This window comes from Schistocerca nitens, chromosome 8 (assembly GCF_023898315.1).
Source record: "Schistocerca nitens isolate TAMUIC-IGC-003100 chromosome 8, iqSchNite1.1, whole genome shotgun sequence".
NCBI classification, from domain to species: Eukaryota; Metazoa; Arthropoda; class Insecta; order Orthoptera; family Acrididae; genus Schistocerca; species Schistocerca nitens.
Genome location: NC_064621.1, coordinates 576,119,771 through 576,191,859, shown reverse-complemented (window position 1 = coordinate 576,191,859; position 72,089 = coordinate 576,119,771). Strand labels below are relative to the sequence as shown.

At 43.4% G+C, this 72,089-nt stretch overlaps 1 protein-coding gene across 1 annotated transcript; it reads left to right on the top strand.

The window, feature by feature from the left end:
• Positions 1–28,538: 28,538 nt before the first annotated feature.
• Positions 28,539–55,022, top strand: LOC126198788 (uncharacterized). The gene is made up of 6 exons (XM_049935357.1): positions 28,539–28,587; positions 34,127–34,240; positions 36,693–36,829; positions 44,826–44,890; positions 49,682–49,765; positions 54,848–55,022. The coding sequence occupies exons 2-6, from the start codon at positions 34,127–34,129 to the stop codon at positions 54,970–54,972; spliced, it is 525 nt and encodes a 174-aa protein (XP_049791314.1). The 5' UTR covers positions 28,539–28,587; the 3' UTR covers positions 54,973–55,022.
• Positions 55,023–72,089: the final 17,067 nt, after the last annotated feature.

Here is a 72,089-nt window from a genome sequence, read left to right as displayed (position 1 = left end):
ACTGGTTTGATGCAGCTCTCCGTGCTACTCTATCCTGTGCAAGCTTCTTCATCTCCCAGTACCTACTGCAGCCTACATCCTTCTGAATCTGCTTAGTGTATTCATCTCTTGGTCTGCTTCTAAGGAATTTACCCTCCACGCTGCCCCCAGTACTAAATTGGTGATCCCTTGATGCCTCAGAACATGTCCTACCAACCGATCCCTTATTCTAGTCAAGTTGTGCCACAAACTCCTCTTCTCCCCAATTCTATTCAACACCTCCTCATTAGTTATGTGATCTACCCATCTAATCTTCAGCATTCTTCTGTAGCACCACATTTCGAAAGCTTCTATTCTCTTCTTGTCCAAACTATTTATCGTCCATGTTTCACTTCCATACATGGCTACACTCCACACAAATACTTTCAGAAACGACTTACTGACACTTAAATCAATACTCGATGTTAACACATTTCTCTTCTTCAGAAACGCTTTCCTTGCCATTGCCAGTCTACATTTTATATCCTCTTTACTTCGACCATCATCAGTTATTTTGCTCCCCAAATAGCAAACCTCCGTTACTATTTTAAGTGTCTCACTTCCTAATGTAATTTCCTCAGCATCACCCGACTTAATTCGACTAACTAAATATCTATTAATTAAAATTACGAAGAACTTAAAATTGGAAGGAACACATAGAAAATGTTGTGGGGAAGACAAACCAAAGACTGCTTTCTATTGGCAGAAAGAAAATGTAACAGATATACTAAGGAGACTGCCTACACTACGCTTGTCCGTCCTCTTTTAGAATACTGCTGCGCGGTGTGGGATCCTTACCAGATAGGATTGATGGAGTATATCGAAAAAGTTCAAAGAAGGTCAGCACGTTTTGTACTATCGCGTAATATGGGAGAGAGTGTCACTGAAATGATACAGGATTTGGGTTGGACATCATTAAAACACACCAACTTTCTCCTCCGAATGAGAATATGTTTTGTTGACACCGACCTACATAGGGAGGAACAATCACCATAATAAAAAAAACGGAAATCAGAGCTCGTAGGGAAATATATAGGTGTTCGTTCTTTCCGTGCACTGTACGAGATTGGAATACCAAAGAATTGTGAAGGTGTTTCGATGAACCCTCTGCCATGCACTTAAATGTGGTTTGCAAGTATCCATGAATATGTTGATGAGATGATGAGAACAACACGAACACCCAGTCCCCGTTCGGAGAAAATCTCCGACCCCACCGGGAATCGAACTCAACACTCCGGGACCCAGAGGCAGCAACGCTACTAGCCAGACATAGGTTCTCTAAATATCAACGGAATATATGTTCCTCAACATTGTGACGTACAAACATTGTCTGCCACCTCTAGCACTGTTAAGCCAAGTTCACTACAACAGCACAGCAGGGATACTCGCCACACACATATACACACAATCGTAAACATAGGCGCGCGCTTGCACGCACCCACAGATCACTGCTCCAACCCATAAACACCGTCTCTTCATAATCCTTGCACAGGCGCTTACAAACCTATCTTCTCACCACCCGCCCAACCTCAAGGCGCCCCCTCCTCCTTAAGTTGTATTGGAAGGAGGCCGTTAAACAGATGCATCTGATACCCCGTCACCATTCTATTCACTGCCTCTCAAATTAAACTCACTGATATACAACACTAACGCACTTCTGCGTGGCTCGGTCATGGATCAGGAAACTGGTAGGACAACTGAAGCTCGCGGTCTCACACAGCCCTATAAACCGTGGTAGCACTGTAGAGGTTCAGTCTAACAGGACGCGTCCCCGAATAGTAGCTCACAGCGGGTTACCATTCCTATTAGCTACAATTGCTTATAGTGAAATTTAGAAAAGATTGTGTCCGTTCCCACAATGGCACAACGCTGTGTTAGTCTCGCATTGAGCAGTGATCATTAAGTTTTCCTCATCAGTATGTTTTTGTAGCTAATGCCCGGCCGTTGTGGCCAAGCGGTTCTAGACGCATCATTCCGGAACCGCGGTGCTGCTACGGTCGCAGGTTCGAATCCTGCTTCGGGCATGGATGTGTGTGATGTCCTTAGGTTAGTTAGGTTTAAGTAGTTCTAAGTCTAGGGGACTGATGACTTCAGATGTTAAATCCCATAGTGCTCAGAGCCATTTGAACCATTTTTTTAGCTAATGAACAATGAACTCGAAGATATTCACGAGGGCCATGCGCAGATCAAGAATACAATCATTCCCGAGGGCCATATATATTGAATGAAACGTAGCAAACAGACTGAACATCGCAGTAACAACATATTTAGCGGTCTTCAAACGTTTCGCTTCTTTCTTGAGTGCTTCAGTATCCCACTTTTATACACATTCGTTCATTTTATTACCGAAATGTTACCGGACAGAAGCTCTTCTTAATAGCTAATACGTTTTATTTTCTCATAATAGTAAATGGTCGTCACCCAGATAAGGAGTATCGGAATATCGGAATCGGCAGTGCAGTCACTGATGCAGGACAGCCGAACAAAGGGGCGAGGAAGGTAACTGTGAAGAAACAATGAGTAACAGAAGACATACTTAGACTGATTGGCGAAAGCAGGTAGTACAAAAAACTTCAAGGAGTGACAGGAATATACCTCGTAGAAATATAAGTGCCTTTAGAATAAAATAAATAGGATGTTCGGGAAGCGAAAACGAAATGGCATCAGGAAAGATGTTAAGAAGGTGAAAAAGAAGATATCGCTGTGAGTACTGATTCAACCTATAGGAAAGGTAGAGAAAATTTAAGTGAAATTGGAAACAAGAGTGGTACATTATGAGCGTATGAGAATTCTCTCTGTTAAGCCAGAGGAGACAACAAATAATTGGAAAGAGTACAATGAAGGCCTTTATGAAGTGGAGGACTTATCTGACAATGCCAAAAAACAAGAAATTGGAGTCGACATGAAAGACATATAGGAGCTAGTAGTTGAGTCAAAATTTAGGCAAGCGTTGGAAGACTTAAGATCAAAGAAGGCGAAAGAGGTAGATAATATTGGTTCGACGTTTCTAATATCATTGAGAACGTGGCAACCAAACTACTGTTCATGTTTGTGTGCAAATTCTATGAGACTGACGTCATACCATTCTACTTTCAGAAAGATAGGAAGGACACATAAGTGCAAGGACTATCGGATAATCAGATTAACAGCTCATATATCCAAGCTGCTGACAAGAATACCATGCAGAAAGTCTATTAGCTTACGATCGGTTTAGCGTCACGTAAGTGTTGAGTCACCAGTAAGGCAGTAGTCGTTCCGCTTGATAATGGAAAAATGACTGAATAGCGATCTAGACACGCTCCTGGGAAAGTCGACGTAGGAAACGCGTTCGACAATGTAGATGATGCAAGATGTTCCACATTCTGAGGAAAATAGGAATTTGCTGCAGTTAAGGATAATTTATATATAATAGATAAGAGAATGAAGGGGGAACAATAAAACTGGAAGACCATGAACGAAGTGCTCTGATTAAAATGGTTGTACGTCAACGTGCAGTCTTTCACTCCAACTGTTCAATCTACACTTCCAAGCAGCAGTGATGGAAATAAGAAGTTCAGGAGTGGGACTTAAGTCCAATGTAAAAGAATAATAATGATAAAACTCGCTGTAGACATTACTATCCTCAGTGAAAATGAAGAAGAACTATTGGACACGTTTAATGGAATGGTTTAATAATTACAGAAAATGGATGTAGAATAAACTGGGAGAAGACAAATGTAACGAGAAATTTCAGTAATGAGAATAGTGAGAAACGTAACGTCAGATCTGGTAATGACAATGTTGACTAAGTTAACGAAATGTGTTACCTTGGAAAGAGAGCAACCCACGACGAACGAGACGAGATGGACGTAAAAATCAGACTAGCACAGGGAATTTCAAGTCAAGAGAAATCTTGTTAACAAGGGAACTGAATTTCCTGAATGTGGCAGTGATCATTGTATTTTACGAATACAAAAATATAGATCGGTTATTAAAATTGATTTATTTTATTCGACATTTCGGCTACAGTATCGTCACATATGAAGAACTTTACAAATTCTGTGTCAGCATTAAACCTGTGCCTTATCTATTACCACTTCCATGGTACTTGGTGGAACTACAAAGCGTAAAAATTGTAGAAAAAGAATGAGACTGGAATCCACTGGTATCGTATTCTCTCCTCAATATATTTTTTTTTTATTGAAGGCGTAGTTCTATCTCTTCTTCTTTGGCGTACATGTCGATTATTTATAAAATTGATCGTAATATTTAGTTTACATTTTTATAAATCCAATTCCTGCCAGGAGAAACAGTACATACTCCAAACTGTCATGTTACCGTTCGCATTACAAACCTCTTTAATCTAAAATGGTGACCGGTAAGCCTCAAAGGTTTCAATGCAAATTTCGCGTGAAGGTACCGATTACTTGAATGATCACCAAGAACATATTTGAAGTCAAGCTATCAAACGAACTATTTCAATCACTGTTCAGAACTCACTACGTCAAGGAAAGTAAATGTTTTCAGCGATATAACACTTCTCAAATGTAATTCAGGAACGTATCACGAATCGGAATCTCGTTTACTATATGTTCCGTGGTGCGTCAATTTTCAAAATAGTCCGTTACTAACTTCAAATTTTCAGTAGTCATCACCAGATTAAAGTAGAAGTTCTCTCCTTACAATACAGAATCAGTCGAAGCCTTTAAAACTGTCTTGCAAGAAGTACAACTTCAGTATGGTTCAGCAGTAGACGTAGTTGACAAACATTTAATTAACTTCAGTTTCCTTAAAAACGTTGATAACATAAGAGGGGCGTTCTGTTTATGATGGGGGTTTCTGTTTGAAAAGTGCGGAATTTGTCGTGAGACATCGTGGAATATAAAATATGGCGTTTCAGTCTTCGATCGCTATTCTTTATTTTCAGTTACCGGTTTCGGGCTAGCTGCCCATCTTCAGATCTGTTAGACAATGTTAAAAATGTAATTAATAAGAGGGATACAGTTAGTGATAAAAATATCTTAGTTTACAAAAAGAAATTTCGGAACGTATTAAATGCCAACATACCATATGTTGTAGTTACAGAGTAACTTGTCCGTACAGAACACAAAGTTCACTGTCATAAGTAAAGTAATTTCAAGCTGTTAAAACATTATATCGCAATATTTAAGAGTAACCTGATTGGTAACAGTAAAAAGTGCCCTATACCTATAACAATTGTGCATCTGTTATTTCGCCGTATATATTAATGGCGAATATTCTTTTTAATAAAACAATTTTTAAGGTAATAACATATGAATAATCTTTTTGAGTGGACCATGAAACGAAAAAAATTTTACATTAATTTAAAATTTCTTTATAGAGAAAAGTAAAATATAATTAAAATGTAGATATTCTTCCGAAAATGTGCGTTTGCTCTTCTTTGTTTTTGATTGGTGGTGGAGTGGATTTCCCTACGTCAGAACGTATACAACGCCACGCCGAGTTGTCTTGCGCCGCGCCCAATTCACCTCGCCGCCAGTACGCTGAGGGCCGCTCCGCTGTAGCTGTCTCTCACTGGGGCGTGCTGTTGCATTCAAGAGTAAGCCTAAAACAGGTCTTTAAAAATCTCATAATAATTCCTGAGCATAAAATCACTTTGCTCATTAAGTAGTCGGCCTGGGGTTTTTCTTTGATGTGCGTATATTTCAATCTCTTCGAGCACGTTGAGATAGAGACTTTTTGGAGCTTTATGTAGCACCTCCATTTGTTCATTTATATTACTCACTTCATGTCTACTCTCTTTTACATGTGTTCCAAATGCTGTTCGATTGCTATGACTGCAATGTTCCCTGTATCGAATTTCAAAATTCCGCCCTGTTTGTCCTATATAATAACTGTCACATTCAGCACATTTAATCTTATATACTCCGGAATTATTGTATTTCATTTGTTTCGCCGTTGCTGGTTTATGTCTTAATCTATGTGCCATTTGCCCTTCGTTCTGAAATGCCACTGCGATGTTTTTTGGAAAGCATTTAGCAATTCCTTCCGACACACGCCCTTTGTATGTCAGGGTGACAAACTTCTTCTTAACTTTAATTTTCCTAGAATCGCTACTGATGCCCGCGGATTTGTTTTTGATCTTGTTAAACATACGTGTAACATCTCTTATTAATTACATTTTAACATTGTCTAACAGATCTGAAGATGGGCAGCTAGCCCTAAACCGGTAATTGAAAATAAAGAATAGCGATCGAAGACTGAAACGCCATATTTTATTTAATGAACGATCGCGGAGTACCCAGTGAGACAACCATGTCTAGTTTTGATATCGTGGAATATTCCAGCTTCAGCCACCATAGTTTCATGAAGTTCCGATAGGTGGCGGCGCAGTAAGGAGCCCTTCTACATCTACATCTACATCTACATTCATACTCCGCAAGCCACCCAACGGTGTGTGGCGGAGGGCACCTTACGTGCCACTGTCATTACCTCCCTTTCCTGTTCCAGTCGCGTATGGTTCGCGGGAAGAACGACTGTCTGAAAGCCTCCGTGCGCGCTCTAATCTCTCTAATTTTACATTCGTGATCTCCTCGGGAGGTATAAGTAGGGGGAAGCAATATACTCGATACCTCATCCAGAAACGCACCCTCTCGAAACCTGGCGAGCAAGCTACACCGCGATGCAGAGCGCCTCTCTTGCAGAGTCTGCCACTTGAGTTTATTAAACATCTCCGTAACACTATCACGGTTACCAAATAACCCTGTGACGAAACGCGCCGCTCTTCTTTGGATCTTCTCTATCTCCTCCGTCAACCCGATCTGGTACGGATCCCACACTGATGAGCAATACTCAAGTATAGGTCGAACGAGTGTTTCGTAAGCCACCTCCTTTGTTGCTGGACTACATTTTCTAAGCACTCTCCCAATGAATCTCAACCTGGTACCCGCCTTACCAACAATTAATTTTATATGATCATTCCACTTCAAATCGTTCCGCACGCATACTGCCAGATATTTTACAGAAGTAACTGCTACCAGTGTTTGTTCCGCTATCATATAATCATACAATAAAGGATCCTTCTTTCTATGTATTCGCAATACATTACATTTGTCTATGTTAAGGGACAGTTGCCACTCCCTGCACCAAGTGCCTATCCGCTGCAGATCTTCCTGCATTTCTCTACAATTTTCTAATGCTGCAACTTCTCTGTATACTACAGCATCATCCGCGAAAAGCCGCATGGAACTTCCGACACTATCTACTAGGTCATTTATATATATTGTGAAAAGCAATGGTCCCATAACACTCCCCTGTGGCACGCCAGAGGTTACCTTAACGTCTGTAGACGTCTCTCCATTGATAACATGCTGTGTTCTGTTTGCTAAAAACTCTTCAATCCAGCCACACAGCTGGTCTGATATTCCGTAGGCTCTTTGTTTATCAGGCGACAGTGCGGAACTGTATCGAACGCCTTCCGGAAGTCAAGAGAAATAGCATCTATCTGGGAGCCTTTATTTAATATTTTCTGGGTCTCATGAACAAATAACGCGAGTTGGGTCTCACACGATCGCTGTTTCCGGAATCCATGTTGATTCCTACATAGTAGATTCTGGGTTTCCAAAAACGACATGATACTCGAGCAAAAAACATGTTCTAAAATTCTACAACAGATCGACGTCAGAGATATAGGTCTATAGTTTTGCGCATCTGCTTGACGACCCTTCTTGAAGACTGGGACTACCTGTGCTCTTTTCCAATGATTTGGAACCCTCCGTTCCTCTAGAGACTTGCGGTACACGGCTGTTAGAAGGGGGGCAAGTTCTTTCGCGTGACGTCTGTAACGGATGTGCGTTACAGACAGAGAGCTGTCATTGAGTTTCTTCTGACGGAAAATCAGAGCATCGCAGATGTTCATAGATGCTTGAGCAGTGTCTACGGAGACCTGGTAGCGAATAAAAGCACGGTGTGTCACTGGGCGAGGCACCATCGCAAACAGGTCGCCCGATCTCGCAGGTGGCGGCCGACCGCAAACAGATGTGACTCGTACACTGTGTTCGTCGCCACGAAAGTACAAACGGACTTCTCGTTCTTAATGACAGCGCAAGATCTCACACAAGTCAGCGTGCCCGAGAGGAGCTGCAAAACCGTCATTGCACAATTGTTCTTCATGCACTCTGCTGGCATGTCACCCACTCTCCTGCTTCGGTATGTTTCGGTCAATGAAGGATGCACTCCGCGGGAAGCAGTGCGTGGATGATGGCGATGTTAACTGAAGCAGCAAGACGTTGACTGCGACGTCGACCAGTCGAATGGTCCCATGCGGGCATGGGGGCCGTCACACGAAATGGAGATTCAGTTAAGAAATAGGATGTTACAGCCAAAAGACTGAGGAATAATGCGGTTTATTGGAACCCTGAATAAAACCAAACTACACTCCTGGAAATGGAAAAAAAAAACACATTGACACCGGTGTGTCAGACCCACCATACTTGCTCCGGACACTGCGAGAGGGCTGTACAAGCAATGATCACACGCACGGCACAGCGGACACACCAGGAACCGCGGTGTTGGCCGTCGAATGGCGCTAGCTGCGCAGCATTTGTGCACCGCCGCCGTCAGTGTCAGCCAGTTTGCCGTGGCATATGGCGCTCCATCGCAGTCTTTAACACTGGTAGCATGCCGCGACAGTGTGGACGTGAACCGTATGTGCAGTTGACGGACTTTGAGCGAGGGCGTATAGTGGGCATGCGGGAGGCCGGGTGGACGTACCGCCGAATTGCTCAACACGTGAGGCGTGAGGTCTCCACAGTACATCGATGTTGTCGCCAGTGGTCGGCGGAAGGTGCACGTGCCCGTCGACCTGGGACCGGACCGCAGCGACGCACGGATGCACGCCAAGACCGTAGGATCCTACGCAGTGCCGTAGGGGACCGCACCGCCACTTCCCAGCCAATTAGGGACACTGTTGTTCCTGGGGTATCGGCGAGGACCATTCGCAACCGTCTCCATGACGCTGGGCTACGGTCCCGCACACCGTTAGGCCGTCTTCCGCTCACGCCCCAACATTGTGCAGCCCGCCTCCAGTGGTGTCGCGACAGGCGTGAATAGAGGGACGAATGGAGACGTGTCGTCTTCGGCGATGAGAGTCGCTTCTGCCTTGGTGCCAATGATGGTCGTATGCGTGTTTGGCGCCGTGCAGGTGAGCGCCACAATCAGGACTGCATACGACCGAGGCACACAGGGCCAACACCCGGCATCATGGTGTGGGGAGCGATCTCCTACACTGGCCGTACACCACTGGTGATCGTCGAGGGGACACTGAATAGTGCACGGTACATTGAGCATGTTTGGGACTGGATGAAGCGTCGTCTCACGCGGTCTGCACGTCCAGCACGAACGCTGGTCCAACTGAGGCGCCAGGTGGAAATGGCATGGCAAGCCGTTCCACAGGACTACATCCAGCATCTCTACGATCGTCTCCATGGGAGAATAGCAGCCTGCATTGCTGCAAAAGGTGGATATACACTGCACTAGTGCCGACATTGTGCATGCTCTGTTGCCTGTGTCTATGTGCCTGTGGTTCTGTCAGTGTGATCAGTGATGTATCTGACCCCAGGAATGTGTCAATAAAGTTTCCCCTTCCTGGGACAACGAATTCACGGTGTTCTTATTTCAATTCCGAGGAGTGTATTTCAGAAGAAACGTGTTCCATTACCTAATGAATGCCCCTCGTTCAGTGATCACACAAACTCAAAGCCTTATGCAGAAATGATACATTTTCGTATACTCATTTCAAACATCAGTCACTAAGAATGTACAAAGCTGCTGTCAATGGTGACACGATATTCTCGCCGCCACCGATCGTCGGTCGCTTTTTGACTAGTGACCCGTTGGTGGAACATACGTGCGCGCGCGCGCACACACACACACACACACACACACACAGAGAGAGGGGGGGAGGGAGGGAGGTGGGGATGCTCAGCATTCAGGCGATTGCAGCAGCCCGCAGTAAATCATATTATATTCATCAAATTTACTTTCGAGAGACACGAAGCAATATCAGTTGATCATTCTGAAGACAGCTCTTCGCAGTTTTCGCTAAAGTAATGAAGGGAGTCGTATTTACTTTTCTTGCGCCTTTCGCAGGCTGGTGCTCAAACGCGGAGCAGCTGCGGCCTCCAACAGCTAATACTTGCGTTTATCTTTCTTGCACGTGCCTTAGCCAATTACAAGCAGTTGTATCCCCGTTGATATTATGACAGATTCTGTAAATCATTTTACGTCTTCAGTTCTTACGTCTACAAACTATGGAAAATAGTTAGTGCTTCTGTAGGTAATAGATTATAATTATACCTTTTAATGGAATAATACGAGAGGCTGCTGAAAAGAACTGCCTCCGAAATTTTTTTTTCTTGTCAGAAGTCCTAAAACATTTTCAAAGATAGAAACGTTATTAACATTCTACATTTTTATTGTTAACATTTGCATAGTGATTTCTAAACATAGCCACCCTAGGGGTGAACACATATCTCTCAACAAGAGAGCAGATCGTAGATTACGTGTGTAAATGTCTGAGTTTGTTGACGGAGTCACAACATTACTTCTGCTTTGACAGTTTCATTACTATCAAAGCGAGTCTTCAGTGATGGTCTTTACGTTTTGGAAACACATGAAAATTAGATGCGGACGAGTCGGGACTGTAAGGAGAACGATCGATGACAGTGAAGCCAAGGACTCGGATTGTTACAGATGTTACAGCACTCGTGTGCGTTCTGGCGTTCTTATGCTGAAGGAGACAGTGTTCTGTGTACGGACTATTTCTTCGAAATGGAAACTAAATTACAGTATGCTATCTCTCACTCACCGACATTACACACCACCACGTTAGAAGCTCCGATTCGGAGCCCTCTGCCGGCAAAGCGCTGGAAATGCGCAGTTATTAATGATAAAGATGAGGAATGTTAACAACGTTTGTTTAATTTTAAAAGCTTTAAGAGTTTCCACATCAATTTAGGAGGCATTGCTTTTCAGCATTCCCTCTTGTAGGTGGTATAATAATTCAGATATGTATAAAAGTGACTTAAACTGTTGACGTATGCACATTAAACTGTTTAGTTCGTTTACTGTACCCCTCTTTCCGACAGAGAAGATTACTAGATCGCGGATTTTTATATAGTAAAGAGTGCATTTTAGGTGATTATCCTCTTCCAGTACCTCAATTAGGCTACATGAAACCCAAAATAGGCCCTAAAAACGTATTATGGAGAGAAACTAAACATTATGTAAAATACACTGCGTTTACATTTTACTGTTATTCATTAAAACAAGGAAAATGAAAATATGGTCTGTTGCATATCACAGGGAACATTACACAACTTTAATTTCCAAACTGATTCCAAACTTTCTAGTTTTTCCAAGATAAAAAAAAACATAGTGTACTTACACCCATTTTATGTAGTTGTAGTAGTGTAATATTTACTTTAATACATACTCGGTAAAAGAGTAGTTTCAAATACACTCCTGGAAATTGAAATAAGAACACCGTGAATTCATTGTCCCAGGAAGGGGAAACTTTATTGACACATTCCTGGGGTCAGATACATCACATGATCACACTGACAGAACCACAGGCACATAGACACAGGCAACAGAGCATGCACAATGTCGGCACTAGTACAGTGTATATCCACCTTTCGCAGCAATGCAGGCTGCTATTCTCCCATGGAGACGATCGTAGAGATGCTGGATGTAGTCCTGTGGAACGGCTTGCCATGCCATTTCCACCTGGCGCCTCAGTTGGACCAGCGTTCGTGCTGGACGTGCAGACCGCGTGAGACGACGCTTCATTCAGTCCCAAACATGCTCAATGGGGGACAGATCCGGAGATCTTGCTGGCCAGGGTAGTTGACTTACACCTTCTAGAGCACGTTGGGTGGCACGGGATACATGCGGACGTGCATTGTCCTGTTGGAACAGCAAGTTCCCTTGCCGGTCTAGGAATGGTAGAACGATGGGTTCGATGACGGTTTGGATGTACCGTGCACTATTCAGTGTCCCCTCGACGATCACCAGTGGTGTACGGCCAGTGTAGGAGATCGCTCCCCACACCATGATGCCAGGTGTTGGCCCTGTGTGCCTCGGTCGTATGCAGTCCTGATTGTGGCGCTCACCTGCACGGCGCCAAACACGCATACGACCATCATTGGCACCAAGGCAGAAGCGACTCTCATCGCTGAAGACGACACGTCTCCATTCGTCGCTCCATTCACGCCTGTCGCGACACCACTGGAGGCGGGCTGCACGATGTTGGGGCGTGAGCGGAAGAGGGCCTAACAGTGTGCGGGACCGTAGCCCAGCTTCATGGAGACGGTTGCGAATGGTCCTCGCCGATACCCCAGGAGCAACAGTGTCCCTAATTTGCTGGGAAGTGGCGGTGCGGTCCCCTACGGCACCGCGTAGGATCCTACGGTCTTGGCGTGCATCCGTGCGTCGCTGCGGTCCGGTCCCAGGTCGACGGGCACGTGCACCTTCCGCCGACCACTGGCGACAACATCGATGTACTGTGGAGACCTCACGCCCCACGTGTTGAGCAATTCGGCGGTACGTCCACCCGGCCTCCCGCATGCCCACTATACGCCCTCGCTCGAAGTCCGTCAACTGCACATACGGTTCACGTCCACGCTGTCGCGGCATGCTACCAGTGTTAAAGACTGCGATGGAGCTCCGTATGCCACGGCAAACTGGCTGACACTGACGGCGGCGGTGCACAAATGCTGCGCAGCTAGCGCCATCCGACGGCCAACACCGCGGTTCCTGGTGTGTCCGCTGTGCCGTGCGTGTGATCATTGCTTGTACAGCCCTCTCGCAGTGTCCGGAGCAAGTATGGTGGGTCTGACACACCGGTGTCAATGTGTTCTTTTTTCCACTTTCAGGAGTGTATATACATCATTGTGGGCTTCACAGTTCAGCTATTGTTAATTTATACGCCGAGGAAAGAACTCTTACGTCAATGGATATGATAGTGGATGGAATATATCCCATTCAAAGTAAATGTGGCATTGTGACTGAAATGAGATGAATGTACTTAATTTCTTTGGAAACTAAGGGTTTCGGAGCCGGATACATCGCTGTGACCACAGTAGGAGTACGATTCAGGAATACAGACAAGCGTAGCGTTAGTTCTTAGAAATACTTGATGTCTGAATGGTCCAAAGCATGACTCTGTTACTTCCTGGAAAAATTCTTTCTTTTGTACTGTAGTTCAGAGTCATTGTTGGAGAGCACATTAGCTTGGTTACTGCGGATCGTGACGACAATAGTTATAATGCAATGGAATAATGTCCACTATGCAAATACGAGGGCAGTTCAATAAGTAATGCAACACATTTTTTTTCCTGAAACAGGGGTTGTTTTATTCAGCATTGAAATACACCAGGTTATTCCCCAATCTTTTAGCTACACAACACTATTTTTCAATGTAATCTCCATTCAATGCTACGGCCTTACGCCACCTTGAAATGAGGGCCTGTATGCCTGCACGGTACCATTCCACTGGTCGATGTCGGAGCCAACGTCGTACTGCATCAATAACTTCTTCATCATCCGCGTAGTGCCTCCCACGGATTGCGTCCTTCATTGGGCCAAACATATGGAAATCCGACGGTGCGAGATCGGGGCTGTAGGGTGCATGAGGAAGAACAGTCAAGTTTTTTGAGCTCCTCTCGGGTGCAAAGACTTGTGTGAGGTCTTGCGTTGTCATGAAGAAGGAGAAGTTCGTCCAGATTTTTGTGCCTACGAACACGCTGAAGTCGTTTCTTCAATTTCTGAAGAGTAGCGCAATACACTTCAGAGTTGATCGTTTGACCATGGGGAAGGACATCGAACAGAATAACCCCTTCAGCGTCCCAGAAGACTGTAACCATGACTTTACCGGCTGAGGGTATGGCTTTAAACTTTTTATTGGTAGGGGAGTGGGTGTGGCGCCACTCCATTGATTGCCGTTTTGTTTCAGGTTCGAAGTGATGAACCCATGTTTCATCGCCTGTAACAATCTTTGACAAGAAATTGTCACCCTCAGCCACATGACGAGCAAGCAATTCCGCACAGATGGTTCTCCTTTGCTCTTTATGGTGTTCAGTTAGACAACGAGGGACCCAGCGGGAACAAACCTTTGAATATCCCAACTGGTGAACAATTGTGACAACACTACCAACAGAGATGTCAAGTTGAGCACTGAGTTGTTTGATGGTGATCCGTCGATCATCTCGAACGAGTGTGCTCGCACGCTCCGCCATTGCAGGAGTCACAGCTGTGCACGGCCGGCCCGCACGCGGGAGATCAGACAGTCTTGCTTGATCTTGCGTAGATGATGACACACGCTTTGCCTAACGACTCACCGTGCTTTTGTCCACTGCCAGATCACCGTAGACATTCTGCAAGCGCCTATGAATATCTGAGATGCCCAGGTTTTCCGCCAAAAGAAACTCGATCACTGCCCGTTGTTTGCAACGCACATCCGTTACAGACGCCATTTTAACAGATCCGTACAGTGCTGCCACCTGTCGGAAGTCAATGAAACTATACGAGACGAAACGGGAATGTTTGAAAATATTCCACAAGAAATTTCCGGTTTTTTCAACCAAAATTGGCCGAGAAAAAAAATGTGTTGCATTACTTATTGAACTGCCCTCGTAATATTACTAGTCGGATTTCGTGACAAGAAATTCAGACTCCAAGGATAGATTCATGAAAAATGCAAATGTGCGTATAAAGGCGCTGGGATAGCATGCAACTGATACGTCACCAACCAAATTGCTTCCTAACGTATTTTAAAAGCTGAAACAGACACAACATCTGAACGCACTGTTAGTAGCAGGATTCCTGTTGGATCATTATGAAATAAAAGTATAAGTTCATTTAAATATGACCAGTATTATTTGTGAATTTATAATCAGCAAGAACAACATGTGTCATTACGTGAAGTTGGGCAGAAGAAGATGTGCCGTAGCCAGCAAGGGCCTCAATTATTTTTTAAGATGGAGAACGAAAATCATACCATCGATGGCTGCGTAATCCTTACTTTGAAGTATGAAAACAGATTAACCTATTACAGTGCCCCCTTGAATGGCTGTACCTACGTTTGTTGATAATATTGGAAAAGCCATTCAACTCTATTACTCAGTGGATTCTTTTGATTCGGTATTGTTACACAGTGTTAATCACGTAGTTACATTTGCTTACGTATCCAAGTGTATGGAATGCCTTCTGATTCGAATTAGACAATTAATTCAGATGTTGGAGTATTATTATTCAACACGGATTGTGCAGCTGCGATCCCTGCACAATATCTTGAATATGACACACAAATAATATTTTAGGTTCACCTGCTGCTACGTTATCATACTATTATCCTGAACAGACTTCCCAGGTTATGAATTTACGACAAAAATGACGTACCTAGATGTTATTGTTCATAGTTCTTATTTTGAATGTTTCATATAACCTGTAATGTTTATTACTTTAACCGTTTCCGTAAACAGTAGAGTGGCATGACGGCCAAATGCACATGACAAAAACAATGGAACAAAACATTTACTTCCGTTTCAAAAATAATTTAGAAATCAGTTTGTGATAGCCTGCATCGTAGGACTGGCTCTGTGTTATGATATATGATGACCACGTGCTTTGAACCTAGGGAAATGGTTCAGACGACGTCGACGACTGTGGTAGGGCGCTTCTTAATTATCAGGCTCAAGTCAGGATGGTCATCAGCCACAATAGCAAGCGGCCGGCATATGCTCAGTCTCCCACATATTTCAAGGCTTCCTCAGACGGTTCAGCATTACCAGGTTAAAAGAAATAATTCTACAATAGAATTGTTACTATGTAGAGTATGATATAAACTGGTTATTTTGAAAGTACTCTCCTTAGAACATAGCCTAGAATCTTATTTCATAAATATGAAGAACAAAAGATGTTATTAATATAGTAGATGGATATAGGTTTAGTACGGCGGGAGTTCTTCATTGGTCATGTACACCGAAGCACCAAAGAGACTGGTATAGGCATGTGTATTCAAATACAGAGATATGTAAACAGGCAGATTACGGCGCTAAGGTCTGCAAAGCCCATATACGATAACAAGTGTCTGGCGCTTTTAGTAGCTCGGTTACTGCTGCTACAATGGCTGGTTCTCAATATTTAAGTGAGTTTGAACGTAGTGCTACAGTCGGCGCACGAGCGATGGGACAAAGAATCAATGAGGTAGCAACGAAGTAGGGATTTTCTGGTACGTCCATTTCAAGTGCGTACCTTGAATATCAGGAATCCGATGTACCATCAAATCTCCGACATCTCTGTGGCCTGAAAAAGAACCTGCACGAAAGGGACCAACGCCGACTGAAGAGAATTGTTCAACGTGACACAAGCACAATCCTTCCACATATTGCTGCAGAAATCAGTGCTAGGCCATCAACAAATGTCAGTGTGCGAACCATTCATCGAAACATAATCGATATGGACATTCGGAGCTGAAGGCGCACTCGTGTACGACACGAAGTTTTGCACCTCAACTGGGCCTGTCAACACTGACATTGGACTGTTGATTCCTGGAAACCTGTTGCCTGGTCGGACGAATGTCGTTTCAGATTGTATCGAGCGGATGGACGTGTACGGGTATAGATACAACCTGCATGTCAGCAGGGGACTTCTCAAGCTGATGAAGGCCTGTAATGGTGTGGGGCGTGTGCAGTTGGAGTGATATGGCACCCCTGATACGACTAACAGGTGACACGCACGTAAGCATCCTGTCTGATAACCTGAATACATTCTAGAATGAGATTTTCACTCTGCAGCGGAGTGTGCGCTGATATGAAACTTCCTGGCAGATTAAAACTGTGTGCCCGACCGAGACTCGAACTCGGGACCTTTGCCTTTCGCGGGCAAGTGCTCTACCAACTGAGCTACCGAAGCACGACTCACGCCCGGTACTCACAGCTTTACTTCTGCCAGTACCTCGTCTCCTACCTTCCAAACTTTACAGAAGGTAGGAGACGAGGTACTGGCAGAAGTAAAGCTGTGAGTACCGGGCGTGAGTCGTGCTTCGGTAGCTCAGTTGGTAGAGCACTTGCCCGCGAAAGGCAAAGGTCCCGAGTTCGAGTCTCGGTCGGGCACACAGTTTTAATCTGCCAGGAAGTTTGAATACATTCTGTCCATTGAACATTCCGACTGACTTATGCAATTCCATCCGGAAAATGCGACACTCCACACGTCCAGAATTACTACAGAGTGGCTCCAGGAACACTCTTCTGAGTTTAAACAGTCCCGGTGACCACCAAAGTCATTAGACATGAACGTTACTGACCATATCTGGGATGCTTTGCAACGTGCTGTTCAAGAAGAGATCGTCCCCTGGTCGTAGTCTTACGGATTTATGGACAGCTCTGCAGGATTCACGGTGTCAGTTCCTTCCAGCACTACTTCAGACATTAGTGAGTCCACGCCACGTCGTATTGCGGCACTTCTGCGTGCTCGTGGGGGCCGTACAGATGGTTCAAATGGCTCTGAGCACTATGGGACTTAACATATGAGGTCATCAGTCCCCTAGAACTTAGAACTACTAGCTAACCTAAGGACATCACACATATCCATGCCCGAGGCAGGATTCAAACCTGCGACCGTAGCGGTCGCACGGCCCCAGAATGAAGAGCCTAGAACCGCTCGGCCACACCAGCCGGCGGGGCCGTACAGGATATTAGGCAGGTGTACCAGTTCATTTGATTCTTCAGATTACAAAAAGTTACTTATTTTCTAATACATGGCGTTTCAAACCACTATGTGACGAATGACCTCACAGGGTCTGAATCAACGAACCTTATAGTTTTCAAACACGTACTTCAATTCAATAATGACGACGTGCCAAACATTTTACTGACTCTTAGGACTGGCACCCAACCCACAGACGGTAGGAACATCCCACCAAGTCACTGACTTTTGTGCATCACAACCGTTCAGTATTTACTGTGAGTGTTCGTCAAGTGTGCTACTGGGCGTCACATGTCTCAGCTGGATAAGACTGTCATTTTTCTCTACTGTACCAGTAGCAGATGGCCTTTTGCTGATATCATTTCCGGTACTGCTATCTCCATCATAGAGCATGGACCGGTAGTTTAATTTTGTAATCCACCTTATCATTCACTAACATGGTGTTTGAACTGGCACGGAAATGCCGAAAAAAGTTCCAAGCCCCAGTAATGAATCTCTGACAACTGCAGGTGCAAGTGATAGGAACAGAACGCATATGGAGCGCAGGCGGCCGCAATCACTACGGGCGACTAGCACCGCCAGCACGGACGAGGCATGGAACAACACCAACGACCTGAGACATCGCGGATCGTGCCTCACAGGAGCAGACTTAATCCGGAACACCGGACAGTGGTCTCACAAGGAAACCTCCCCATCGCACCCCACTCAGATTTAGTTGTAAGTTGGCACAGTGGATAGGCCTTGAAAAACGGAACTCAGATCAATCGAGTAAACAGGAAAAAGTTGTGTGGAACTACGAAAAAAATAAGCAAAATATACAAACTGAGCAGTCCATGCGCAAGATAGGCAACATCAAGGGGAGTGTGAGCTAAGGAGCGCCGTGGTCCCGTGGTTAGCGTGAGCGGCTGCGGAACTAGAAGTCCTTGGTTCAAGTCTTCCCTCGAGTCTAAAGTTAAATTTTTTATTTTCAGACAATTATTATCTGTGGTCCGTTATGTTTTCATCACTTTTTTGGGAGTGATTATCACATCCACAAGAAAACCTAAATCGGGCAAGGTAGAAGAATCTTTTTACCCATTCGCCAAGTGTACAAGTTAGGTGGGTCAACAACATATTCGTGTCATGTGACGCACATGCCGTCACCAGTGTCGTATAGAATATATCAGACGTGTTTTCCTGTGGAGGAATCGGTTGACCTAGGGACCTTGCGATCAAATGTTTTCGGTTCCCATTGGAGAGGCACGTCCTTTCGTCTACTAATCGCACGGTTTTTCGGTGCGGTCGCAAAACACAAACACTAGACTCATTACAGTGAATAGAGACGTCAACGAACGAACGGACAGATCATAACTTTGCGAAGATAAAAAAAGTAAACTTTTCACTGGAGGGAGGACCTCTCGTTCCGCAGCCGCTCACGCTAACCACGGGACCATGGCGCTCCTTAGCTCACACTGTCCTTGATGTTGCCTATCTTGCGCATGGACTACTCAGTTTGTATATTTTGCTTACTTTTTCATAGTTCCACACAACTTCTTCCTGTATTCTCGATTGATCTGTGTTCCTTTTTTCAAGGCCTATCCACTATGCCAACTTATAACTAAATCTGAGGGGGGGGGGGGGTGCGATGGGGAGGTTCCCTTGTCAGTAGCAAGACGCTGCTGCAGTGTGAACGGCCGTAACACAGTACACCATAAGCAGCTCGCGACTGCACGGAGCGTGTCTCATCCGCGCAAACCGAGTGCGGAACACCGGCAGACTGACTACACCGGAAAGAGATCCGCAGCGGGCGAGAGACTGCACGGATGGAACTTTTGGGTGCAGACCGAAAGCGAAGCACCATGAGGCGGCTGCCAACAAGGGTGACAGCCGCAGCAGACGCAGAAGGAATAGGGATCAGCTGGAATAGCACGGTAGCGGTCCGAATTGGGAGCATTCGATCCAGAGTGGATGGCAGGTGGAACTCCAAGCACCACCCTGACACAAAACTTGATCCTGGTCTGCCAGACAAACAGTCTCAGAGAACACCTGATGAACACGTCGAGATAAGGCATCGAAATACCACTCTGGGAAGACACTGACCACTGGTAGAACACCCGCTCTCAAGGAAATGACTAATTACTGGGAATGTCTAAGAGAGTACGTCACAAGACTGTGTGGAGAAAAATTTAAACTAGGCCAGCAGTGGCAGCCCAAAGAGATGATGGTGAGCTCACTCATCTTCCTCCTCAGATCCAGAGAAAGAGATGTGGCGTCTTTATTCACCAAAATGTAACATCATTTACATTATTTCACATCAAGGGCGGCAGGCAAGATTAGGCATCATGCCAGTATCACTGCTAAGGGAAGCGGTCCGTCACATGCTACATAAACTTGACTACATCCGTACTTGGCAGCCAACTTAGCTCAAGAAGATTGGGACAGGATAGAGGGTATATAACGGTCGCTAGTGGCAAGCATCAAGCACAACGCTACACCACGAAAACTGTCAATCTCTGTGCGTACGAACGACAGAGTACAACGAAGACGTGACACCCGAAAAGTGGTACAATTCAGGTATGAAACTTTCAACGTAGCCACCCTGAACGTACTTGGAAGAGACCTTACCTTTGAGGTTACGCGCAGAAACCTGCTACTGGCTAGCTTCATTCGCTCTGTGGAGCAAGTAGTCAATACACTACTTTTGAGTGTGTGTGTCAGACACATGCAGGAAGCTAACCAGAGCCAGGCCGCCCAAACTGATGATCTCAAGAAATAAGAGGATGGACCACAAGAGATTGTGGGATTATGATGGCATAGTGGTATTACCCACAGACAAAGGGAACTCCGTGGTCACAGTGCAGAAGACTGACTACGATCTGAAGATCCTTCAACTACTAGAGGACGCTGCTTATTATCCACAGCGGTAGGGTGGATAGAAAAACTACAGCTCTTCTTCAGGGCAGATTTAGACCAAAATGTACACTGTCATTTAAACACGGCTTGTCCTACAATAGTACAGTTAAAGTATTAAAACTTAGACTGTGATGTAGAATATGGTGCACAGTATTCTGTGTAGACTTTGTTTGATTATCTTCATCGACATTCGTTTTATAAGGCTCTGAATTTTGAATTCTTCGCGGAAGTTTTAAGAGTTTTAAGACCTGTGTCAAATTTAACCATGTTAGCTTTCGTAGTTCCAGAGAAAAGGTTCATTACACCTTAAAAACAAAAACTAAAAAAAAAAAAACATTCTTCGGCAATTCTCATTCAAATTTATTATTTCGCTTGTAATAATATTTCCATACGTTTAGCCACCAGTGCTGTCCATTTCCATAATCTCCATCCTTTTCCTTGTCCTCCTGGAATAATCTTTTCTCCTACCTCCTTTGTTTAGCCAACTTCTGAAAATGTTCTTTTGCTGCCTGGCCTTTGTCAGTCGAGCTTCATCGACGCTTCTGACTATCTTCATACCGAATGCACCTGGATGGATACCAAGTCTCTGCATACACTTAGCCCTACCTACATTTTCGCTATTGAACGCTAGACAGGCATCACATCCAGCTATTTTCGCAATATTTGATGTCACACACGTCCATATGACGTACCTTTATCCCTCTTTCGTGTTTTATATTTTCCCATGTACACATTTTTTCAGAGGTACGTATCTGACAGTTGCTTTTATAATATGAAAACAGCAAGTAGCAAAACACGATAATGGGTGAAAGGCTTTCCACGGCCTTCTGCCTCAAAATGTTTTCCCCACGATATGTCACGAAGGGATTACTGAGGATTCTCATGTATGGGAAGATTGTGGAAGAATATCGCCCACACTGATTGCTGCATTGTTTTCACACTATGTGTAATGTCCCTGGTGTATCCATGATATATTTGTAGTCTGTGAATTTCTTCGTCTTTCAGTCTCTTAGCACCTCAAAGTAGCTTCCTAATTTCTTTCGCTTTATTTCTTTCACAACATTCTAGATACATCTGCAGTTCGCTTATACTGACCGAAAAACAAGCACAGAGGGACAAAGCATTTTTTTAAAAACGTATTTCTAGGCAGATTTCGATAACGAAACTTTTATATGTCTTTCTTACAGCATCATAAATTAAGCAATTAAAATTTTCTATTTTTTCGCTTTTTCGCCCTTCATCTGCCCTTAAGGCAACAGGCTGGCCTGAGAAGGTTGCAAAGCGACTTAAATCTAAGCCTCCTCAGATTACATTGGTAACCCAGATTGTATGGATTACCGAAAATCCGCAAAATGTGTAGCGCTACCTCCCACTGTGAGAGACTTTGGTGCAGCCGCCTACTCGACAGCTACTTACCTTAAGAAGATATTAGCACGATATGTGGGAACGTGCATCCATTACATCTGCAAGCTGTCCGACTTCGTGGAACGTCTCAAACATTTATTTATCTCGGAAGCGTACATCATGGTCTGTTTTGATGGGGGATCAATGTTCATCAGGGTACCACTCCAGGACACATTCGATTTGATCGGTGACAGATTTGATGCAGTTTTTCAGGATCTTTTTCAAGCGTATTTTGGCATCGACTTACTATGTCGTGGCCAGTTCTGTGAGCAGACCGAAGTAGTAGCGATGGGTAGCCCCCTTTCCTCCTGTAGCGGCCAATCCGCTTATGAAGATGTTCGAGGATGAGGAATTTATCTATATGTGGTTGACATCTTCATCATCTTGTCCTACTGCCGGGAATGACTGGACGAGTTCTTGGCCTACCTGAACTCATGCCACCGCAACATAAAATTCGCCATGAAGCTAGAGAAAGATAGATGGTCGACTTCCGATCCAGAGTGTCCCGGTGAGGAAGAAGACAGATGGCACCTTTGGCCGCAGCGTGAATCGAAAGCCAAGACACACTGATGTATAAGTAAACGCTCACAGCTGCCATCACCCAGCACAGAAGACTTGGGTGCTTAGAACACTCTGAGCCAAGATACTTTCTGACTCTGGCAGCTTGACCGCGGAATTAGATCATCCTTATAGAGTGTTCACTGACAATGCATGTTCAAACACAGACATCCGCAAAGCATTGTATTCCACCAGATGTACTGATACACCGGAAGAGGAACAAGAAGAAGAGACTAGGAAGGTAGCTTTTCTATCGTACCCAGGGCCTATCTCTGCCAGTATCAGTAGAATGCTGAAGAAACATGAAATCAGATGCGTATTCCACCTGCCCAACAACATCAGGGTTCTTCTTGGAACGGTCATGGATGATCTGAGGTTAAGAAAACCCTGTATTTACCACACTATTTTGGTCTATGGATTGTTTTATATAGGTCAGACTGTCAGACCAGTAGAGAACATGGAATATGATAAAAGCAGGATTCTGGCCCAAACCCCAGATTGTGGGAAGTATCATCATTGAATCAATTAAAATCAAGACGGCAGACAATGCAGTCAGTTAGAAAGCAGGATACCAACTCAGCACTGTGTGGAATAAAGAGTTTGAACTGCAATGGAAGCATAGGGAACAAGTTCCCAGCTCCAGTAATGAACCTCGGACAACTGTAGGTGTAAATGGCTGGATTAGACCATATAAGGAGCACAGGGCGGTAGCCACAACATCAGCAGCCTCAGACCTCAGGAATCGCGCCTCACTGGAGCTGCTCTAATAAAGAACACGTCTCCTCACGAGAGGCTGCAGCGGTCGGAACGGACACAATACGGAACTGCAGCAACAGCGTGAGATTGGAGGCAGTGCGTCTCGCGGATGCGGCCCGACTACGGGACACCAGGTGACTGATTGACTGACACCTCTGTAAGGGTCTCACATCTGCTTTTCTTACTATTAGATTCATGTGGTCATTCCACTAAGATAAATCTGAATAGTAACTCCTAGACATTTTATGGTAGATACTATTTCCAGCAGTTTGTCATCAATAGTGTAGCTGAACGGAGTGGATTTCTTTTTCCTAAGTGTGCGCGATATATTATATTTCCTCTTGCTCAGGTTCTACTGCCAGAGTCATTATTATGCATTGGCTGGCTCTGAGCACTATGGTACTTAACATCTGTGGTCATCAGTCCCCTAGAACTTAGAACTACTTAAACCTTACTAACCTAAGGACATCACACACATCCATGCCCGAGGCAGGATTCGAACCTGCGACCGTAGCAGTCACGCGGTTCCGGAATGAGCGCCTAGAACCGCGAGACCACCGCGGCCGGCTATTATGCATTATCAATCCTCTGCTTGTCATTCTGTAAATAGATACCACCTTTGGCATTGCTGCTATTCTATAGACATTCGCATCATCTAAGAACAATCTTAAAGAGGTTTCGAGGCATTCTAGTAAATCATTTATGTACACTGCAAATAGTAACGGTCACATCACACTTCCTTGGGTACTCCAGAAATTACCTGTATATCTGCAGTATGTTCCTTTAATGGTGACGTGTTGAGTTCTATCTGCAAGGAACTCTTGAAGCTGATTGCAAGTCTGGTGTTATACTCGACAATCTGTTTTTTTTTTAACACAAACCGGAAGTATGTGACGGTGTCAAATGCCTTGCTAAAGTCAAGGAACTGGGCGTCAAACTGATCACCGTTGTCTACGACGCTATGGACACCACGGAGGAACAGAGCCAGCTGTTTCGCAAAATCTCTGTATGCGGTATACATGTTGATTTTTATAGAGGAGATTTTCGGTCCCAGAAAACGTCATTATGCTTGAGCATGAATCGTGTTCCATAATTCTACAACAGATTGACGTCAACGACATAGGCACGCCAGCTCTTCTGCATAATCTTACAGATATCTCATCTGGTACTAATGCCTTTCCACTACTAGGCTATTGTAGTTTGTTTTCTTTTCCACGATAAGATATCTCAGTGTCTGCCATTTCCGCGTTTGTACGACGGCTGAAACGTGAGACCGTGTTATGATCTTCCTCGATGAAATAATTTTGGAAACTGAAGTCAGTATTTCGGCGTTTGTCATCTTGCGTTTCATTGCCAGTATGGTCACTGACTTACTGGACAAATGACTCGAATTGCTTACAGACTTTACATAAGGCCAAAGCTTCTTATGGTTTTTATCAGATCGTTTGAGCAAATTTTACATTCTAAGTCACTGAACGCTTCTCTCAAAGCTCTTCTTACGCTCATTTTAGCATCTTACAGGTTTTATTTGTGGCTAAGCCATTTCTCCGCAGTATCCTTTCTTCCAGGAGTGCTAGTTCTACAAGGTTCGCTGAAGAGCTTCTGTGAAGTTTGGAAGGTAGGAGACGAGGTACTGGCAGAACTGAAGCTGTGAGGACCGGTCGTGAGTCGTGCTTCGGTAGAGCACTTGGCCGCGAAAGGGAAAAGTCCCGAGTTCGAGTCTCGGTCCGGCACACAGTTTTAATCTGCCAGGAAGTTTTTTATTTGTCAATTCGTTTTTTACTTCCCTTGACTCTGCGAGCTCTCTTTGTTTACGCAGCAGTTTTCTAATATGGTTATCATATCCCTGTAGATCTTGAAGCTGCTGTGTTTCGTAATAAAGTTAGCAGTAAATGTCCAGCAATTATGTTTGCGGCTAATAGTACTGCTAATGTCCATGTCCTAATAACATTGTTTACTGAACGATGCTTTTGAATTTTTATTATTTGTGCTCCATATATTCATCACTAGACATTTGATGCTGACTACTCAGCAATTTGTATCCTGTCTCTCTTGCTAAAGAAAAATATCTTCCTACGTTTCTTTACATTCTTCGTAGGCATAACTGCTGTCACAGACTTATGATCAGTGATACCTTCTTCTAAGTTAAATGATTCGATACGTTCAGGTCTCTTTATAGCTGGGACGTTTAAGAGGTTACAGTAAAGAAATTAAATTTATTGCTATTGAAGCTGCTGTGTTTCGTAATAAAGTTAGCAGTAAATGTCCAGCAATTATGTTTGCGGCTAATAGTACTGCTAATGTCCATGTCCTAATAACATTTGTTATTGTTCCACCAGTCGGTTTTCTAACCATCTACATGAAGTAGTTCCCTGACGAGACATTCATTCCTGTCTCTGGCACCAGTTCTGATTGTATGACTCTCCAAATCTATACCTCGCAAGTTGAAGTCGCTCTCATTATAAGAGCACAGCCAAGAAAATTATTAACGGCATTTTGCAAGTTCTCTTTGTAGCACTCTACCGCTACAGCGCCTGAACCAGGCAGTCTATTGAACATCCAGTTATCCTTTTTGACAGACGTTTAACGTTCAACTTCACACTGATCAATTCACATTCGGAATCCGTAGGTCTTCGCTAGGTACACTGACGGAAGAAATATTAATTACACTATTGGCCATTAAAATTGCTACACCAAGAAGAAATGCAGATGATAAACAGGTATTCATTGGACAAATATATTATACTAGAACTGACATATGATTACATTTTCACTCAATTTCGGTGCATAGATTCTGAGAAATCAGTACCCAGAACAACCACCTCTGGCCGTAATAACGGCCTTGTTACCCCTGGGCATTGAGTCAAACAGAGCTTGGATGGCGTGTTCAGGTACAGCTGCCCATGCAGCTTCAAAATAATACCACAGTTAATCAAGAGTAGTGACTGGAGTATTGTGACGAGCCAGTTGCTCGGCCACAATTGAGCAGACGTTTTCAATTGGTGGGAGATCTGGAGCATATGCTGGCCAGGGCAGCAGTCGAACATTTTCTGTATCCAGAAAGGCCCGTACAGGACCTGCAACATGCGGTCGTGCATTATGCTGCTCAAATCTAGGGTTTCGCAGGGATCGAATGAAGGGTTGCCTCGTGCGCTTTGTACTGAGCGCAAGGTAAGTAGCCGTAGCAAATATTCGGAAAGGCCATGTATGAAGCAGTCAAAACAGAATCTCAACAGACTTCTACAAAGCAGCTCCATGACACGATTACATTTCACACTGTAGAGAAATGCTTTGCCCGCATCTCGTGGTCGTGCGGTAGCGTTCTCGCTTCCCACGCCCGGGTTCCCGGGTTCGATTCCCGGCGGGGTCAGGGATTTTCTCTGCCTCGTGATGGCTGGGTGTTGTGTGCTGTCCTTAGGTTAGTTAGGTTTAAGTAGTTCTAAGTTCTAGGGGACTTATGACCACAGCAGTTGAGTCCCATAGTGCTCAGAGCCATTTGAACCATTTAGAAATGCTTTGTGTGTAGGTAATATATCTTTATTGCTCTCTCTCTCTCTCTCTCTCTCTCTCTCTCTCTCTCTCTATATATATATATATATATATATATATATATATATATATATATATATATATATATATATATATATATTATAGGGTGAGTCACCTAACGTTACCGCTGGATATATTTCGTAAATCACATCAAATACTGACGGACCGATTCCACAGACCGAACGTGAGGAGAGGGGCTAGTGTAATTGTTTAATACAAACCATACAAAAATGCACAGAAGTATGTTTTTTAACACAAACCTACGTTTTTTTTAAAATGGAACCACGTTAGTTTTGTTAGCACATCTGAACATATAAACAAATACGTAATCAGTGCCGCTTGTTGCATTGTAAAATGTTAATTACATCCGGAGATATTGTAACCTAAAGTTGACGCTTGAGTATCACTCCTCCGCTGTTCGATCGTGTGTATCGGAGAGCACTGCAACATACATCGCGTTTCTACAGAATGATCTGCCAACGTTGCTCGAAAATGTCCCACTGGAAACGCGTCGACGTATGTGGTATCAGCATGATGGTGCACCTGCACATTCCGCAATTAACACTAGGCTGACCCTTGACAGGATGTTCGACGGGCGTTTCATAGGACGTGGAGGACGCATAAATTGGCCAGCCCGTTCCCCTCATCTTACACCTCTGGACTTCTTTCTGTGGGGTACGTTAAAGGAGAATGTGTACCATGATGTGCCTACAACCCCAGAGGATATGAAACAACGTATTGTGGCAGCCTGCGGCGACATTACACCAGATGTACTGCGGCGTGTACGACATTCATTACGCCAGAGATTGAAATTGTGTGCAGCAAATGATGGCCACCACAATGAAATCTATTGGCCTGACATGTCAGGACACACTCTATTCCACTCCGTAATTGAAAACGGAAAGCACGTGTGTACGTGTACCTCACCCCTCATGGTAATGTACATGTGCGTCAGTGGAAAAGACCAATAAGAAGGTGTTAGCATGTGGACGTAATGTGCTGTTCCAGTCTCTTCCGTACCTAAGGTCCATCACCGTTCCCTTTGGATCCCTACGTAATTCGGTGCTCTCCGATACACACGATCGAACAGCGGTGGAGTGGTACTCAAGCGTCAACTTTAGGTTACAATATCTCCGGATGTAATTAACATTTTACAATGCCCGAGGCAGGATTCGAACCTGCGACCGTTGCGGTCGCGCGGTTCCAGACTGAAGCATCTAGAACCGCTCGGCCACACCGGCCGGCAAATTGGTTATCATTAAGTAAGTAAGCAAAATATATTTTATTTACATTCTGAACTAAGAACTTTTTCAAATTAAATGGATACGCATGAGAAATAAGGAAAACCTTACGTAACAGAATAGCGACTAAAATCTGGACTCGTGGCGAACTGTCTCACGGCTGTACGTGCAGGAGTTTACTTTCGGTGTTCGCAGCTGTTTCATTAATGTCTGTATTGTTGTCATTAATGTGGAACCTGCACTCAGTCAAACAAGTAGCATGATACGCATACATCGTCACCAAATGCACAAATGCAAATTTGACGTAATCCTTCTGCCTTTTCGTATACTCAGCTGGCAGCTGCTCGTAGAGCGTCGTTATAAATATGAATTTGAGGCGCATGTGATATATAAATGGCGTGTAGATGAGCTGTGGTACCACTTCGAGATAGCACCGTTAACTGTAAGTGATTCTTAGTTTTACTTGCACTGTACGTTCCCGATAAGTTTTTTTATCGTACTTTGTTCTTTCGTATAGAATTTCTGAAGTGGCTAGAGGGCGATACTAACTCAGGTTTGAGGAACTAATCACTGTGACGGTACTTGGGTACCAGCCCGCTATTCCCTTAGTGCGTCGGGGTGAACAGCCTAAAAACCAGATCCTGTTAGCCCAGCACACGAGCCGTCGTCATCAATCCGCCCGGCGGATTGATTCGTAATGGCCGCGCCTCCCGGAATCCCGGAAGTGGCTTGCTAACACGGATGGCTAACCGGGAATTTCTATACTTTTCCTGGATTTTCTTTTATTCCCTTAATTAAAGTTTTGTAAGTGCCTAGTGGTTCTAGGTGCTTCAGTCTGGAACCGCGCGACCGCTACGGTTGCAGGTTCGAATCCTGCCTCGGGCACAGATGTGTGTGATGTCCTTAGGTTAGTTAGATTTAAGTAGTTCTAAGTTCTAGGGGACTGATGACCTCAGATGATAAGTCTCATAATGCTCAGAGCCATTTGAACCATTTTTGTATGTGTTGCAGCAGCTGATTTTATGATTTTGGTGTTTGAAGTTGACATTTTTCTTAAATCTACAGTTGTAACAAAGACTCATACATATGAAAGATACCTTACGGCTCTTAAGAAATTCTCTATCCTACAATACGAGGGACAGTCAGTAAATAAAGAGGCAAATTTAAGAATGCAAAAAACTGTGCTTTGTTATAGAATGAGACTTTTACTAGTTCGATACGTCATTCCCACCACTATTTATTATTATTATGATTATTATTTTTTTTTGATGCAATGAAGCCTTTGTCTTGTCGTTTGAACCGTTTTACCACAATTTCTTAGACATGCTCTTTGTTGCTGAATTTTTTTCCACGTAATGCCTCCTTGTGTGGATAAACAAATGAAGCTTCTTTAGAAAGAGGCAGATTAACTTCCATGACGTTGTTTCATGCCTGTGCATACTATGAGTCCTGTTTTGTTGAGTCTACTTTTTCCGGACCTACCTCGCACTTGCTTTACTGTAGTTTTGCTCGTCACTGATAATTGTATGAACTTCGGCAACATTTATTGCCACTATTTTTTCTATAAGTTCTACAGGAACACGTCGGTATCCATGAATTATGTCGTCAGTGGGTGTTTCAACGAAGGACACCTCAACGGGCCATCCACGACCTTGCTCATCATTCACTGGGGTTTGATTGTTTTTGAACCATCTTACCAACCAGTAAAAATGTTTACGATTGTACACGTTTCATTACACTGCAAAATAATGCGAGAGAATACTTTCGCAAAAACAGTATCACTGAACCATTTTCAGCTAAGGCTGAAACTTCAAGTGGACACGCCATCGTTAAATGTAGTATTGAGGTTATAATTGAAACAGTTTTTATACGTCAGCTATATATAGCTCGTCCCAGGGATGACAACCCAAAGTCATGAAAGTACAGAACTTCTGCTACAAACTGTTTCATTTCCACATGACTTTGTCTCTTTAATTATTAAATGTACCACGTACATCTACGAGGCTCTGCCGAATTTTAATTTATACTTTTGCATGTGAAAATTCTTACAGCTTTTCAAATAAAACAAATATTATCTCCGTTTTCATATCTACGTATTTGGACCACTATGACGCTAGAGCGCTCAGAATCGTAGCGTGTAACATGGTATCCCGGTACTTGAGAAACAGTGTGCTGTGAACGAGTTTTACGAATCCGAAGAGTTTGTCCACATACGATGTTCCCTCTGCTTCAGCATAACAACACCAGACCACACACGACTGCTGCGACGTCTACAACGACCTAACGCCTTGGGTTCACTGTCATCGACAATCGTCCATACAGTCCCGACTTCATCCCATCCGATTTTCTTCTGTTTGAGAAACTTAAAGGACATACACATAGACATCACATTGATAGTGATGAAGCGGTGCAAGCAGAAGTGAGATTGTGGTTGCATCAACTGGCCTTTCCTTAGGAGAAATGTGTTTGTCGTCAGGGTCGCTATGGTGAGAAATAGATACGTAGGCATGATAAATGAAGATGTAGAATGTTAATAACACGCGTTTTATTCAGAAAGCTTTGAGAATTTTATGTAAAAAATCATAAGCGTTACTTATCAGTATTCACTCTAATGTTCTGTCATTAGTCTACATTAAATGCTGGAACAAATTCCTTTGAAATTGAATTTATCTATAGTGTCATTGATCTTATCCATGCTCTTTGACACATTCCAGAGTCACTGTAAAAAGAAATGATTGCATCACGACTTTAACACATTCAGAGGTTGTGGTTCCATTTGAAGCCACACAGGATTTTCTCAGTTCGTGGCGCAAGCGCAGTATACACATCAGTAGCCACGCTTTTCGCCTCCAGTACATGCTGCCTGTAGCGGTTGCAGTTTGAACAACTTCGTATGCTTAGAATTTTAGCAGGGAGACGAGAGAACCTAGAAGCCATTTTTGTACACAGTGCACGATTCTCGTTATTTTCTAGTTGTGATACAGTTTCTCTCTTTAAGGTGTGCTTGCGCATTAGGATTAGGCACAGAAAGCTTTCCTGTTCAAATTTATACCCTGTGTATTGAGATAATAGTTAAATTTATGTATTTATTTTCATAATTACTGTGGTGGTTTCCTTTTGAAACACTGCAGGTTTAAGGGCAACATGAGTAACTATGACAGCTTGTTGCATTTCCAGTCTTACGCCATGTACTCTCGCAGAATAAAGGAGGAAGAAACTCTGGCATGCCTTTTGGAATGAATTTCTTTCGATGCCTACTCGGACGGACCATAGCAGTGAAAATGGAGATTATGTGTTATCTGAAGACAGTGGTCTCGATTTTCGAACGAAAATATTCGTGTGTTCTTGCATTATTTCAAAGAATTAGATGAAAGAATCGATTAGCAAGGAAATGTAGAACTGCTGCCCTAGTAAAAAAATGAGTATATGAAAATAACAGACAACAGATGCAAAGTGTCTACCAGTACATTGCACCTCAGGCACTGTGTATATGTAGCACGAGGAGGAACATAACACAAGCAGTGGAAGTGTGCTCTCTGTCAACTAGCCCGGTGCCTAACTACTGAGAGGAACTGCATTTTGCCTCTTAACATAAAGTAACGACATTCTTGTACAGAGGTTCAACTTCAGTCCACCCAATATATATTCAGTTTATGTATGAAGCACTGGTTTCTCGCACTGGTCTGTCTCAATGTATGTCTAATGATCTAGGAGGGGTGCCCAGAAAATAATGCACCGAATTTTTTTGTCAGCAGAAAACAGCGCGAAACGTTACGTATGTATTATTCGAAATCTCCTGAGTGAGCGTGCCAGCTTTCCGTCACTTCCGACAGATAGCGTAGCTGCAGGACAGTTTCAAAGGGGCGCCTGTAGATGATGCACGTTACAAGCAACGTTCCGTTATTGAATTTCTCACTGCAGAGAAAGAAACTGTGGGGAATATTAACAAATTCTTGTGCAAAGTCTATGGAGTACCAGCTGTCGACAGAAGTACAGTCAGTCGCTGAACACAGAGGATGACGTCACCATTCGCCGGATCTTCACGACTTGCAGCAGGCGGGGAGACAATCCACGACTGTCAAATCTGATATGTTGCAGCGACCTGATGTTATTGGCGAGGAGAGGCGCATTACGACTCGGCAGCTGGTGCTGTATCTCTCGGTTAGCAAAGGAAGTGTCGATGAAATTATTTGCACTCTTGGGTATCCAAAAGCGCGTGAAAGATGGATTACGCGGTATCCAACTGTGGATCACAAATCGCACAGAAAAAACATTTCTCTCGATTTGTTTCGACGTTTTGAAGCTGAGAGGGAGGCCTTTTTTTCTCGGACCCTGACATGTGATGAAACCTAGGTTCACCAGTTTGAGCCTGAAACAAAACGATAGTCGATGGAATGGCTCCATATCCACTCCCCACAGAAGAAAAACTTCAAAGCAACTGCCTCCACCGGGGACTGTGAAGGAGCGATTCTCATTGATGTGATGCGAAGAGGCGGTACCATTAATTCAGAACCATATGTCAACACATTAACAAAACTCCAGGCGCGCTCCCAGCGACTTCGGCGCCACAGCAACTCAGGAGATGTTTTGCTGCAACACGATAACGTACGTCCCCATAGAAGTCTGAGGAATGCTGAACACGTAGCAAAACAAGGTTGGACAGTATTACCCCGTGCATCCTACAGCCCCTTGGGAACTTCTACTTCTGTGGAACATTAAAGGATGCCATTCGTGGAAGACATTTTGAGGACAATGAGGAGGTGATCCACACAGTGAAGCACTGGTTCCGCCACCAGGACAGGGATTGATACCGACAGGCCATACACGTCCTTGTTTCGCACTTAAGGAAGGCCATAGAACTGGATGCGGATTACGTGGAAAAATATGGTGTGTAGATGCAACACCATTCTTTCCTGCGTGTAATTAGCATTACGTTCAATAAAGAACTGCCGATGAAGAAAATGCGATGCACTACTTTCTGGGCAATCCTCGTAATAAAAACAAGAAATTTCAAAAGATGTATTCAGTAATTTTTGAGAACATCTCTAACTGTACTTTAAAAGTGAACACAAAGAGTCTCGACTGCAAAAAAAAAAAAAAAAAAAGTTTATTTAGCGGTAACCGGTTTCGGTCAGTTTTTGACTGTCTGCAGATCCTCACACCATAACGGTGGACGATGGCGGTGAATAGAATGGTTGTAACTCCACCTCTACATCTACATCTACATCCATACTCCGCTAGCCACCTGACGGTGTGTGGCGGAGGGTACCTTGAGTACTTCTATCGGTTCTCCCTTCTATTCCAGTCTCGCATTGTTCGTGGAAAGAAGGATTGTCGGTATGCCTCTGTGTGGGCTCTAATCTCTCTGATTTTATCCTCATGGTCTCTTCGCGAGATATACGTAGGACGGAGCAATGTACTGCTTGACTCCTCGGTGTAGGTATGTTCTCGAAACTTCAACAAAAGCCCGTACCGAGATACTGAGCGTCTCTCCTGCAGAGTCCTCCACTGGGGTTTATCTATCATCTCCGTAACGCTTTCGCGATTACTAAATGATCCTGTAACGAAGCGCGCTGCTCTCCGTTGGATCTTCTCTATCTCTTCTATCAACCCTATCTGGTACGGATCCCACACTGCTGAGCAGTATTCAAGCAGTGGGCGAACAAGCGTATTGTAATCTACTTCCTGTGTTTTCGGATGGCATTTCCTTACGATTCTTCCAATCCTTAGCATTCTTCCAATAATGTTCGTGGAGTTATAACATCCGCCCCATTCACCGCCACCGCCTAGCTTCATGATATGAGAATCCGAATGTGGTCAAGAACTGATCAAAATCGGTTACCACAAAATGAACGTTTTTTGCGTTCGAGACAGTTCATGCTCATTTTTTTAAAAAAGGGTAATGTTTAATGTTTCGAGCCTGATGCCGGATGCCCCCTGCTGAACCTCGGCACCTGCCCCTGCGTCCCGATCTCTTGCAGATGGCGTCCTCGCTGTTGATGATAGTGTTGGTGGCGATGCTGCTGGCCGGGGCTGCCGTTGGCGACACCTGCGTCTTGCCGGACGCCTCCACGGAGACCTTCGACGTCACCACCGTAAGTCTGCATAATTTAGCTCTTTTGCAATGGTTTTCCCAACAATTACCTGTGACATCGGTCACAGTAACTGGAGCTGTCTCTAGCTGTATGTTTCTGACAACCACACTGAATATTATAACCCTCGAAATAGACTCAAACACAATATTTTGATGGTGTAATGGTGAAGTGGACTATAATCACTTACAGAGAGCTCAGCGCCGCAGACGGAGCAGTAAGCTCAAACTTATCATAAAAATACTGAACTCATAATAAGAGTATCGTGCATGGATACACAACTCTGCAGACATATGAGAGCCGTGTCGAGGTTTATCGATTCAGGGAGGTCGGATCGTGATCATTTTGGAGCTGAATGGTCCATATGAGCACCTCCCCGAAACGATTGTCCTGATGTGACAGCAGTGTAAGAATATTAGAGCCAGAATTCCGATGGAAGTCTACAGGCGTATGGCCATAGTATGGACATCACGACACAAAAGACGTCCACTCTACTGGTTTGATGAGCTGCCGTACTGAATATCACAGCTGCCGCAACTTAAATTAGGACGAATGCAGAAACTTTACTGTCAGCTTCGACCACCAGAGCGTTACAAGTGCCGCTCACCTGGCTTCCACTCACACTCCTCTAGTGTGTAACCTGCCTCCAGCTGTGGCCCCCAAAACGTTAACTGGATAAGTGGCTGATCCAAAAAACCTGTTAAGTTTTGAGACAAGACTCTTCGTTGGCATAAGTAATAATCACCTGCGAATGTGGTGGCGACGTCAAAAGTGGTTTAGGTAGCAACATACATATCAATGGACAGGTGCCCTTCCATATAACAATTTGAAACTTCTGCTGTTTATTTATGGAAGACAGAAGTGCGAAGACAGCATCCACATCATAACCCAGCGCCCCCTGTTGTCATTCTTAGACGATCAGGACGATGTATGCTGCCAAAAAAAGATTACCTCAGTGCCTGTTGACACACTTTTCATGTTATCCAGTCCACTCTTTAAGACTACCATGTTTCCTTGCCTGCACGACATCTGCTGCTGTTGTGCACGTGTGCCAAATGAAGACGGTCTGAATTACCAAATTTTTGGTGAAATTTAAGGAAAGGGAAGTGCTGAAATTTACGAAGATGGTATCAGATATCCCTTTGTCTGATTGAGTGGGGTAGGGTACTGTGGTGCGTGTACTGTAAGACCTTCTGTACACACACACCATCAGATTATTTGACTTGTCGCTCTAACGAAGTAGACGAGTGTCAGCAATATGTTTCGTGGTCTTATCGTGCCTTTAGGTCAGACGATATAAATGCCACTTGCACGCTTAGAGTAGCAGATTGACAGTGAAAAAATTGACAATCTGAAGTTCCTTTGGTATTGGTACATTAATCTTATTCTCACATATATCTCTGATACTTGACAAAAGTGTCTATACATTTATCTTCATGGTTATGTACAGGAACATGGTAATCTTATTAGGCGCAGACTGAAACTTGACTATAGACTGGTACAGACTAATGCAGACTGGTACAGACTGGTGCAGACAAATGCAGACTGACTAATTGGAGGTCTGTACACTTGTTATAATACCTCGCGCATTCATGTATCACTGCGTGAGTGTGACCCATGAGGAGAAAAGGTTCTGCGTAAACAGCAATCTCATTGGCTTAATACGCGGATCGGAAGAAGCAGAATTTGGTCCGTCTCTATGGCAGCGCCATCTCCTAGTGCAGAGACGGACGATCGCTGTGCCTGCGCTGTTGTGCTTAGCGGGGCGCGCTCTAGTGGGAAAGTTGTGTACGCGCTGACTACGCGGAACTATGTACACAACAGGTTCGAATGCTAAAATTAATGTGCAAGATAATTGGTGATGTCAGTTTCACTTTTATACCATATTCGCTAGTATTAAAGTAACGCATGTTCCTTTCTATGCAAGTATTTGCATGGATGGTATCAGAAACAGTAATCTATACTGCAACAGCAAGCCGGCCGGAGTGGCCAAGCGGTTCTAGGAGCTACAGTCTGGAACCGCGCGACCGCTATGGTCGCAGGCTTGAATCCTGCCTCGGGCATGGATGTTTGTGATGTCCTTAGGTTAGTTAGGTTTAAGTAGTTCTAAGTGACTGATGACCTCAGAAGTTAAGTCCCATAGTCCTCAGAGCCATTTCAACCATTTTCTTTTTGCAACTGCAGGATCATAGTCGTAGGTCAACTATCCTGTGTTTATGATCGTAAATAGTGTGTGAATAGAACACGTTCAAGAGGTATAATAGTTCCTGATGATATTTACCATTTTTCGCTATGGCGTGCCGATGCGTTTTGACTTGCTCTATTTCAATCACTCAGATAAATTTTGGAAGAAAGTTACACTGAAATGTAATTGGTTTTATTGTTGTTGTGAAGTGTACACTCCTGACGACGATGCGAAGCAGATGTGGCTGTGAGTGTTTTGTGTGGTCCGCAGGCTCACAAAACGTGGTACCTCCAGTACCGCTACCCCTCAGTGGAAATGGACCCCCTTGGCTGCCTCGTTCTCACCCAAGACCCCGGTGCAGCTGCCAACCAGATGACGCTGAGTGGTGCCTTCAGCAAGGATCCCTCGTGAGTACCTTCACATGTACTTCATCTGCTGATTACTACCATTGTCTTCAGTGTGATTTCCGACGGAAATGCTGTTCGTTGACCAAAGCTTCACAGCATATACATGATTGACTATAATGAGTACAGTTTTCTGAATGCTAATTGTTAGGTATCGGTTATGACGAATTATTAGGGAACATGTTAAGAATGTGCCGGACCGGGATTCGAACCAGCAGTCTTTGCATCTCTACCGACTGAGCTATGTACGCACGAGTCACGCTCTGCGAAAGGCAGACGCAGTGGGTACGAGGCTGGTCCAGTCACAGATCTGTAGTCTGCCACGAAATTTCAGGTCAGCTCACACTCTCCTGTAGAGTAAAAACTCATTCCGGAAGCGTCCAGAATCATGAGCATACTGTTTAAGAAATTATCTTTATGACACTTTCAGTATGTTTTAGTAGATTTTTTCTATCGTAAGGTCATCAACATCCAGCTTAAATTCGAGATGCTAACTCATGCCTGATACTGTTTTATCAAGACATATGATTACCTACAGATAGGATGCATTATTGTTAAGATGTCTGTGTGATGCGGTGATTTACCATTATTTTTTCTTAATTTGAAAAAAAAGGAACAAATTAAGTGTATTGTTTTTTTATCCATGTCAATCTTGGCTGAGCTCCGTGGCTGTTGAATGACTTACTTAAAGAAATACAGCGACCAGCCACCCTTTCTGCAGCTTTCTTTAAGGCAAGACGTGTTTCAGCATTTCTCGCCTCTCCAGTTGGCGTAATACAATATGTATCTCTGTCAGATAACGTTTTTATCGATGCAATATTGAACGGTGCTTCTGCCATTCCATTTCTAATTTATAGACTGGAGGACTGTGGCTTTCAGCAGTGTTGCGGTGAATTTATAAGCGTTCGTACTGTTCATATATTAGACCGAAAAATGAGCCACAAGCTATACAACGAACAGTACTACGAATTTTCCAAATTCAGTCAATAAAAGAGGTATGTTCGTGTAGATATGAATGTACTATGCCACTTGAAGCTGAGGTGAAGTTCAAAACGCTTCTTGGCGCAAATAAAGCTGTACGAGAATTGGGTGTATTTGGTATTTCATCTGGCAACGTACTTTGTGTCTTCTACTAAAATAACTTTCTTTCTTTCTTGTGTTCTGTTCTTCCTATAGGCTGACTCCGTCAACCATCTCCTCCAGTCTTGTAGTAATATTTCCCCTGTTTCTTGACGACTTCGCTTTGCATGCTCAGCACTACACACGCATTTGCAGGAAGACTCTCTGAGTATGCTAGTGGAAGTAGCTGAATATGGTGAAACCAAACTCATTTAACTGGTATTTACAATATCCGCCTGCCAGAGCTAGCAGTCTGCACTGATTGTAGTGCGCATATTATGTTTCCAATTAAAATTAATTCAACGATCGTTACCACTGCTTGTTACTTATGTTTTTGAGATGTAAATGCCTTAAACACAACTCACGTTAAAAGCAGCCATAAATTTTTCGACTGCTTTCGTTTTATAGTCGGCTCTAGTGATTCCGTCATCCAAATCGTCGAGGACTTTGTAAGAGTGCGCTAACAGTAAGCTGTATCAAACACAAACTTAGTCATCCCCACAGTTCCCTTTTAGAATTTCACGTTTCCCGAAAGTTTCTGTCCTTGTAATGAAGGATCCCTTCCCCACCAGTTCCTTCAGTTTCACTTTGCTTTCAAAGTTTTAGCGTTATAGTACACCATATTTCCGATGCTTGTGATTACTATTGCTTCCATACATTCTTGCGCTCCTGGCAAACTCTTTTATACAGTTTTATGGTTTCATGGACGTTCAGACGGCGTGAAGTACATGCCCGTGAAATTCTTTGGTAATGTACCCATTGAAATGAAAGATATGACAGAAAAATGCTTTCAGAGTATTCTCTTCCAGCAGCCACTCCCATATCTGAATTACCTTTCCTTCGTCACATTACATCGTGTCTAACATTGGTTGAAATGACAATTATTTTACCTAAATATTGGCCCAGAGGCCGTATGGAGGGGATATGTATTACCCATCTATTAATATCCCTTATACACTGACGAAAATGTATGGTAGTACACCATGACAATATGACTCTTGCTGCCAAACCTCCATCCTGTTGGCTCCGTTGATTACCTTTTAATTCTTATGGTAGCTTATTTTAAGTACAGTAGAAATCTGTTCATATAGATGAAGAGTGATGAGGCTTGGTAACGCCTATTTATAGTACCTGATATGAATGAAACTTTTCAGATGGCTATCGCTACACAGACCGCCCGGAGGGCTATCATTTTCAGCTTATCGACGTTCTTCAGACACGCCAAAAAATTTGCGCCTGGATCGTGGTGTCACAGGGGTGTAGGTGTAGCGTTTTCGAATACTAATCAAAACGTCCTGGGTCCTGGGAGCTATCCTAGCCACTGCTTAATCTTTGAATAAAAATGATGCGCAGTGGCAACCGAAGACTTCCTAAACAACAACGCACGCTCCTTCTACTAACAGCATTGCTGAAAGTGTTGGAGAAACGGTCAGAGCTTCGGACACAAAATGAAGACAAGGTAAGGCGAAATGGCTGCAAGAAAATACGAAGAAGTCGAGACTAAATGGTCCTCGTAAGGACACTTTCAGCATAATGAAAAGTCATAACAACATACTGTGAAATTAAGAGTAAAACTGTTTACATTAAGAGGAAGAATTCCGCTGTTAATCACAGAGGAGCGAGTGGGTAGCTGTGAAGAATTCATTGAGGTTCCCTGGGAGGGAGAGGGACTGTCTGACGACCTGACAGAAGAAGAAATGGAAGTCAGCCTGTAATACTTGAGGATCCGTTATAACAGCGTTCAAAGAAACTTGTGAGTAAATAAGGGAGAACGCGTGGGTAACATTCGTTCCGAATCTCTAATATAACAGTGGATATGACAGTCAAATGACTATTCAGGTTAGTGTACGAAGTGTATGAAATGGCGGGCACATAAACAGACTTTCAGAAAAATCGTCCACACACCCAGATATAAAGAGCAGGTCAGTGGAAGAATTATCGCACATCTTGCCCATCCAAGTTGGAGACAAGAATAATATACAGAATAATGGAAAAAAACTGAGGATCTCTTAAGTGGTAATCATTAAGACTTAACGGAAGGTAAAGGCACCTTAAAGACTGTTTTGATGTTGCACTGGAGAATGGGATAGGGAATTAAGAAAAATCTAGACACCTAGAAAAAGTGTTCGACAATGTGAAATCGTGTTAGACATTCGAAATTCTCAAAAAATTAGTTATAAGTCAGAGGAGAAGACAGGTATTAAGTTATTTGTGTGAGAACTAAAACAACTAATAAGATTATCGTACAAAGGACTAGATGCTCGAAATAAAAAATATATAAGACAGGGATGTGGTCCATGTCACCTAGTGTTCGACCTGAACGTCAAAGAAACACTGACGCAAATAAAATATTTGCTCACGATTGGGTTTAAAATCCAGGAAGAAAGAATGTTAGTCATAAGGTTCGTCGATGACATTGCTATCTCTAATGAAAGCGAAGAACTGTTTCAGGAATTGCTATCGAAAATGAGTTGAAAGTGTAACACTCCCGATTCTGGTTTTAGTTATCCGCCCGTTCGCGGACCTAAGTAGCAGCCCAAAATTAGATAATTAATTAATGTGACCGTGTACCTAATGGGCTAGCAATCGGATTGGACTGCTCAGGAGGTGTTACATTCCGTACTGTCCTCACAAATATGGTAATAAGTATGGTTTGGTGGTAATGAGGACAGCAAACACAGTTTCATAAACAAAACCTATATTCTTAGCAAAGCACAAAAATAAGGAGACAGCCACTGCCTTCGTCAATACACTGTTAATGACGGCTAATCTCATCACAGGTCTCTTTAGTTATTGTTAATCGTCACACGCAATATCCAATCACTGTAATCCAAGTAATGCCGGCGCGGTAGACGCGGGAGTATAACAGCGGCACTCAATCTCACAATATCACTTTATAATAAAACTTTCTCACTTCCCGCATAATACTGATACAAAGGGGTTAAACCACAGCGTTGGCCACTCCCTTTGCCGGTAATTTGTATTAATTTCTGCTGGCTTTTGCACAGCTATGCCCGCCTCGCGGGAACCTAACACACCCTCACGGCATCCTCCACGCTGCTCACTTCGCACTGCTCTCCGCCCAGTTATTCCCGCCTCGCGGGAATCTACCCAAGCCGCACTCGGCACTCCGGGGAATCCCCTCTAGCTCGCGCGTCCTGCACACACTATTCGATATTTGCCCTGTCGACCTGTGTGAGCGCAAGTTTTAATAGTAAGGGCCTGCGGACCCCTTACAAAAGGGAAGCAAAGAAGGACAGAAATAATGGGAAGTGGCAGAAATGAGTTTAGCGATTAACGAAACACCAACGTAGTGCTCGAATGAGAAAGCGTATAAAACGGCGATGTATTTTTTTCCATTTTTATACAATTTATACAACTAAGAAGTAATGACAGAAATAAGAGACAGATTCGAGATAGTAATAAATATTCAGCGGTAAACGAGATCAATAATAAGATTCGCTAGTGACTTTGGTGTACCCAGTGAAAGCGAGACAAAAAGTGCAGTATTTGTTGAATGAAATGAACACCAGGTATGAAGTGGGAGTAAATCAAAGAGACAGGAAAGTTATGAGAAATAGTAGAAGTGAGATTAATGAGAAACCGATTTCAAAATTTTGCGGGATGAAGTAGACGGAGTGAAGGAATTCTGTACCCTTGGAAGCAAAATAATTAATGATCGACGAAATTGTGATGACATAAAAAGCAGGCTTAGAGGCAAGAGGTATTGCCCTTAATTTGAAGACGAAATTTCTGAGAATGCACGTTTACAGTACAGCACTGCACGCTAGTGAATCATGGACCGTGGGAAATCAGTAAAGAAACTAGTACAATTGTTTGGGATGCGTTCAAAATTTTTTGGAGTTACTTGTAAGAAATGAGGAAGTCCATGCGGATTCGGCACGGAGAGAATTTGTGTAAAACACGACAAAGAAGGGACAGAAAATATGAGATATGTTGAAACACTAGGGAGTAGATTCGTTGGTGCTAGACAGAGCTACCAAGTATGAAAACTGCAGGAAAAGACTGAGATTGGGATATTTCAGTCAATAATTGAGGGAGATGGACGTAAGAATTACTCCGAGCTAAGGGAGTTGGCATACGAGAGGAGGTCGTGGTAGGCCGCAGCAAATCTGTCAGAAGGCTGATGACCCAAAGAAAGAAAAATGATAGACATCGTAGACATGGGACTATTATATCAACAGGTCACATGGACAATGGTAAGAAGAAAATTACTGTTCCTTTCAGAAAAGACCCCTACACGGAAGTACTGTGGAACTGTTCGACTGTTTCTGATGAAACGCGGATGACAACACCTGAAATCCAGGCAGAAGAGTGTCCATGAACAGATCACAGGAGTATTTTTGAGATCTGGAGTTGCTATGTGTCGTTCACCTCTGACACTATGTAACCTCCCCCTCACTTATCGACCTTAATGACGGTGAAAAATTAAACCGCGTGTACCTAATGGAAATTTGGGAAAAGCAATCGTCACCAAAGTTAATCTGTCGGTAAAGAGGGACGAAAGAGTTACATCTAAATGAAAGGAAAAATGAAAATGAAACTGGTGGAAATTAATTTTGAAAAGGGGTAAAGTTAATAAAGAAAGTAAATGTGCGGCCGTTATGTCAACAATTAATTAGCGGTAATTAGATATTTGAGATTTGGGGAAAATTACGGTCGCCAGTCCTAAGGACAATTACTACAGTAACTGAAAAAGAAAGTTTATTACACATATAACTTGCACTATAAGCGTGGCAACTGAAGGTTGACACGCGTAGTGTGAAAACTGAAAGTTTGTCAGAAGTAATGAATTTCGCTACACTCTGACTTAATTTAGCAAAAGAATTAATAAAACCGGAAAATTGATTGTTAATTTAGTGACTGAAATAAATAGTGAACTTTGTTTCTGAAGCATATCGAAATTCAGTAAAATACAGTTAGTCTTGGGCTACCTCAACAATCATTTCAAAAGCTACTTGAATCTACGTAATTTAGAAATAAGAGATTTAACTTCGAACTTGAATTAAATGATTCTGAACAATTAACAATAGTAAAATTTAGTACGTACCAAGCTGAGCTGTAGTCACAGGTAAGCTGAAATATGCTAACAAAACTCGCACTCTTAATTTGTGCTCGTGTAATCTAAATATTGTAGCCAGCTATGCATACCTTAACTGAACTTTGAAATTAAAGCAGTGAAATCGAATGATGCTGGCGTTTGAATTTCAACGACACTCGGGTTCATTTCGGAAAAGGAAGGGACCCTGCTTGGCAATGCAATTGGGACAATGAGCAACAAAGGTTCATGCTAAGTTGCTGTAATTTTGTGATGCAACAATTTTAAAAGCTGAGGTCTGCCATACAGTTCTGAAACTTTACGTGCTTTTAGTCTTCCTTGTTGGTTGATTGAAGGTTTGAAGTCGTCGATCGAGGAGGTGGCAACAGTCACTCATTGTCGGCCGTCGCTGTTGCAGAAGCTGGATGCTGGCGCGCCTTCTTCTCGACACGGTCACCAGGCGAAACGGGCTCTTGATGTGTGCCAGCTAATGCTTCCCGTCCGCGACACCATGCTCGAAAGTACCATAGCCAGTCGATCGCAATTACATGCTGCCAAACCCCGAAAGCCCGGCAACTTGCGGGAGCGTCACACAACACACCTGCTCAATCGCACTACTCCAACCAGACTCCCCTCGCTGCCCGCGCTCCACGCGGCAGAGTTATCACTACCAAAGATCCTACACACTTTCGTTCTTCACACGACCTATCGATGTATTCGTTCGATAGCATAGTTTTCCCTAGGCAATACCCAGCGTAAAATACAAATAATATTTACAAAACAAACCAATTATACATCGACATAAATGCATAAATATATGTATACAAATATTAAAACAATTACAATATATAAAGACACAGAAATGTTATATCTTTAGGTAACAAAATAAGGAAAAAACTATGGTACAATAGATGGAAATAGGAGGATATGCATTTCCGGCGTTACAACTAGACCAAAGTCAAAAAAGGATTGTTTTATCTGGATCCACTGTCAGGTATGACAGTAAGGGGCATTCTGTTGTGTTTAGTGCCGCATCAGTTTGTGGCGATCAGACCGACGCCAATACTTCTCCAGGCAACAGGGTGAAAATTTACAGAGAGCAGTGATGGTCTAAACCCACACTTCCCCATCTCTTGGAGTCACGATTTGTGGAGGTCTTGGATACGGCAACAGGACTCACCTCGTAATTGTTGAAAGGATGCTGGCAGTTCACCAGCATGAAGGAAGGATGGTAAAACTTGTACTTGGTCCCTTCGTGACCAGGGTACCAAAAGCCATGTTCTCGCAGGTTAATGTAAGATCCGACTCCGCAGTGTACACTATTAACACACTCATCATTCTACGGGTCCTTCATTGGCTGCTCGGTGGCCTGATTTTTCACCCTTAGAACGTGGTTGGGGTGCGAAGGGAAGGCGTATACTTTGAGACCACCAAACTCTTTGACCTGAAACGGTACATGGTCAGGTATGGCTAAGAAACCCTCAGGATGATGTGCCAAGGCTTCCAGTCGACAACGAAAAATTTAGTGTAGTCGTGCCCGCTGGAGTCACATCTAATACTGTTGTCCATGCGCGGCATCAGTTCCGAATGGAATGCCAGTTTAATTGGTCAATATCCACTATTTTGTTAACGTATCCACAAAGTGTGACAGATTTCGGACTGGTGCTTCATGGTGCAACACTTCCAATTTTTGTTAGAGTTGATGCACTGGTGCTCCGGATTTTCTTGTATCATAATCTCTACTACTTTACTTCTTTTTTAGTAATGTCTTTGTGGTTAAATTGAAAAGACACTGAGATCGAGCAACACACACTGTTGCAGGACCCTCATCACAGCTGATGTTACAATGGAGGGTAACCGTCTCCATTGCACCTACTACGGAAAATGTGAGTACATTACACTACAAGGAGCTTTGCTAAGCGCTCGGTCACATACCTGATTCTTTTAACATATCTCATTATTATAATTAGAATAGACCGTGGTCTAAATTTGACCACTTGTGTTCATAATGGAAAGAAAGTAATTTTTTCGTTTGGTTAAACGGATTTTTTTCATATGCAGATTCTTAGTTCTTATCTGTACACTAAGAAGGTTTCAGGTTCTTACCTGAACGCTATGATGAAAAGATCGCTAAAGGGGGAAGAGGAAGCATTTGGATTTTAAAGACATAAGTTAGATAAATTATTACTTTGTTTTACAATTTAACGGTACGAAACTTCAATATAAACTGTATGTTCCGTAAAATATTCTTTCATCACTAGCTAAATGCCTTCTTTGGTATGTTCAGAAATGTAAAATTTCTGAACTATCGGGAGATCTGACTCTACTGGATGCAACATGTAACTGACTATGCGTAAAACATAGTTGCATCAATAAAATCCCAACTTTTTTCGAATGGCTTCCCCTGGGACTTATTAACGTAATTTCTGGTGCAGCATTATCAGCAAATTGTTTTCTTTGAAACTCAGCACGGAAAATAGGACCGGAATAAGTAATATCTATACCGGGAATCAAAAATCGCTTACGTTATGCGATACCATTTAATCGATTCCAGTCTGTTGCATTATTACCAGGACTGATCAACAAAGACTGAGAGTGATTTTTCCCTGCAGCTTCCATGATAGTTTCCTATCTGTACTACGGAAATCTGAAAAGAGCTTATTTTTGTATATTACGTCCAAAGGCAGCAGTAGTCTCGTGTCAGTAAGTTGTAGTAATGCTCTATTTGGCAGACGACCTTTGCATCCCATGTCAAACAATGGAGGTGACGCGAGATGACCAGAACGTAGCAATACAATTCTGTGTTCGTTTAAGACATACAGCAAATGAAATTTACGAAAAGTTTCAACAAACTTTGATGAAGATACACTACTTCAAACAATGTGGTTCAAGGACTTAGAAGGCCAGCCTGCTGTCTTAAGCAATGTGGGCATGGTGTTTCGGCTTCTGCTGTGAGTGAAGTCAACATCAAAACAGCTGCTGTGCCTCTGTCTTAGGATCGGCTGGTAACATTTCGTAACCTCAGTGAAGTGTTGAGAATTTCGTATGGCAGTGTCTCTACGATATTGCATGATCATCTCCATATGACCTGTGTTCATGCTCGTTGTGTGTCAAGTTTGTTGATTCCCGAATAAAAGGTTGTGCGAATGGAGGGAAGTCGTGAAGTGCTACGCCTCTCTGCTCATGGAGAGGATGCGTTCCTGGAATTGACTGTCACCAGTGATGAGCAGTGGGTGCATCATTATAATCTTGAAGGAAAACGATCCAGCACAGTGTTGAAATCGCCAGGTTCTCCAGCATTAAAAAACGCAGAAGCTGTTTCATCTGGAGAGTAAGTAATAGAGATCACATTTTTTTACTGTTATCGAATGATTTGCCAGTGTATAGTTCCCCCTCGCACTATTGTGACATCAGCATACTGCAGGTCAGTATAGCTTGATATCAGGAAGCATATTGCTTGGAAACGTTCTCAGACCGGATGGCGACTTCATCATGACAACTCGCGGCCTCACATCGCATATCAAGCCATGCAGTTTCTCGCTAAGTTCAACATTACCTGTGTACCTCATCCACTTCATAGCCCCGATCATGCATCCTGTGATATTTTTCTACCACTAAAGGTAAAGCTTCGGGGCATTAGGTTTGAAAGCTCTAAAGAAGTGCTCAAGAGAAATGAGATGGTTCTCAAGAACCTAACAGAGAATGGCCTGGTAGAAGCACGTTAAAAATTGCATTCAAGTAGGAGATAGTACTTCGAAAAAGATCATGTAAACATTGAAATAGAGTAATAAACACCGGTGAAAAAATATTTCAGTCTTTGTTGATCAACCCTCGTGTAGAAATATTTAACACGCATTCTGGTTCCATTAAACAGCACTTCATTTGTGTTTATAACTCTGACAAGAAGAACAGTGCAATTAATTTGCAATTGTAACTTACGTGGCGGTAACCCAAGGACATAAAGAAAATTCAAAACATCTGTTGCATAGTAATTTTTTACTCCGTAATCACTGTCAAATTATTTTAATAGCTGTGGTAAATTTTTTGCCTCATCTGGAACAGCATTTACTATGTCGTTGAAATGAGTTATTGATATTACGTGTTGGAGAGTAAATTTTGCGTCAAAGGTGGCAAATGAACTTCCCCGTTAAGGCAACACAATGTGAATGTCCTTGTATCACGTAAGGTAACCGCAGACGTGAAGTATTTTGCATTACAGTATCTGCATTGTAAATTCATCAGATCGCCGTTATGACGCTCAAAATATTTTGAATTGCTTCAGTGCATATTTAGCTATATCTTCGAAATCAGCAACAGAATTATCGTTATCAACGACCACATTATTCCATTACTTTGTTTACGCAAACAAGTCTCTCAGTAGCTCTTCATGTTTCATTATTGAAAATTAGGAACTTACTTCGAGTTATGTAGTAACTTTGGCAAATGGAGACAAAGTTACTTCCGTTTAATCTCAGACAAAGTAAGAGAAAAACCGACTCCAATACGTGTATTATGTTCAGTCTGTGTTGCTCCTGAAGGCTTCGTTACTGCGATATCTTGTTTACCACTGCTGACAACATCAGCGACATGGCCGATGTGGCTGCGTCGCAGCTCGGTATACGTGTGTTGCTAGAAATCAATAATCTGCAAGGTTTAAACACAAGCGCCCGTTCAATGCGATTTCACGAAACGTTGTTACCTCCGTGTGTAATTTCTAAAATAACACATGATCGGAACACGCGGTGGAGGTTGGTAGCAGTGTGTGTGTGTGTGTGTGTGTGTGTGTGTGAAAGAGAGAGAGAGAGAGACACAGAGGAAACCTATTCTCGGGTGTATATATCTACTTCCTTTAACGTCTCTTCACGGCTACTTCTACAAAGTTTTATTTTCTCGTGCACATCTGTGGCAATGCACCTTTCTAACTGTATAAGTCTCACAGTCCTCCTTGTACAGGGTGTTACAAAAAGGTACGGCCAAACTTTCAGGAAACATTCCTCACACACAAAGAAAGAAAATATGTTATGAGGACATGTGTCCGGAAACGCTTACTTTCCATGTTACAGCTCATTTTTATTAGTTCTCTTCAAATCACATTAATCATGGAATGGAAACACACAGCAACAGAACGTACCAGCGTGACTTCAAACACTTTGTTAGAGGAAATGTTCAAAATGTCGTCCGTTAGCGAGGATACATGCATCCACCTTCCCTCGCATGGAATCCCTGATGCGCTGATGCAGCCCTGGAGAATGGCGTAATGTATCACAGCCGTCCACAATACGAGCACGAAGGGTCTCTACATTTGGTACCGGGGTTGCGTAGACAAGAGCTTTCAAATGCCCACATAAATGAAAGTCAAGAGGGCTGAGGCCAGGAGAGCGTGGAGGCCATGGAATTGGTCCACCTTTACCAATCCATCGGTCATCGAATCTGTTGTTGAGAAGCGTACGAACACTTCGACTGAAATGTGCAGGAGCTCCATCGTGCATGAACCACATTTTGTGTCGTTCTTGTAAAGGCACATGTTCTAGCAGCGCAGGTAGAGTATCCCGTACGAAATCATGATAACGTGCTCCATTGAGAGTAGGTGGAAGAACATGGGGCCCAATCAAGACATCACCAACAATGCCTGCCCAAACGTTCACAGAAAATCTGTGTTGATGACGTGATTGCACAATTGCGTGCGGATTTTCGTCAGCCCACACATGTTGATTGTGAAAATTTACTATTTGATCACGTTGGAATGAAGCCTCATCCGTAAAGTGAACATTTGCACTGAAATGAGGATTGACACATTGTTGGATGAACCATTCGCAGAAGTGTACCTGTGGAGGCCAATCAGCTGCTGATAGTGCCTGCACACGCTGTACATGGTACGGAAACAACTGGTTCTCCCGTAGCACTCTCCATACAGTGACGTGGTCAACGTTACCTTGTACAGCAGTAACTTCTCTGACGCTGACATTAGGGTTATCGTCAACTGCACGAAGAATTGCCTCGTCCATTGCAGGTGTTCTCGTCGTTCTAGGTCTTCCCCAGTCGCGAGTTATAGGCTGGAATGTTCCGTGCTCCCTAAGACGCCGATCAATTGCTTCGAACGTCTTCCTGTCGGAACACCTTCGTTCTGGAAATCTGTCTCGATACAAACGTACCGCGCCACGGCTATTGCCCCGTGTTAATCCATACATCAAATGGGCATCTGCCAACTCCGCATTTGTAAACATTGCACTGACTGCAAAACCACGTTCGTGATGAACACTAACCTGTTGATGCTACGTACTGATGTGCTTGATGCTAGTACTGTAGAGCAATGAGTCGCATGTCGACACAAGCACCGAAGTCATCATTACCGTCCTTCAATTGGGCCAACTGGCGATGAATCGAGGAAGTACAGTACATACTGACGAAACTAAAATGAGCTGTAACATGAAAATTAAGCGTTTCCGGACACATGTCCACATAACATCTTTTCTTTATTTGTGTGTGAGGAATGTTTCCTGAAAGTTTGGCCGTACCTTTTTGTAACACCCTGTATAACTAATATTAAAAAAAAGTTACATCAATTTTCTATGTTCACGTCTTAATGTTTTGGTGTGATTACTCGTATACTGTAAGCTATCTCTTTGTTTTAACATTACGTCAACTCTTAAAGTAATCGGGTGAATTTTTCTTTTCAGATGCTGATTTGTTGAGTGCTGATCGCAACCTGGTGTATGGAAGTTCGGACATCTTCATTGAACACTTATGCATGTCGACCGGAGGTAAGTGTCTGCCCACCTTATGTCAGAATCCCCATGCCAAGAGTCACTTTCATAATACTTTTTTTAGATGCTTGGGAATATTTCTGATCATCATTACTTGTTTGCTACACTTTGTGCGAAACTCAGTGAAGCTGTTGTGTCATCGGTCCAGGTATCAGAAAATGCCTTAATCCAAAATGTGCAAAGTGTATTTGATGTTTATACACTGTAAATAGGACAGGAAAAGTAGCCTATGAGCACTGGAAGGCGGCATTAAAGTTTATTCCAAAGTTATATATAGAACTCATACGTGCCTTCTTAATTTACACAAATCCATCTGATGACAGGCATTTAATTCTCCAAAACCCGTTACGTAAATAAAAACAAATCGTGACTTGTTAGTGTAACTTGCAGATGAAACTGATATGATCAAGTCTAAAGATGAATTATGGTTAAAAGATTAGTTTGTACTTATCATTATTACTAAGAGTTCAGTTATTGGACGTATCCCAAGAAATGCGAAGAAAGTAATTTATAAATTCAGTATACGTAAATCCTATACTTACCATTTCATGCTAATCTGAAGATTTAGTATGAATTATTCCCCGCAACAGGAAAATCTACCAGCTAATATATGGATTAACTGAGCTGTGTGCTATAAGTGAAGTCGCGGTCAGTACTTGGTGTATATGTTCACTTATTACAGCTACTTACAATGTTACGGAAATAGCTTCAAATATGGACAGTTCTGTAGTACTAAGCATAAGAAAGTTAAGATACGTAGTATGTTAGATGCACTAGGGTAGCACGAGAAACAAAAAACTCAAAACACAACGCTAGTGTAAGTTTGTCTTCCAATAATTCTACCTGATATTCCCAAAACTTGCGTCGCATAGCCATGCGACTTTCAGTTTCAGTGTTAACGCAGCTAATGCCGACATATATCTGTCGGTCACTGAAGTTTCCTGTCAATAGCAATAACAAAACTGTTCCAGTAACAATAGGCTCAAAGAGAAGAGCAGTCATTAATATCATATGTGCGATGTGAAAAATTTGCTAATGAATTCTATTACTATGTACACTACTAGCCACTAAAATTGATACACCACGAAAATAACGTGCTACAGACGCTACATTTAACCAACAGGAAGAAGATGCTGTGATATGCAAATGATTACATTTTCATAGCATTCACACAAGTTTGGCGCCGGTGGCGACACCTAAAACATGCTCACATGAGGAAAGTTTCAAACCGATTGCTCATACACAAACAGCAGTTTACCAGCGTTGCCTGGTGAAACGTTGTTGTGATGCCTCGTGTAAGGAGGAGTAATGCGTACCATCACGTTTCCGACTTTGATAAAGGTTGGATTGTAGCCTATCTCGATTGCGGTTTTCGTATCGCGACACTGCTGCTCGCGTTGGTCGAGATCCAATGACTGTTGGCAGAATATGGTTCAAATGGCTCTCAGCACTATGGGACTTAACTTCTGAGGTCATCAGTCGCCTAGAACGTAGAACTAATTAAACCTACTAACCTAAGGACATCACACACATCCATGCCCGAGGCAGGATTCGAACCTGCGACCGTAACGGTCGCTCGGTTCCAGACTGTAGCGCCTAGAACCGAACGCCCACTCCGGCCGGCAGCAGAGTATGGAATCGGTAGGTTCAGGAGGGTAATACGGAACGCCGTGCTGGATCCCAATGGCCTCGTATCACTAGCAGTGGAGATGACAGGCATCTTATCCAAATGGCTGTAACGGATCGTGCAGCCACGTCTGGATCCCTGAGTCAACAGATGGGGACGTTTGCAAGAAAAGAACCATCTGCACGAACAGTTCGACGACTTTTGCAGCAGCATGGACTATCAGCTCGGGGATCATGGGTGCGTTTGCCCTTGACGCTACACCGCAGACAGGAGCGCCTGCGTTGGTTTACTCAACGACGAACCTGGGTGCACGAATGGCGAAACGTCATTTTTTCGGATGAATCCAGGTTCTGTTTACAGCATCATGATGCTCGCATCCGTGTTTGGCGACATAGCAGTGAACACACATTGGAAGCGTGTATTCGTCATCACCATACTGGCGTATCATCCGGCGTGATGGTGTGGGGTGCCATTGGTTACACGTCTCGCTCACCTCTTGTTCGCATTGACGGCACTTTGAACGTTGGACGTTACATTTCAGATGTGTTACGACCCGTGGCTGTACCCTTCATTCGATCTCTGCGAAACCATACATTTCAGCAGGATAATGCACGACCGTATGTTGCAGGTCCTGCACGGGCCTTTCTGGATACAGAAAATCTTCGACTTCTGCCCTGGCCAGCACATTCTCCAGATCTCTCACCTATTGAAAACTGCTGGTCAATGGTGGCCGAACAATGGCTCGTCACAATACGCTAGTCACTACTCTTGATGAACTGTGGTATCGTGTTGAAACTGCATGGCAGCTGTACCTGTACACGCCATCCAAGCTCTGTTTGACTCAATGCCCAGTCGTATCAAGGCCATTATTACGGCCAGATGCGGTTGTTCTGGGCACTGATTTCTCAGGATCTATGCACCCAGATTGCGTCAAAATGTAATTACATGTCAGTTCTAGTATAATATATTTGTCCAATGAATACCCGTTTATTATCTGCATTTCTTCTTAGTGTAGCAATCGTAATGGCCAGTAGTGTAGATGCCAACTAATGTAACAAAGAAATACCAACGAACATTGGACGACGACTGGTAGCGGATATGCTGAAAACTACTTCAGTTTGGAGTGGAGTCTTACTGTAGACCGTAGCTTTGGTTAGCTTACTCTAGTGCCTATGAATGAGTGAAATACCAATAAACAATGTTGTCTTCGTAGTTGAAGCACCTTCCGGTACGCGTAAGCAACATATACACTATACCGTTTCGCACATGAAAATCATGTCCGAAAGAAGGGACACCACATACATACAAATAAACTAAATACAACACACAAAATATTAGAAAATGGATGATTTATTCAAGAGAAAAAGGTAGTCAGTAACATGCTGGCCCACCTCTATTTATGCAAACTGTTATTCAGCTTAGCATTGATTGGTAGAGATAACGAGTTATTTTATACCCTCCTGGGAAATATCATGCCAAACTCTGTCTAATTTCCGCGTTGGATCGTGAAAGTCCTTAGCTGGTTGGAGGCCCCTGCCCATAATTTTCCACACGTTTTCAACTGTGGAGAGATCCGGCGCTATCTTCCCCAAGGTCGAGTTTGGCATGCAGCAATCACTGTGTTCGAGCGGCCACAATTTTGCTGAAATGTCGGTCCAAGGAGGATTGCCACGCAGGGCAGCAAACCGGGGCGTACAGTATCGTCGACCGAAGCGGTCCTGCAATGAAAAGACCACCACGCCTGGATACCGACCCATATGGTGTGTGACAGTCGGGCTGGTATCCCACCGTTGCCTGGGGCGTCTCCAGTCTTCAGACACGTCTTCAGCCTGGAATCTGACTGACTGGAGTAGAATTGTCTTCAGCGTCGCTTCGAGTGCAGCTCCATGTCTGTAGACGCCTCCGACAGTAGTGATACAGCAACCTTACTGCGGTCATCCATGCAGCCCATACAGCCAGCAGTAATGACCTTGGTCGTCATTTCTTTTCATACCAGAGTCCCTTTGGCAGTCATCTACAGCAACCTTACGACACAGCGGTACGTCTACGATATTCTGCACCCTGATTCGTTGCCCTTCATGCAGCGTACATTTCAGCAAGATAATGACCGCCGGCACACGGTGAGAATTTCTACAGCTTGTCTTCGCGCTTGTTAAACGCTGCCATGGCCAGCAAGGTGGCCGGAAATCTCCCCAGTGGAGAACGTATGGAGCATTATGCGCGCTTTCCTGAAACCAGCTCGGGATTGCGACGACCTGGTGCGGCATTTAGATAGAATTCAGAACGATAATCCTTAGGAGGTCATCTCTACCAAACACTACCAAACCAAATAGCGGCTGGGGTAAGTGCCACAGGTGTACCAACACTACTGAATTCTCACTTTGTGTAGCTCTTTCTCTTGATTTAATGAACCTATTATTCTGAAACTAATTTGTTTGTCTATACATGTAGATCACATCTACCTATTTCGACCACACTTGGACGATTTTTTTGTGGTGACAGCCATTAAGATCATTGAAACTTCCTGGCAGATTAAAACTGTGTGCCGGGCCGAGACTCGAATTCGGGTCCTTTGCCTTTCGCGGGCAAGTGCTCTACCAATTGAGCTACCCAAGCACGACTCACGCCCCGTCCTCACCGCTTTACTTCTGCCAGTAGCTCGTCGACTACCTTCCAAATTTTACAGAAGCTCTCCTGCGAACCTTGCAGAACTAGCACTCCTGCCGGAGACATGGCTTAGCCATAGCCTGGGAGATGTTTACAGAATGAGAATTTCACTCTGCAGCGGAGTGTGCGCCGATATGAAACTGGCAGAAATAAAGCTGTGAGGACGGGGCGTGAGTAGCTCAGTCGGTAGAGCACTTGCCCGCGAAAGGCAAACGTCCCGAATTCGAGTCTCGGCCCGGCACACAGTTTTAACCTGCCAGGAAGTTTCATATCAGCGCACACTCCTCTGCAGAGTGAAAATCTCATCCTTCAAACCATTAAGATCATTTCTGTGGGCATGCTCTCTCTCTCTCTCTCTCTCTCTCTCTCTCCCTCTCTCTTCAGCGAATCCAGCTGTATGAGACGAGAAATGACTACGGTGGACAGGGGACACTGTCTAAGTGGTCTGCGACAGGATGAAAACTTGAGTCACAGGAAACCTTGCTAGGATAGCAGTGGCGGTTGACGCGGCCGCGGCTGTAAAACAGAATATCCGGCTACGAGTTCCCGATATGGCACAAACTTTCTCTTGTCTCCATTGAGTTAATTTCAATATACAGTTGCGACATATGTCAGAATCTATTTTATTTCATCATATATGTGTACGGCTGCAGGATGAAGAATAGTGACCGAAAAGACAGACACCACACACACACACACACACACACACACACACACACACACACACACAGGATCAATGATGCAATATCATTTGTTTTTAACTATTTTTTTTTCTCTTTTTGCAGATGAGATGGTTTTCATCTACACAAGTGTCCCAAATCCGAGTGACGAGCTGGTGAACCAGATATGGGAAGAAGTTGATGCCCGGCCTGAAGTCGACAGGTCTAAATTTCAGAAAGTCAGTTGCTAACGGTGAACAAGCTTGAAAATACATTACGCATTTGGAACTGAGTACGTTAATGAGAGTATTTTCTTCATGAGTATCCTTGCTAATACTTATAACATTTCCAGTACGGAAGTATTTATTTCCGCGAGTTGATTTACTTTAATTGAAATTAACTCGACAATTATATCGCGTTATCTCAGTTGAAGTGTATTTACTGCAAATATAAACATTCCATATTCAGCAACTTATTAGCTGCACTGGGTTCAGTCCCACTATGTACATAATGTCCAAACGATGTGTTTGCTAACTATACAGAAACTTAAACATCACAGATAGGATGTAGTAAATGGGGCTCATGTGCCATCAAGTAGGTAGTACGAATTTTTATGCGAGAGAGAATATCACGTTTAGACCCTAATAGCCCCCATTCCATGAAATTCCTTACCTTAGAAATTTTTAGAATTTTTATAATTAGTAGAAAATCAGGGAAAACTGACAACTCCGTCAGTAGGTTCGGACTGGTCAATAGTAATGAATATACCTTTGAGTAGGGAGGATATTATAACCAGAGGATAGCGTACCTAGAGACTCGTGATGTTTTTTGCTCGGTACTTCAGTCTAGTGACTAATTTCAGAATTCATGAACCTACGCGCACTGGAGACCACCATTAGCAGTTTTCGTCATTTTCTGTAAATTTTGCTTTTGCTAGACATGAAGTTGTTTATTGTGCAGCATTTGTAAATATTCCCACTTCTGCATATTTATGTGCTGTATCATGTATTTGAGTTATTTGGGATATCTTTCAGGCCTTCAGTTACAGAAATCTAATGCAAGTAAAGCTGTATACATATTTTTTACTCTAGGTATATAATGCGGGGACGATGGAGCCATATTTCGCCGGTCACACACCACTTTGTACCTTGAAACAAAAGGTCTTCCACCACAAATCGTGAAACGATGCTAATTAGCTGAGTTTCTTTAACTTCTTAAGACATTTACTTGTCTATAAAATATAAATCTGCGTCAGATTCCTGCAGTTTCAATTGGAAAATGTATATAAGTTGTAACAGTTATCTGAAAATACTTCTGCTTCATTCGATTACACTAACTATTTGTGTGTAGTGGAGTAATAATGTAACAGGCGACGACTAAACACAGAATTTATAAGATTTTCTCGACTGAAACGCTCTTAAACATCAATAGAATATTTTCCCCGTATACCTGAACATATTGTACCTTTCAACCTGTTTTCACATTTAAAAAATCTTTAATTTTCAGGATGAATTTTTTTAATTTCCCAGAAAGTTTTCCGAGACCCACATTTCCCTGCAATTTAATTAATTAGTGTAATTAAAGTTCAAATACATAAGCAATATATTGCTCGAATTTATCATGAGATCCATTTTCTAATAAGAGCGCTTTTCTCTCACCCCACCAATGTTAAGCAGTTGTCTTTACTTGATTTCGAGCAGCTGTCATTTTTGAAACTGAAATTATTACATTCTTTTTTTTGTCTGAGGTTACATAACCTCTCCAATATATTTTACATATTAGATCGAATAGTTTTTTGTCAAAGCCATATCCTTATAGTCATAATCAACTTGCTAGTTGTGTAATTTGATACTTTCTGTTCTTCAACCAAATTCTGATGAAGTACGAGCTTAGATAACAACGTAGAAGATTGTAATACGGTTCTTCCCTGCAGTCATGGTACGGAAGATAAAATGGTGAGACTGAGATAAGCGATCACGGAATAGAAAACCAGCTAAAACTCTTCAACAATGGAAAGGCAACTGGACCCAATAAGATAACTGTGAGGTTCTACAGAGATGTGTGAAAGAACCTGCTCTGGCTCTGGTAGTAGGTTATCCTCGGACGCTGGAACAACGAAGGGTACCGAGCGGCAGGAAAAATGCGCAGATCACCCCTGTTTTCAAGAAGAGTCGATAATCTGATGGATGTAATTATACTCAGTCTGTTATAGAATGACTTTTTATATTTATGGATGTTTTGGAGAACGAATATATCGTTCATAAAACTTAACATGCTTTCCATAAACGGAGATCTTGAGAAACTCAGCTCATTCTGTTCACTATCGCTATAAACAATGGCCCTCAGTTTGATGCCATGTTTGTTGAATTCAGAAAGACATTTGACACTGCCCACTGCCCCCATAAGGAACATCATCCGAACGTTCAATTAGCTTGCGTTGCAGGAAATGAAGGTACACAAGGACACGAAGTCGACTAGATAAGAATTGTGGCTGAAAATGGTTCCAATAACTCTGAGCACCATGGGACTTAAGGGGAGCCGGAGGTGGTCAAATTCAAAAATTACGATTTTTTTTCCTACCGAAAATTAATTGGAACATTCCTCTTTAATGTAAACTTTGAATTATTGTTCTACTCACCCTAGAAGTGGAGTTATTACCATTTTCCCCCACGCCTGCAGAGGAAATGGGCAGCCGCTGAATGCATCTAACACCCTCTCTTGACTTCCTGGCGAACTGCTTGGGATTTTCTCGGCCTGTTACGCATACAGCGAGTGTGCAAGGGTTGGCTACATTGTTTTCTGTGACAAATGAAGCGCTAAGAGCGCGGAACATCGTCTCTTTTCTGTTTACCGTTTCGAATTAGTTCAGTGTTGCGCCTGTTGTTGGTAGTATTATACTTCTTGTGTAAAGCGTTGTTCGGGTTACGATGCCACGTTTTAGTAACCGTGCATATAAGAAGAGGAAGAACGTAGGGAAAAGAAAATTAACACTAATACCAAGTTGCGATACTACAATTACTGAAACAGTGCTTTCTTCTGCTAAGCAGCACATGGCTGGCCATAGCCCTGTGACATCTTCTAGCAAGAAGCTGGCTGGTGGAAGTGACAGATTTCGTGAATATGTTAGTGACAGTGATGATATTAACGAGGTACTGAAAGAAAGTGTTCTGTGCAAAATGTGTTCAAGTGTAGGAGTGGGACTAGACATAACAAAACACTTTGGTTTAGCTTGTGAGATGAAGATAATCTGTGCATTTTGGAAGTATCAAGTGACTTTTTACAATTCACATGCCAGTCTCTTTGGTGAAAATGGACGATCTAGAGTGTTTGATGTGAATGTTCGACTTGTGTATGGTCTTCGATCCACTGGAAAAAGGTGTGCTGCTGGTAAACTGTTTTGTGGTATTATGAACTTCCCATCACCTCCAAGCAAATTTGGGTACTACTGTGAACTGGTAGGATCCTCTGTTGAAGATGTTGATTTGAAAACCATGAAGGAAGCAGTGGAGGAATCTGTAGAAATGAACGGTGGTTCTAGGGATTTGGTAGTGGCATTAGATGGTTCCTGGCGAAAGAGGGGCCATAAATCCCTGAATGGGGTTGTAACTGCTACTTGTGGTGATAGTGCAAAAGTGATAGATGTTGCAATATTACCAAAACATTGCAGGTGCAAAAATAAAATCAAAGGAGAGCACAGTGGAACCTGTGGGGAAAATTTTAGTGGATCAAGTGGAGCAATTGAAGTGGATGGAGTGAAACAAATTTTTGAATGTTCAGTTCCCAGATACAGCTTTAGGTACAAATACTACCTTGGGGATGGCGACTCCAAAGGTTTCAAGACTATAGAGGAACTGAAACCATATGGAAATCAATTTGTAGTTGAAAAGTTGGAATGCATTGTGCATGTGCAAAAGCGTATGGGTGCATGACTTCGAAGGCTCAACCCAACTTTGGGTTCAAGTAAGCTCAGTGATGGAAAGACAATAGGAGGGAGAAGCAGGCTTACTGATGAGGTGACTGAACGTCTACAGAGATACTATGGGTATGCTATAAGGCAAAATACTAGTTATGTTAGTGACATGCGAAAAGCAGTGTGGGCATTGTTCCTTCATGCTGCATCTTCCAATGAATACCCTCAACCGAGCCTGTACCCAAAAGATTCCTGGTGCAAATACACTCCTGGAAATGGAAAAAAGAACACATTGACACCGGTGTGTCAGACCCACCATACTTGCTCCGGACACTGCGAGAGGGCTGTACAAGCAATGATCACACGCACGGCACAGCGGACACACCAGGAACCGCGGTGTTGGCCGTCGAATGGCGCTAGCTGCGCAGCATTTGTGCACCGCCGCCGTCAGTGTCAGCCAGTTTGCCGTGGCATACGGAGCTCCATCGCAGTCTTTAACACTGGTAGCATGCCGCGACAGCGTGGACGTGAACCGTATGTGCAGTTGACGGACTTTGAGCGAGGGCGTATAGTGGGCATGCGGGAGGCCGGGTGGACGTACCGCCGAATTGCTCAACACGTGGGGCGTGAGGTCTCCACAGTACATCGATGTTGTCGCCAGTGGTCGGCGGAAGGTGCACGTGCCCGTCGACCTGGGACCGGACCGCAGCGACGCACGGATGCACGCCAAGACCGTAGGATCCTACGCAGTGCCGTATGGGACCGCACCGCCACTTCCCAGCAAATTAGGGACACTGTTGCTCCTGGGGTATCGGCGAGGACCATTCGCAACCGTCTCCATGAAGCTGGGCTACGGTCCCGCACACCGTTAGGCCGTCTTCCGCTCACGCCCCAACATCGTGCAGCCCGCCTCCAGTGGTGTCGCGACAGGCGTGAATGGAGGGACGAATGGAGACGTGTCGTCTTCAGTGATGAGAGTCGCTTCTGCCTTGGTGCCAATGATGGTCGTATGCGTGTTTGGCGCCGTGCAGGTGAGCGCCACAATCAGGACTGCATACGACCGAGGCACACAGGGCCAACACCCGGCATCATGGTGTGGGGAGCGATCTCCTACACTGGCCGTACACCATTGGTGATCGTCGAGGGGACACTGAATAGTGCACAGTACATCCAAACCGTCATCGAACCCATCGTTCTACCATTCCTAGACCGGCAAGGGAACTTGCTGTTCCAACAGGACAATGCACGTCTGCATGTATCCCGTGCCACCCAACGTGCTCTAGAAGGTGTAAGTCGACTACCCTGGCCAGCAAGATCTCCGGATCTGTCCCCCATTGAGCATGTTTGGGACTGGATGAAGCGTCGTCTCACGCGGTCTGCACGTCCAGCACGAACGCTGGTCCAACTGAGGCGCCAGGTGGAAATGGCATGGCAAGCCGTTCCACAGGACTACATCCAGCATCTCTACGATCGTCTCCATGGGAGAATAGCAGCCTGCATTGCTGCGAAAGGTGGATATACACTGTACTAGTGCCGACATTGTGCATGCTCTGTTGCCTGTGTCTATGTGCCTGTGGTTCTGTCAGTGTGATCATGTGATGTATCTGACCCCAGGAATGTGTCAATAAAGTTTCCCCTTCCTGGGACAATGAATTCACGGTGTTCTTATTTCAATTTCCAGGAGTGTATAAGGACCGACGTTGACGACCTGACACAAGATGTAAGAAACTGCTCGTGGTTCGGTTAGGAATGGCTCCTTCATTCTCACCTACTTCTAAGTAGTGGGCTGCTGTTGATCTCAGCGTAGTGCTACAACCAAGCAAGTCTCCACGTTCGAACAACTGGCAGCAAGGGTAAAACAACCGCAAGAAGAGCAACGATAAACCGTAATAAATCTCACGAGGAAGAAATGCTTTGATGGGGGGAAATCACTTCTGGAAAAAGCACTAAATTTGGCACCATGCGACCATATGAACGTTTTGTTTTGATTGGTCCTCTATATACCAACCTGTTAATTGCAAACAAAACTGTTGTTGTCAAGAAATGTTCTGTAGAATAAAGCTCGTCAGCCCCCAGGTGAGATGCACAAATTAAGTCACTGTTCGTAGGGCGTCTGAATGCGTGGTTGGTGTGTTAAGATATTGCTACGCTAATGTCTAGAGACGAATCAAACACAATTGTCACAAATAGGCTCAAAATCTAGTAGCCAAGGCCAAAAATATCCAGGCAGGAATTTTCGGTGAAAAATAAGTTTCACAACTCACTGTTTTACAATTTAACGAAACTTACTTATTTCACTTCAAAAAAATAAATCAAAGTTCATTTGGCATAAGTTTTTAATTATAGCTCCACAATTACAAAGTAGTTCAAATTACAAGTTCAGGTAACTAGACAATAGTCGCCACGAAGTTTCTGAGTTCACATTAGTTCTCCTAATATGAATTATAACAAATTTACAAGTTTAATTATTCACACTCGAATATGACAAGTCCCCATTTTAACACTTAGAAAACTTTCGAAGCTATTGCAAGGCGACGTGCATGTGGCTCAGGGATGTCAGGTCCCTCTTCTACCCCTAGTTCATAAAACAGAATGCCCCCAACAGACCAACAGACCACGAGCAAGATGGCTGCCGACTATTTAAGCTCTCGGCTGTCAAGTACATACACACCCGTCTTCCGGAACAGACATAACAACTATTAATTTTATGCTATGCAAATTTATCATACATCGCATTGTATGCACAGATCATCAGCTTTCCATGGATGTTCTTCGTTTTAGAAGAAATGAAATGTTTTATCAGTAATTAAGTTTACGTTATGCTAAAACTGCTTTTCGCTCTTTTGCCGATAGTAAATATAAGCAAACCAAACTAAGCACAGGGTGGTCCAAAAGTCCGGAAATACCCTGATAAAATCCAAATGGAGTAGCAAACAAGGAAACAAAGTCCTTACACACGAGGAACGGCCATGGTGGCCATCTTGAAAGCCGCCATCTTGGATTCAACACCAAAATTTCAAATGGGAATGTGCTCATGTGACATATCAGATAGGGAATTTCACCAGAAAAACAATGGCGTTGTTATTTTAAACATAGCTTTATTCATTCTCGGGTTATAGCCAATTACTTGCGGCAGCAGTGGGACTCTCGGCAGCGTGAATATTACGTACTGAGAAGTCATAAAATGGAGTCTGAAGCGGTGCAAAGTGACTATCCCATGCCTGATATGTTACATGTGTTTAAATGTTAGGTATTATTTACTCATGCTAACGTTTTAATCAATGGTTATTTGAGGTTATTGGATGAAGAAGTGTTTCGTTGTTAAGGGAGGATGGGACATATCCGGAATTCTTCCATCATGATAGAGCCCCACCACATTATGGGCACAATGTGCGAGCATACCTGGATGTGCAGTTCCCTCTAAAGTGGATTAGTCGTAGGGAGTGGCCTCCACGTTCACCAGATTTGACTCCTTTGGATTTTTATCTTTGGGGTCATGTCAAAGCAATGGTTTATCCTGTAAAAATACGGGATTTGCATCATCTAAAGCAGCGCATTGTTGATGCGCGGGGTCAAATTCAGCCAGATGTGTTGGTCAAAGTTCATCAGGACTGGGTTCGGAGGATAGAATTAACAGTCCAACATAAGGAACAACATATCGAACCATTTTTATGACTGTTGGTGACCTCTCCAGACTGTGAAACATCGGCGAAATGTCTCTTCGGCACATAACACATATGCTGCCGAGCGCCCCACCGCTGCCACCTGTAACTGGCTATAACCGTAGAATGAATAACGCTACGTCTAAAACAACAACGGCACTGATTTTCTGGTGAAATTCTCTATCTGTCCGATATGTCACATGACCATATACCCATTTCACCATGGGGTGAAAACTGTACGAGCACTAAGAAATATTGACAGAGAAAGGATAAGAGGAGCAGAAAGAAGAGAAAGGCATACGACGTATGATGGAACAACATGCCAGAAAAGAAGACAGAAGAGGAAGCTTTTGGAGGATGGAGAAGAAGACCCAGATAATCCATCCTACAGTGCAGGAATGTATTGAGAAACTTTGATAGCCATTTCCCATAAATTAGAATTTTTCGAATACAACGAACAGCCCGCATCTCGTGGTCGTGCGGTAGCGTTCTCGCTTCCCACGCCCGGGTTCCCGGGTTCGATTCCCGGCGGGGTCAGGGATTTTCTCTGCCTCGTGATGGCTGGGTGTTGTGTGCTGTCCTTAGGTTAGTTAGGTTTAAGTAGTTCTAAGTTCTAGGGGACTTATGACCACAGCAGTTGAGTCCCATAGTGCTCAGAGCCATTTGAACCATTTTTTACAACGAACATTTTCCCAAAATCCACTCAAGCTAGAGAGATGACATTTTTATACAGCACTCCTAGTGGTCAAACTTACATTGTAAAACAGCCATTTGGCAATATGTTCAGTAGTTTCATTTCAGTTTAATTATAAAGCAATTATTTGTAAAAAATTTGGGTCATTAATAAAAAAATAATTGGAAGGAAACAAGAAAAGATACTCCAAAATCCCTCTGTCATAACTGCAATACTAAACCACTCTATATGTAAAAAAAATTCAATTTTTCTATTTGGTAGTTTATTCATAAATATTCCTCAAACTTAGTGATTTTAACAGGGGCAGCATAGGCACCTCCGGCTCCCCTTAACATCTCCCCTAGAACTTAGAACTACTTAAACCTAACTAACGTAAGGACATCTCACACATCCATGCCCAAGGCAGAATTCGAACCTGCGACCGTAGCGGTTGCGAGGTGCCGGGGCTAGCAGTGTATTTAACACTAAATTCTTCTAGAATCTACATATGTAAATGATGCTCTAAGCCCCCCTATTCTAACTCCGACTTTTGCTGTTGCACATGGATTAAAAAGATACGCGAACTGACTGTAATCAACCCTGCAAGTGGAGTAGAAAAGAGTTTGGCACCTGCAATAATTTAATTTGATAAATAAGATAAATAAAGGAAGGTTTCATTAACGTAGTGAGAAATGATAGGGTTGCTCTACCGATTAACAGAATGAAAGTTCTGTCCAAAATCACAATATGATTTATTAAGACTAAACACAAAATAATAAACAAAAACACATGAAACATTTACAATACATCAAATTGGCTCAAATTGGATACTCAAACAAACGCTGTGAAGGTGAAGTTGTCCCTAAACTAGATTGTGACGTTTATGACGAAGTGTTATGTGGAGCCTATTCCTTGCCACTCAAATCTTAAGAAAAACACACAGCTAACCCAACATTAATTGCTGCTACATTAGTGAGAACTCAGACAATGAACACCCAAGATAGAACAAAGTTAGAAAAGACGAACAGGCGCGCTCTGCTGAGCTCTGATTATCGCCTAGCAAAAATGCCTGCTTTGCCAGTGCTGCAGACATACATTACCAAACTGTTCTTCTTAGCTGCAAGGACACGATCTGGCGTACTGGAAGCGATGGCTGGTTGCTTCGACATCCCGTCGTGGTGATGATAATGTCGCGAGCATAGCCCGAAATAAATTGTCCTGGTCTGGTTGTTCCAGACTAAAGACTTCCTATCAATACAAACGCGCCTCTGAGGGACACGAAGAATGCTCCCCACACAATCAATGACGGTACAGTGATTGATTTTCACAAGTGAAGTCACCCAGTAACTCCGATACACTCAACTTTAGCCAAAAATGCCCAATACAGACAACATGGGCCGCTTGTACGCAGAATGCTCAATTGCCAACTGTACTCGGAAAGTTATGTTGAAGTCGAAACTTCAGCAACTTCGTTAAACAGTTACAATCAAATAAAAGTATATTAGACAGCCAATGGAAGGCAGGCTGTCCAGAGCAGCGAGAGCTCAGTGTTGTAACCTACTCCGACTGAAAGGCGAGAGCCGACTACCCACAAGAGCACCTGTCCAAACCGAACACAGAACATTCCCGCCCCCACGACAGGGGCTGTGGTTAACCGTTCCAATCAGCAACTCGAAAGCCGGCGGAAAATTCCACTCCATTGCCAGAGCACAACCATTCCACCAATGGAGATTCTTGGCGCCAATTTCTGCGCCGATTTTGCTACGTCACGTAGCTATGCCCCGAGCAAGCCAATCACGATTTTGCAGAAAGCGCGGGAATTTGCCAGCCACAACTGCCTGGGTACACAAGTCATTCCCATGCTTCGCTGGTAGCCTGCCAGAAAGTGTTTTCGCTAAGTTTCTGCGAAGTAACGGAACCTCTAGCCCAGCCGCTACTTCAGGCCCCTCCGAGCGTGTCTGCCGCTATTCTACAATGTCGGCGTCTGGAAAGCATTCACTTGACTCCCTCACACCCATCGGCTTACCCTTTCAAGATCAGCAAAGCCCGTCTGTCACCAGACCACGCGGGTGACGAGAGACGCTGCATGGGAAGCCCGCATGTGAAGGAATAGCAACTTTTCACTGCATGCAATTAGAGAGGAAATTCGTAAGACAGAAATATGAGAGGGGGCTCATGCCACCTCTCACAGTCACGCAGTTCCAGACAGAAGTGCGTAGAGCCACACGGCCCCACCGGCCGGCCAATTGTGGCTCTATCAACTGATTATCAATGACAGCTGCCCAAACATTAATGGAAAATTTTAGCTGACATTCCGTCTCAATGGTGACATATCAGTTCACATGACGCCAAATGTGTTTGCTATGGATGTTTGTTAATATCATCTTGTGTAAAGCACATTTCTTTGGCAAGTTACACATGCGCGACGAAATGTGAATCATACCCACATTGCTTAAGGATCCGTTGGCAGAAGGGAGCCCGGACTCAATGCCAGGTGTCGCCAGGGCCTGCACACTTTGTACGTGATATGGATATAGGTGTCCTTTTTTAATTTCAGATAAAGTCTACAGCGCATAAACAGTGAATGCCGTCTTTGAAAAATGGAATCAGAATACGTATTAAACTTCTATTATAGGGAGGTGAAGAGGTGAAAGACTGGTAAGTGTACCATGGTGCATAGCTCTCCTCTATAGTTCCCTTGTGGAACATGTTACCCAGAGGAGTTTCTATGTGAAATACTTTTACACTGACGACTGAGAAAGGTCCCTAGAGAACCAAAACAATAATTTTTGTTCGCAACCATCTTCATCGTCTTTGTCTGGTAACATGAAAAGATACTAGTTTTCAGTATTTTTCTTACAAATGGGTGTGTCTGGCAGAGGGTGTTAACATTACTCCCGAGGTAAGATTTTTATGCCGATTTTAAGAGAATCAGAGGTTAGAATCAGTTCTGTTGTGAAAATGAGAGTTTCATACCTTTCACTATATGACTTACCTGTAACCTGTTTATAAAGGAAGTATTGTGAAATATTTTATATTGTACTAAATTTATGATTTAAATATGGTCAAAAATTTAAAATGGGTAACTGGAGCAACTTGCGAACATCGGAAAGTGGTCACATTGTAGATGCGAAGACGGATGTGCAACCTCACTCTCTGGAACAGTATGTTCAGAATATTGCAGGAACAAAGTAAAGCCAAACATCTGAATCTTGAAATGCTAAATACATGTGGCACAGAAGCCTCTGTATTGGATATAATTTCTCGAATTTTCTCCTCGTGGTCAATGCGCAAGATGTATATGGGGAGAAGTAATATTTTGTTTGACTCCTCCTGAAAGCGCTGTCCCGAAATTTCAGTATTAAATCTCTCCGTGAAGCACAACATCTCTCTTGTAACGTCTGCCAGTGGAGTTCGTGTAGCATCTCCATAAAGCTCTCTCGCCAGCTAAACGATCCCGTGACGAAACGCGCCGCTATTCGTTGGATCTTTTCTATCCTGATAGGCATTCCAGATAGATGAACAATACTCAAGAACCGGGCGAACAAGTTCGTGTATGAGTTACATTTCCTTAAGATTCTCCCGATGAATCTGAGTCTTCTGTCTGTTTTCCCTCTATCTGTTTTATATGATCTTTCCACTTAAGGTTGCTCCGGATATTTAGGTCTAGAAATTTTACGGCAGACGCTGTCTCCAACTGTTTGTCATCAGTAGTGTAGCTGTACAGTAGTGGATTTATTTTCATATGCATGCGCAATATGTTACATTTTTTTACGTTCAGGTTCAACTGCCAGTGTCCGTACCATTTATCAATTCTCTGCAGGTCGTTCTGCAAATTCTTACTATCTTCTGGCGCTGTTTCTTTGGTAGAAACAACTGCATCATCTGCGAATAGCCTTAAAGACCATCCGGCGCTTTTACTAGATGACATATATATTGTGAACAACAACGGTCCTATCACACTTCTCTATGGTACTCCGGATATTAATTTTACATCTGTCGATTTACTTCCTTTAAGAGCGATGTGTTGAGTTCTACCTGAAAGAAAGTCTTTAATCCAACCGTAGGTCTGTTCCGATACGTAAGTACTAATATCTCGCCAGCAATCGTCAGAACCGAACAAAAAAGTTGACTTGTGCTTTTCTTACGATGATAGTTCTGATGAAATAGTGTACTGGAAGTCGAAGTGACTATAAATAAGAACAAGACACTAACACTACCTCGTGCCCTTTCGTGAAGCAGTGCAAGATAATGCGACCCTACCGTGCATAATATTTTACTTTGATCCTCACCTCACAGTGCACTTGACCCATGTAATATAGCTGCTGGGAGAAAAATTCTCTTCGTGGATGATATCGACACTAATATAACAGGTAAAATACCAGAACCCCCTACAGAAAAGGCCAATCATATCCTCACTGATGAACAGAGTAAGGTAATAAGCAATAATTTAACACTTAGCACAAAGAAAACATTACAGCATGGAACTGAGTAAGAAGGCGGAAAATAATGCAGTAATGATTACACTGATTTTGTAACAAACGTAAAAGTTAGGGATGGATATTAAATATCAACTGAATAGGACTGAGCACACAACGATGCTAGGAAAGGGAATGCATATATGCAAAACTATAGAGTTTTATTTTCAGAGTGTAACACCATGTATATCGCAAATAGCTGCTGTAACTATATACACATTTTTTTGGCGATCAAGTTATAGCAAAACTGGTCGCTCGACGTGATTTTTGGAAGTTAAATTAAGCATGTAATAATGTGATGATGTAAACTTCTTTTGAATATAATGTTATTATTTAAATATTATCATTTACATCCGAAGTCTAAAATGACAAATAAAATGAGACGTCTTTACTGTTCAACTCATTCTCTGGCCCTGCATTATTTCCCGAAAAGCCAAAAGACGGAGTTAATCAGAAGTTAATAGAACCCGTAAAAACCTGATTAATCTTTCAATTGGAACTTGGTTAACCATAGACAATTAGCATGATTAGCGATGGACAAAATTAATTCAAACATAAATAATTAATCAGCATACGAGAAAAAGCTATGTAAAAATAGTGTTAAAAAACAAAAATAAACACAAAACCACGGGTTCATCATTTATAATGTAATTGTACTGCTTATGCTGTGTCTCTCAGCAGGAGAAAAAAGGGAGATTACGGCACATGCCTAATGAAGGCATGCTTAATGATGGCGAAGAACAAGTTCTGTCTCTTCAGAATTAGAAATATCTTTTACGAGCAGAATCGTTGCCTGACAGTTTGTAAACTGCACTGAACGTATTTTAATAGGTGTCGGTATTAATACAAAATTTTAGCAGAATAATCGAAATAAGGGTTAGATAAATAAATTTCACTGTGTTACAAGAAGTCCAAAGGGCAGTGACAGTTACAAGTTGATTGCCATTTAAGAGTATCATTGCCACTGGGGTCGAAAGTTAATTTCATGCTTTTATCAATCTGTCTTAAATGGTGAACATGTTTTTATCTGTCTGCCTGATGGAATTACGTGTGCATATTCGAGAAGCTATCATACGTCACTACTGACTCACGAAAACGAAGAAAAATAGAATTAGCCAAACTCATAGGGTGGTATATTTCTGCATGTGTCAGTGCTAATACTAATACGCCTTGGTAATAAGTCATTCAATAACCATTGGAAGAGCTACAATGAAATTTGTTAATTTCTCTATAATTCATGGTTACACGCGTACTTTATATATATTTCAAACGAAAATACCTTACAATTTTACATGAAAATAATTAGGATGTGACTGAGAGCTCAGTTTTCATGTCATTTCGTGGGAAAAGTCTCTAGGTCAGCTGGTTTTTACGCCTCACACGACGTTTCGTAAACAGCTGCCCTCGATTGGTTAACCAAGATCAATACAGACAGCTAATTTGCAGGGACAGCTCATGATCACATATCAGAGTGTTCTTCGAGAAGGAGATTTGTGAGGGTTTTAAGAAGCTGGCTAAACTCCACGACGGAAGAGAGGGTATCCTCAGCTCTTGTTTTTATTGGTTTACTATGACCAACAATCGCAGTGCCGTAGGGGACCGCACCGCCACTTCCCAGCAAATTAGGGACACTGTTGCTCCTGGGGTATCGGCGAGGACCATTCGCAACCGTCTCCATGAAGCTGGGCTACGGTCCCGCACACCGTTAGGCCGTCTTCCGCTCACGCCCCAACATCGTGCAGCCCGCCTCCAGTGGTGTCGCGACAGGCGTGAATGGAGGGACGAATGGAGACGTGTCGTCTTCAGCGATGAGAGTCGCTTCTGCCTTGGTGCCAATGATGGTCGTATGCGTGTTTGGCGCCGTGCAGGTGAGCGCCACAATCAGGACTGCATACGACCGAGGCACACAGGGCCAACACCCGGCATCATGGTGTGGGGAGCGATCTCCTACACTGGTCGTACACCACTGGTGATCGTCGAGGGGACACTGAATAGTGCACGGTACATCCAAACCGTCATCGAACCCATCGTTCTACCATTCCTAGACCGGCAAGGGAACTTGCTGTTCCAACAGGACAATGCACGTCCGCATGTATCCCGTGCCACCCAACGTGCTCTAGAAGGTGTAAGTCAACTACCCTGGCCAGCAAGATCTCCGGATCTTGTCCCCCATTGAGCATGTTTGGGACTGGATGAAGCGTCGTCTCACGCGGTCTGCACGTCCAGCACGAACGCTGGTCCAACTGAGGCGCCAGGTGGAAATGGCATGGCAAGCCGTTCCACAGGACTACATCCAGCATCCCTACGATCGTCTCCATGGGAGAATAGCAGCCTGCATTGCTGCGAAAGGTGGATATACACTGTACTAGTGCCGACATTGTGCATGCTCTGTTGCCTGTGTCTATGTGCCTGTGGTTCTGTCAGTGTGATCATGTGATGTATCTGACCCCAGGAATGTGTCAATAAAGTTTCCCCTTCCTGGGACAATGAATTCACGGTGTTCTTATTTCAATTTCCAGGAGTGTATAATGCAAAAAAAAAAAACTATGATCACAAACATCGTTTGCCAGCAGCTGTGATAAATGCAATAAAACAAATTTTTCATGACTTAGCACAGCCAGAATTGTTACACAAATGTCTACACGAAAGGACGCAGAATCCTAATGAGAGCGTAAACAATTTGATTGGGAAAGTGATTCCTAAAAGGGTGTTTGTAAGCATAAAAACACCGCACTTTGGCATTTATGATGCAATAGCGACCTACAACCAAGGGAACAGTGTGAAGTGTGAAGTTCTGAAGGTATTAGGATTTACAGCTGGGGTGAAAACTGTACGAGCACTAAGAAATATTGACAGAGAAAGGATAAGAGGAGCAGAAAGAAGAGATCCTGTTTCCTTGTTTGGTACTCCATTTGAATTTTATGAGGGTGTTTCTGGACTTTTGGACCACCCTATGTATTCATACACTAGTGGCCTTAAAAATTGCTACACCACGAAGATGATGTGCTACAGACGCGAAATTTAACCGACAGGAAGAAAATGCTGTGATAGGTAAATGATTAGCTTTTCAGAGTATTCACACAAGGTTGGCGCCGGTGACGACACCTACAACGTGCTGACATGAGGAAAGTTCCCAACCGATTTCTCATTCACAAACAGCAGTTGACCGGCGTTGCCTGGTGAAACGTTGTTGTGATGCCTCGTGTAAGTAGGAGAAATGCGTACCACCACGTTTCCGACATTGATAAAGGTCGGATTGTAGCCTATCGCGATTGCAGTTTATCGTATCGCGACATTGCTGCTCGCGTTGGTCGAGATCCAATGACTGTCAGCAGAATATGGAATCGGTGGGATCAGGAGAGTAATACGGAACGCCGTGCTGGATACCAACGGCCTCGTATGACTAGCAGTCGAGATGACAGGCATCTTATCCGCACGGCTATAACGGATCGTGCATACACGTCTAGATCCTTGAGTCAACAGATTGGGACGTTTGCAAGACAACAACCATCTTCACGAACAGTTCGATTACGTTTGCAGCAGCATGAACTATCGGCTCGGAGACCATGGGTGCGGTTACCCTTGACGCTGCATCACAGACAGAACCTGCGATGGTGTGCTCAACGACGAACCTGGGCGCACGAATGGTAAAACGTCATTTTTTTCGGATGAATCCAGGTTTTGTTTACAGCATCATGATGGTCGCATCCATGTTTGGCGACATCGCGGTGAACATAGATTGGAAAGCGTGTATTCGTCATCGCCATACTGCCGTATCACCCAGCGTGGTGGTATGGGGTGCCAATGGTTACGCGTCTCGGTCACCTCTTGTTCGCATTGACGGCATTTTGAACAGTGGACGTTACACTTCAGATGTGTTACGACCCGTGGCTCTACCCTTCATTCGATCCTACATTTCAGCAGGATAATGCACTACCGCATGTTGCTGGTCCTGTACGGGTCTTTCTGGAGACAGAAAACGTTCGACTGCTGCCCTGGCCAGCACATTTTCCAGATCTCTCACCAACTGAGAACGTCTGGTCAATGGTGGCCGAGCAATTGGCTCGTCACAATACGCCAGTCACTACTCTTGATGAACTGTGGTAACGTGTTGAAGCAGCGTGGGTAGCTGTACCTGTACACGCCATCCAGGCTCTGTTCGACTCAATGCCCTGGCGTAAGTAGGTCATTATTACGGCCAGAGGTGGTTGTTCTGGGTATTGATTTCTCAGGATCTATGCATCCAAATGGCACTGCCGTATGATGATTATAACCCTCACTGAAACTCTGTGAGGAGCTACACTCTAATTATGAACACACGGTATTTTTCCGACAGAGAGTGCGTTTTTACCCAAGTACTTATCTTATTTTGGTCTTTATAACTGTGTTACTGGCTCCTCAGTAAGTAGTTCGGTTCAGGTTTTATTGTATTTATCTTATTTAATAGTTATGTCGATCATCCAGTTGAGTCAGTGCAGTTATCCTCTCTGCGTCTCTTGCCAACTACTTATTCCATATGCTCGTACCTTCGTTAAAAGCCTGTAATGGGACACTGTGTCAAATGCTTTCCGGAAATCTATAATTATGCAATCAGCCAGTTGCTCTTCGTCCAATGTTCACAGAATATTATGTGAGAGGAGGACAG

Coding starts and splice junctions, on each gene's coding strand:
- LOC126198788 (XM_049935357.1), top strand. CDS start 34,127: ATGGCGTCCTCGCTGTTGATGATAGTGTTGGTGGCGATGCTGCTGGCC. Junction 34,241..36,692: donor AGACCTTCGACGTCACCACC/GTAAGTCTGCAT, acceptor TGTGGTCCGCAG/GCTCACAAAACGTGGTACCT. Junction 36,830..44,825: donor GCCTTCAGCAAGGATCCCTC/GTGAGTACCTTC, acceptor ACACTGTTGCAG/GACCCTCATCACAGCTGATG.